Source organism: Vidua macroura, chromosome 10 (genome assembly GCF_024509145.1).
Source record: "Vidua macroura isolate BioBank_ID:100142 chromosome 10, ASM2450914v1, whole genome shotgun sequence".
NCBI classification, from domain to species: Eukaryota; Metazoa; Chordata; class Aves; order Passeriformes; family Viduidae; genus Vidua; species Vidua macroura.
The window spans coordinates 24630901-24691848 of NC_071580.1; the positions used below are offsets into that span (position 1 = coordinate 24630901).

The 60948-nt window shown below is 46.8% G+C and overlaps 1 protein-coding gene across 10 annotated transcripts; it reads right to left on the bottom strand.

Moving 5' to 3' along the window:
* Positions 1–6777: 6777 nt before the first annotated feature.
* Positions 6778–51291, bottom strand: ST6GAL1 (ST6 beta-galactoside alpha-2,6-sialyltransferase 1). Of its 10 annotated transcripts, none has more exons than XR_008438556.1 (10): positions 50137–50300; positions 36468–36634; positions 28960–29032; positions 21789–21914; positions 20008–20671; positions 16432–16529; positions 11416–11517; positions 10034–10208; positions 8831–8903; positions 8126–8213 (listed from the first exon to the last, which is right to left on the bottom strand). XR_008438556.1 is itself a non-coding variant. In XM_053986030.1 (10 exons), exons 5-9 carry the CDS (start codon positions 20630–20632, stop codon positions 8868–8870), a joined length of 1056 nt encoding a protein of 351 aa, XP_053842005.1. In that variant the 5' UTR covers positions 20633–20671; positions 21789–21914; positions 28960–29032; positions 36468–36634; positions 50137–50301; the 3' UTR covers positions 8126–8213; positions 8831–8867. The 10 variants fall into 10 exon arrangements, 9 of the variants coding, with proteins under 9 accessions (XP_053842004.1, XP_053842005.1, XP_053842000.1 ...); XM_053986030.1 differs by having other exon boundaries at positions 8831–8923; positions 50137–50301; XM_053986025.1 differs by lacking the exons at positions 8126–8213; positions 8831–8903 and adding exons at positions 8931–9918; positions 26201–26262 and having other exon boundaries at positions 50137–50305.
* Between the last annotated feature and the right edge of the window lie 9657 nt (positions 51292–60948).

The following is a 60948-nucleotide window of genomic DNA, read 5'->3' on the forward strand; positions in this document are numbered from 1 at the left end:
CGGTTTGTGGCTTTTGTTTTGTTTATTGAATAGAATTTCCTGAAACTGATTGCACAGTTCATCCCATTCTCACTCAACATGCCATTTCCTGGTTACTTTCCCTGATGATTACTAAGTTTTTGTTATTGTTTGACCATGAACAAATGTCAAGTGCTGCTCTTGGTAGAATAATCACCTTCTGACTTGAAAGGAAGAGCTGTTTTTAAGAGCTGTGTTCTTGGAAATACTGCACTCAGTTCTGCCCGATCACTATCTTTATGAATCAAAGCAAAAGGTACATCAGCAAATAAACAGAGAGCAAATTTTTAACTTGGCCAGGTCAGACAGATGTCACCAAGCCTACATGTTTTCATAAGCACTGCAGTTCTCAGGCTTGCACTGAGCAGTCACTGGAGGCTCAGCCCTGCTTGAAAGGAAAATATAAAGTGTTTCTGGCATTTGCTGATCCATGGAAGAGCTTTGAAGTGCAACTTCATCACAACTGAAAACCTCAAGCAAGATACCCAGGTGTTCCCAAGGGCTTTGGGGAGTTTGGAGGGATTAAGGTAAGCTTTGCAGTCCAGGGATTTTGTAACAAAACACTTGGCACAAAAACAGCTGTATCCCCCTCCATGTGGTTTGTACCAGAGATGCAGAAAATCTGCCCTTCGAGTGTCCTTGTGCTGAGAGCAGCGTGGTGCTCAGCTCCCACACACACTTGGTACAATACTGGTATCTCCTCCTCAGTACTGTAAAATTCCTTTATGGCTGCATCCCTCTCTTCATCTTCAGTGAGCTTCCTGCAGCCTTACACCCCCAGCTTCAGCAAACCACAAGGCTGAACGTTTCTGTATTTTTTTTTTTTTCTCTAAGCAGCTCCCCTGTAAGAATCCCTCCCCCCACACACAGTGACAGCTGGGCACAGAGGAAATTTAAGCCTGCTGACAAATTTCACTTTGCAGAAAAACAAAGCATGACTTCAGGTGATGGGATAGCTCAGCTGCTTTTAATCTGTGTATCAGCTTTTCCAAAGATGCTTTACTGCTTACACTGGCAGATTAGTGAATAACAGCATCCATGTAATGCTGAGGCTATGGAACTATCAAGCACAGCTCTACAGAAACCATCTGCTCCCAGGAATGGATGGATAGAGAACAGGGATGGGATTAGACCACAGGTACACACAGGCTTGCAGAAAGGAGAAGCGCAGAGGTTTCATAAGGGAGAAACCCACAGCCATCACTGTCCCTTTCCAGCCCTTGGAGACTTTCTGGGGCAGGGGAAGGTGCAGTGGGGGGGCCACAGCTCCTCCATGGAGCAGGAATCCTGGGTGCCAGCATGGCCATTGCCACACCTGGGCTGACAGGGTTGGACAGAAACGGGGGGAGCAGGGGGCAACACAAGCTTTGTTCTAATACCAGTAGTTATTCAAGAGAATTGAAAATTAACTGAGCTTAAAATTATTTCCTGCACTGTTCATTTTATGGCAAACAGTGGTAAAAATAGCTGATTTCTTGACACACCACTTCCTTGTTCACACATACCACCAGGGCTACTCATTTGCTATTTTTTCCATTCTCTGCCACATATGACAGTGCTGCATTATAGCACCATCATGATATTTCTTTATTAACTAAAAGTGTAAAGTTAAACTGGAGTAAATCAGAATTCCTTCAGGGCACAGGTTTGGGTGTCTACAGGCAGGAGGGCATCAGGAGGCCAGGCACAGGCATGCAGAGCTGGATGAAACTCTCTACATGGAACCTGGAGCAGCACAGCCTCACCAAAGCCCAGCTTCCAGCCCCAGGTGTCCCTACGTACCCCAGACCCACTCACACTCACTTATTCTGCCCTTGTTTGCTTCACACATGTCAAGAACTGAGATCTGGAGAGTCCTCCTTCCTTGTAGGACACAGCCAGAGAGGAGATGGTTTTAGTGCTCTGTCAACCAGGGAAAGTTTTTGAGTTCCATACTAGTGAGAAACACAGAGGCTGGCATCGCTGCAGTGCAGGTTTGCCCAGAGCACCCCCACCTCACCCCAGTGTCCCAGCAGTGAAGAGTCCAACCAGCAATGACTGTGTGGGCTCAGTTTAGGAAAACACACCCATTTTATGGCTCTTCTTTTGCATCCCTCACCAGCAGGGCAGTCAGATGGTGGAATGCAAAGCAGGCACTGCCAGCTACAGCTGTGTCACCTCCATCTGGGGGTGGAATGACCCAGAGCAGGAGGCACTGTGGGGCACAGGGACACCTCAGACCTCCACTCGAGATCAGCAGAGAAGCTCAGAGGCAACAGCTCAGCTGTGAGGTGAGCTCAAAGACAGCTCAGGCTCTCTCAGAGAGATCAGCCCTCAAAGCCAATCAAGCAAGGCTGCAGTGGTGTTGACATGATGGGGCATTTACAGCACTCCACACATCTGGCACCTCCAGAACCCAGCTGGACACAGGGAGCTCAGGCTGCTGCCAGGACACACAACTTACCCACTCAATTACCTCGTGCCAAAGCCAAATCTGCATCTCATTGTCCCAGTCACTCGCCAATCTCCCTACACAAACAAGGTCTAGAACTGGAAGCAGGAAAGAAAAACAAATAAGAGACTGTATACCTTAGCTATGCAAATTATAACTCTTATTAAAAATAAGAAATTAGTTTATATAACCTATAGGTCACAATTAGCCTGGTCAGACTCAAATTATTTGCCATGACAGCTCAACAAGATTAAGTTGCTTCTTGTCAAAACTGCTTTGAGCATTTCAGTTCTACCAAAACAAATTTTCTTTGTTGTTTCCCTTTAAATTCTTTGGCTTCAGTCCTGGTTCACACATCCTGTACAAACAGCCTTAAATTGGCACCTGGGACAAGACAGCATCTTCCAAATTCCCTATAAAACTCTGTTCCCCTAGCAAGAAACTGCTTTGCACTTTGTCCCAGGCACTGGAGGTCCAGCCTTAACCATTTGCTCAGCCTTTTTCCTAAAGTCCAGTGCAAATGCCCCCTCCCACATACTTACTTAGGAAATGTGTGCCTTTAATGTATCTTTGGTAAACCAAGAAAGAATCAAATAGGATAATGTCTGTGAAGATACCCAAGAAAAAAACAGGCAGCTGAGAGGGGAGACAGATTGATGGGAGGATACTTCCATGCCTTATCCCAGTTAACGATCAGCTTCTCTTTTTTGGAAGTATTTTACGTAGTAATGTAGCTATTTAGCATTTCTGAATGGGTGTGGAACACTCAGCTGAGCAGGAGAAAACTAAGCTCCCCCTCCATGTACTTGTTAAAATTAGTGTTTATGTAACACTTCAGGCATCATAAATAACAGTGATTTTGTAATATATAAACTACACACTGAACATGGAATTCTGTTTTCCTATTTTTATGCTGCTGGATATACCTGAAACTGGCTTTTAATGAAATACAGCCTACTTTCACACATATTAGTGATTTTTATTTTCTTTTGGGAAATGAAATGAGTGCTACAAATGCTGGTACCACTTCCACCATCATTCCACCTGCATTTAATTTGTCTTTACTGCCAGAAAAAGACTCAGCTATTCCCCATTTTGACAAGTGAGGTTTAGAGAGCTGAAATGGCCCAGGGTATTTCAGCATCACCAGAGTGGTACAAGGTAAGCACACATGGAGGGCTCTGTGTGAACTACTAGAGGTTGGAACAGGAGATAACACACAGCAGAGCTGTCCTGGAGCAGGATTAGCAAAGGTTTGGCTGATTAATCCCCTTGTTACAAGGACCCTTTTTTTTGCCACAGGTTAGAACCAGTGCTGGCCCATGGAAGCACCTTGCTGTTGTTTTTGTAAAGGATGCCAGGGCCAGCCAGGATAAACACTCCAAGGTATTTGCAGGAATGGAAATAAAGACATTCCAAGTTGGTTTTGTTCCCATGGGCACAGCTTTCCATGCACAATGACATCCAAAACCAGCAGCACACTCAGACCTGGATGGAAACAGGAAGCCAAGCTCACTGGGGTTTGGGAAGTGTCTGTTTCTGCTTCAAGAGATCCAACTTCTGCCAGAAGTCACTCATTCCAAACCACTTTCAGTCCACTCCCTCTGCTCCTGCCCTTCTCTGGCTTTAAGAGACTTATTGCACAAATTGCACTAAACAAACACTTTTCCAAACCATCTCTCATGCCTGATTTTCCCTGCTCATCTTCCATTCTGCTTTTGCAAACATCCATGTACCTTCCTAAAACATACCTTGAACTGAGGAGTTTTTTTTTTTTTTTTTTCAAATACTCATTGCTTAAATTTTCTCCCTAAATTAGTCTTCTAACTGTAACCAAATGAACACACAGATGCAAACCCTTGCAAAACTTGGAGACACAAACCCCTGCAGAGGAGCTAACATCCTGGAGGATAAGGAGCAGCAGGAGCCACCTACCTACAGAGGGAAGTATTTCACAGGACTTGGGTGGAAGATGAGAGGTGCCAAGGCTGGCCCCTGGAAGGGCTCCTTCCCCTCTCAGTGGAAACACTGTGAGGGTGCTATGTTAGCAACCCTCTAGAACAATCCCCTGAAAGAAGCCTTGCACACCACTGCCAAAACAGCACAGAAGTTGTGCATGGCAGGATCTGAGCATTAGACACCAGATTCCCCTCCAGTGTTCTGTGCATTAAGGCCATTTTCCAGACCTTTCACAAGACAAGGCTGTTAAGCAGCTCACTGAAACTCCAAAAGAGAAGCAGCAGTTTGCTTAGAGCTGAGAGAGACACAATTTCACCTTCATCTGCACTTCCAAAACCAAGCTAGAAATAAGCACATCCTCTTCAAGTTCTGTCTTCAAAAAGGATCCGTAGCTCCTTCTGGAGCGAGGCACAAAACCAGCTAGGTCTCAGCTCGCTCCCAGCATTTCCCAGGGAGCTCATGAGCTGCAGGTGATGCCATGCTGAACCAGGTAACCCCACAAACTTTCACTTCTCCTATCAATGCACAGGGATAGGAAGTAAAGTATAGCTAGCCATGCACACCAATCATCTGCTCCAAAATGAAGCCTGATGCTTCCATACTGTGCCTTGATGCAAGTGCTGCAGTTTCCCTGCCAGGCTGGTGCAATGCACAAGTGAAATCAAACACCCACAGCTCTGGGCAAGAGCGTCAGACTTCCCAGAGCAGAGGAGGATGAGCCATCCTGCCTGTGCCCACACCTTCAGCTGCCTGCATGCACAGAAACAAAGGCTGGGGCAGCTCGTGTTTCTTTTCAGCCACCATGTATCTCTTTAACCATCACGGCTGATTTACTGGTTGTTGTCAGATCGAGTTCCCACTCACCCACTCCATTCTTCTTAGGGCATCCAAGATGGGTATGTTGACTCAGGTACAATACAGTTTGAATTTCTGGGAGTTTTCTCCCCTTTTCTTTAGTGAAAGCAAACCACAAAAACCCACAGGCAGCTTTGTCAGCCCAGACAATGAAAATTCTTTAATGACAACAAAGTCCAGTGTTCCCCTGCCAGTAATATACTGTCATTCCTTCTACATCACCCAAATACTTCCTTGTCCAGACACGAACTGCTGACAGTGGTACTCACCTCCTCTGGTCTGGCCAGATAATCTGTTCCCAGCCATGTCCATGGCTTTCTAAAAATGCAAAGCCAAAGAGGGGTAAAAACAGGTTCCAGCTGGAAATTTTCCAGCTTTCCCATGTAATTACAGAGCATCCTTCCTAGTACTTAGTCCTTCAGTGGTTAACTAGAAAGGGCAGTGTTGCCCCTTTCCTCCTTTCTACATGGACAGAAGGCTGTTCACTCTGGAAGTGGTGAAGACTGCAGGAGGACAAGACCTTTGTTACAATCTAGCTATTACTGCCCACTAACTTACACCTGGCTCTTCTAAATACCAGATTTGTCATCACTTGCACTTTATACTAGGTTTTGATCTAGGCAAAGAAAAAAAAGGAAAAAAAAAAGAGGGTTACCACTGGCTTATTTTAAGCTGTCATAATTCCTGTAAAATTCTGTTTAGATTGCAAATGAATCACATGTTGGATGTAGCTAAAACTGTTAGCATAACATTTGAAATTTCATGCTCAGGGCAACATTATTGCCCCTAAGTAACCAAGGGTTCTGAGAGATGTCAGGAACGTTTGACATTTTGTCTCCTTGTAGCAGCCTGCAGGGGAGCAGGTGGGTCTGGGACCCCAGGTAAGGAGCAGGCAGACTGTGCTTCCATCCATCCATTACACAGTCCGAGGCAGGGACATTGGCTGGGCTGGTCTCCACAGTGGGGGAGTTGGTTGAAAATAATGTGAGAATTAACAGATGAAACAGCCTAGGAAAAAAGTAAGAAGCTATTTGAATCTCAACTAAACGCATAGTAATAAGGCAAATTGCTGTGGCAGATACCTCCTTGATCCAAGGAAGAGAGGTAAGGCTGTAAAAACCCAAGAGTGGAGATGGAGAGAGGATTACTGTGGCTTTCCCAAGCAAGCCCTCATGGCTTTTCCTCTGTAAGCTCCCTCCTCCCCTGGCAGTGAAAAGGAATGTTTTCCAAGCTGCTGTCCTTGCATTCCTGTCTTAGTGGAATGTGGTGCTCCTGAGCAGTGATATGAGGACCTAGACCTTTTTAGCTGTATGTAATTTGTGAACACTGACAGATCCAATCCATCCCAAGAGATGGGTGTGCAGAAAGGCAGCCCCGAGCTGGAGGAGCAGCAGGGCACGAGCTGAGGGCTCCCTGAACGAGCAGGGAGCAGCTGTGCCCGCAGTGGCACAAGGCTGGTACAAATCCCCAGGGCAATGGGACAAGACATTTACCATTCACCAAAACCAGGCCAATGACGTCACAGGATTTATTCAAAACATGAAAAAACCTTCTTAACAGACCTGATGAAACACACAAGTACAGAAGACAGGGAAGGTGTTCTCACCGACAAATTGAGATTGCAGAGCTACCCCTTCCACCTTGCTGCCACAGAGCCCCTGGAGCAGAAGAATCTGCCCTTCTCAGCTCTGCCTGTGTTTCAGCATGAGAAGCAGAGCACACTCTCCCTCCCCACCACTCCTGAAGCATAGAAGTAGCAAACCTGCTCCCCACCTATGCAGAAAAGCACACAGCAGTTGAGAGATCCCCTCTGTTGGCTTGCAGAGGGCTGGAACTCATCTAGCAGCAGCTCTGTGGTGTTTGTGTTAATGGGTACAGCAAGTAATTAAACAATTGCAAAGGTAGAGCAGCAGAGAGGTGGGAAAAGGCACTGATTTCCAGTACATTCTCCCATCTGTGCTTTGGAGCAGCTTCCCAAAACCTTTCTGATAATAAGGGTTCTTCTGTACCAAGCCCACCACTGTACTGGAAAAGCAAATGATTGCTAAAATTTATTTTAAATTATTTTTAAAAAAGTAAGAACATTAAAAAGTCTTGCAAGATTCACTGAATTATTAATTGCTTTCCTTTTCCTTTGCCAAAAATGTCACCTGAGTTGTTTCAGAAGTCTTCAATTTGGAAGGAAGTTCACGGACTGTTTATAAAATAAAATATTTTGCACTTATCATTACAGAGCTTGACAGCATTTCCAGAAATCATCCCTATTCTGACGAGTCCTTGACTACAGGAACAAATTTTAAACAATTTTTCAAGTTTCTCAATGGCCCAGGTTTTTGGCAGTCACAATCCCTTTGAAGCAAACTGAACTATGTTTGTTGTATGATCTTGATTTGTGCAATCTCTGCTTAGAAAGCCTCTCCTGTGCCTCCCCTACCCCGTCATCGGCTGAGATGAAGCCAGAGGTATCCACATGCTGCAAGAACCTGGCTCCACTGGGAGTCCATTTATTGCAGTGACTCATGCAGGTCAGTGGCTGTACCACAGTGAGCCTTACAGCTCAGAATTGGTCAACAAAGTCCTAAGAGCAAGCCTTGCTACATGGAAGAGCTGTCAAAACACACCAGTGCTTAGACCTAACAAATCTGACAACCCTGGTTTAAAAAGTGCTTTGAAAGTCAAGGAAAACGAAACACAGTAAAACCAATCTGTCAGCAATGCACTTTTCGGAAGCCAGGCAGGGTGACTTTGCCGTGAGTGTAGATGTCCTCATCCGTGCCCTGGTTCATGTGCTTCACCAAGTTCTTCTCAAACAGGAGCGGGTGGTAAGCTCCCATGGTGCAGGCGTGGTCATGGAACTTCTGGTAATAGTGGCAGATGTCTGTCTGCCGCTTGGAAGGCAGGAATTCGTACACGTCCACTTGGTCACACAGCGTCATCATGAGCACGATGCCTGCGGGGGACAGAGAGCAGACAGCCCCAGTCACACCAGAGACAGCACTGAACATTCCAGAGGGACAGGCAGCCAGTGAGGAGCAGGCAGCTCCAAGGGGAAGGGTTTCTGTTACTAACGTTCAGAGCAGAGGGGCAGAGAACAAGTCTGGCCAGGCAGGGCTCTTTTCTGAAGCCCTCCCTTGCCAAGTGTATGATCAATGTGATTTCAGCAGGTTGTTTACACTGACAGCCATGCCAAAAGGACAATTTTTAAGACTACTACCATTATCTGTGACCTTCATGGAAACTTGGGTGTCTGCCAAGCGTGCGCTGCAATTAGCTGACCCGAACAGCCCATCTCAAACCTGCCTGGATAAGCAGAGATGAGACCTTCACATTTGTCCCAGCTGCCTCTCGTGAGTGCAGGGAACATGGGAGGGGGGCCTGTGCTGGGAGATGTTCAGGGAGACTGAGCAGCCTCTGCTCTTCAGGCTCCCCAGAGCAGAGTGGTGCTGCCCTCCTGTGTCTTCTCACCCGAGGACATCACACCAGGCAGTGCTGGGCACAGCCAGATCAGATGGAAGCCATAGTTACCAGCTATTTTTCTTCAAAGTGCAAGAAATAGCAACAATATACCAGAGAAACTGAATCAGTGTGCAGCATCACAGAAAATTCATGCAGTATCTGAGACATCAGGGACCATGAGGAACTGTAAGACATTAAAAGAACCTAAAGTATATTTTAAACATGTTTTCATCCATCTTTTCAAATGAAAAATTTTGATCACACTCAGGCCTTCCAGGGAACACAGAGGTGGAAACTGGAACTCATCTATGCCCTTGAATTTGGCAAGGTGATTTCTTTTACAAAGCAAAAAGCAAGGGGACTTGGCCCAAAGTTAAGCCCCAGAGGAACTGCTGTTTGACGTGTGTGCCTTCAAGCCCATAACTACAGTTAAAAATTCTGCTGCTGAAGTCATTGACTGTGCTGTTACCCAGCTGCTCTACACATATCCAAGCAATGATGCAATGATTTAATAGGTGCTGGGCCTGGCAGAAACACAAAGCAACTCTGCTTACACAGAGACAGAAAGTGCCTCTGCCCCAGCAATGATGGAGCAGAGCTGGGAGCAGACAAAGGGAGGAAGCACAGCAGCTGGACAGTCTGTGGCAAACCAGACTCCAAATCTATGCTGTGATTTCAAATACATGGCAGCTTCCCCAGAGGTTCACTCCTTTTCATTCAGCTGGTTATGAGAGCTGCTCTCCACTAAGCAAGAAAACTTTTGCAACAACAGAATGTAAAAAGGAGTTCCTTTGCTGAGGAGAGCATATCACCTTTTCAGGGCAACTATTCAGTCTGACCTTCCACAGACACCCAGTAAGTTGCTGAATACACACACATATTTATATATAAATAATATATGGAAAAGAAACAGGCACACCCTTAGAATTCATTTACAGTAATCAGATTTATTTGCCTGACCAGATCTGAGCCTGCAGGAGACACATCCTTCCTCTTGCACCCTGTGGGAAGTGCTCTGGCACTAGAAGCTACAAATCCTAGAGACCATCCCAGTGTTGCAGTCTGCTCTCCTGTTTCCAGCTGGAACTGGGCCATGTTTGTGACTGCTGTTTCAGAGGGGTGCTGCAAACCACTTACTGTAATACAACTGAGCTGCTGCTCTGAAGATAGGAAGCTTAAATTTTGGCACAGGACAAACACTGTAAAAACAACTCTGATAAGCACCATTAATTTGTAGTTGTCTTTGAAAAAAAGGCATCTTGGAGAGCTCCTGCCTGCAAACTGAACCAGAAGTTTAGAGGGCAATTATCTTACCAAGCATTCCTGATGATGGTGGATTAGGCTGAATATGCTCCAGGGAATTCTCCTGCAGAATATCCCAGAGTTGCCACTGCATTTTGGGATTCAGGATATAGAAGGGCTGCTCTGGATGTGTTCTACGATACGCTTTATAGCTTTCAAAAAAGTTGTAATCTGGTTTTCTGTACCACTGCAAAACAGAAACAGGAGGTCAGATTCTTTATTTCTGGCCCACTCTACTGTAACCATCAGGAAACAAGGATGAGTGAACCCGCTGCTGGGGAAGAAGATCCTGCTACACACCCACACTCACTGTCCCCTTGGGCCACTGTGGTGAGCTGACTCAGTAAACAGAGCAGGAAAACCCCAAATCTCAATGAAGGACCGCTGAATTGTAATTCAATTTTGTAATTTCATTTTGCACTCCCCAACAGCAGACGATGTTGAGAACTCTGCCTTAAATGTTCCAGACCCAGATCATTCTCCACATTGCAATACCAAGTAGAATGTTCTGCAGGCAAGTGTTCCTAGCTCAGCTTCCTGAACCAGGCTGAGCTGATTTGCATCCTTAAATTTCCCCTTTCAGTAAAAACTAAGGATTGTTTACATTTTTCCTAAAGTCGAGATTTTTTTCCCCCCGTGTTATAAATAGCCCATCCTGGTTTTACTGACTCTTAAACATGCTGTCCATAGCCCCTTATGCCTCCTAGAGCCATGGGACCAGGCACAGAAATAAATATCAGTGAGAAAACAGGAAATGCAGTCCAAAAAAAGGATTGCAAAGACCTCTCAGTTACAGCCAGAATTTACAATAAAAGTAAAGAATGGACTATTGACTCCTACCTGCTTTCCCTGTGAGCCTCCAGAGCTCATCACATATCAAAAAACGCTTTTTTGTACTCAAAATCAGAAGTGAATTTCTAGAGGGATTGCACACCCACAGGTGAAAGCTGACACAGACCTTCAGAGGGTTTCCCAATCCATTCATAATGCATCAAGTATATCCCATGGCTGACTGCTGCTTGAAATATCCAAGCATCAACCATCAGCAAATCTTAGATTAACAGTCAGAGAGAGGAAATCATCCTATAATGAGACAACTGCTACAACCAGCAGTGACCTCCTCTCTGTGCCATCAGCCCATGGGAAAGTAAAGGTGGTGACCCATTATCCTTGACCTGAGGCCCTTCACAGGGATCAGAAGCAGGCAAGTGTTTTCCTAGGAGCATTCATGCATGGGATACTCACAGAAGTACACACAGATATATCCATAAAACAAAAAGGCAAACAAGAAAGGCCTTGGAATGAGTGATTGTCCACATTAGGAGGAAGTGGTTTAACAGAAGCACTTCAAAGCATGTGAATCTGATTTTATTTACAAAAAAACTCAGCCTTACCTCACGAATTTCTGCATGATATGGTGCTGGATCCCAGACAATTAAGATTCCAGTGTTATATAATGGTTCCCTCAGGAACTGCTGTTCTTCAACAGTTACAAGCTTGGAAAACAACAACAAATACAATGATATGGAGTATACTATCAGAATGAGCAGGCAGCCAAGCAATAAAGCACACCTGAAAATGGCCAGAGCCACCCCACTGCTGGTTACTGAGCATGGCCCGCTGTGTGCAGCAAGGACACAGCCCCTGCAGTGCCCTTCCAACACACAAGCCAGTCCTGGCTAGCAGCAAAGGACTTTGTGGAGAGTCACAAGAGAAGCTGCCATAATGCTTTCCAAGGTCTTCCATCCATCTCCAGTAACACACTAAGGACAGGAGGTGCAGAGTGACCCAGCCTGTGTGAGGATCCCATCACTACAACACCAGAAGCAGGAGGAACAGCAGCTGCTGCCGGCAGTCACCAGGACAGTCCCAGCAGAGCCTCATGCAAATACACTCTTGGCTTCCTCCATTTAACCCCCCCAAAAAAGGAACCTCCATTTAACCCCCAAATAAAGGCCTGCAGGTGGGTGGTTTCTCTGTTGGGTGCAACAGGAACCCTGGCCAGCCAGTGCTCAGCTGCTGAGACCATCAGTGCAAGAGATGAGAGACTACAGCATCCCCAGCCAATCCTGCCTCATGCCAAGCCCCCCCCCTTGCCTCTCTAGAGCAGGGAGGGGATGGCTCAGGCAGGGGAGGCTGGAATCTCCTGAGAGCAACAATGAGAAGAAAAGCTTCCAACAGAGTTCTCTCTATACTTGGGACATAACCACCACTGCTTGGGACACCCAAGGGTAACCCAGGTTTGCAGCAGAAAGAAAACCTAATCAAACAATTAATCTCCTGTCCTCCTCACCCACCCAAAACCATAACCTGTACAGGCACAGCTCGTAAACATTGTAATCATAAATCATAATCATAAAAAATCAGCAGCCATTTGTCCTGATTTTCTCCACAGATCTAATTATGAGCTAGCCAATTAGTCCTTGAGCATCCTGGCGGCCTCAGCAGCTGGCTGCCTCCATGGCTGTCCCCAATAACCAGAGTACAAGGATGCTGCAGCCAGCCCAGATGGGAATTATTCCAAAATCAAATAGTTTCCTCACATCTGTTCTTAACTCTATGGGATTAGACCTCGGCCTTGACCACGTGCACTGCCTGGTTTAAATTCCTTACAGCAGCTAAAATATCTAGGTCACTGACAGCTGGAGTGTGCAGTGCTGCAGGTCTATCTGCCTGCAGCCTGTGGACACCAGGGGCAAAAAGGGGCACAGTAGCTGGCACCAGCCATCCCCTCAGCTGGGCGCGAGTGGGATGGAGCACTGCAAAGGGGCAGGGATATGATGAGGAGTACACGCACTTTATTTTCATGTCACTGTCTCCATAGCCATGCGAGTTGGCAGAAGCACACAAACCCCCAGAGAGCTGAGACACAAAAGCACAGGGACAAGGGACAAGCACAGGCACAAAAGCAAAGGGACAAGAAACCAGGAGGGGAGCACCTCCACAGCCACTGCTTGCTGTATCCTCCCACACACTGGAGCTGGCTCTTGGCACTGCCTGCTAGCTATCAGTCACTTAACCTGTCTGCTAAAGGAATCTGGCTCCCCATTTACCCTCAGTGTCCATTTGTCGTTTAATAGAAACTGATTCTTTCTAATTAATAAAATTCATTTAAATTACTACATGACTGACTTGTCTTGCCCAGATTTTTGATCCTAATTAGTTAAGTGATCTATTAGTTTTCTGATTTCTTCTTTAGCCAGTTCACTGTGTAATAGTATCTTGTTAATACAGTCCCTATCCTCTTAGTACATTTATTGCCCATATCACAATAATTTCCTTCTTTCCTGCTACCAGCAGTCAACATCCCGCAATCTAAACATGCTCTCCTTTCCCACCACAGCCTTCCTCCATTCCACTGATGTGCTATCTCCTTTCTCTTCCTCCCTGCAGACTGTTAGTGCCAATAACAGCAAAGGCAACCAAAGCAGAGTGTGTTCTCTGTGACAGCAAGAAGCCAGCCCAGGAGAACTGGAAACAAGGGCTGGGAGGAACGAGGTACTCTGGGCCTTGGTCAGCTGTGCAGAAAGGAGCTGTGTCCTCCAGCATGGCATTGGCACATCTTCACATGCACTTCAGCCCTTGTTTTTGCAAGATATGACTGCTTTCCCAAGGCAAATCAATGCCTTGTGTCAGACTGCAGGAAAACATGCCATTAAAAAAGCAGCAATACTGATAAACCAGTCAAGGCCTGAGAAAATAAATGAGGCAACATTAAATAAATTCTTTATTTAGCACAACTACCAAGCCTGTGGGCCTACAAGCATATCCTCAGATCTGGAGGTCCCAAATTTCTTGCCTTCCTGTCACTACCAATCCATTAATCTTTCTCTATGCACACAGATGTACAAGATACTCCACACTACTCCTAAAACCATCTGCCCCATGTATGTCCTAGAGACTGGCCAGCAAATTACAGAAAAGTATCTTAAAATAGTTATTAAGAAACTTAGGGCCACTGGCCATTTGTGCCAAAGGGATATTACTCAATACAGACCAGCTTTGACAGATCAGATTCAGGAGATCCCACTTCCTTCACTTGGGCAGCGGACTGAGGATTGATCAGCAGTAAGAGCCAAAATAAAAGCAGCCAAGCCCCAAACCCATTCCTTTTCTCAGTTATAACATAAGAAAAGCCAGCCCAGAACAAGAACAAATTACAGCTTGTCCAGTACCTGATGCCTTTAAGAGCTCTGGGCAAGGCAAGATAAGGCACAGCACCTGCAGCAAGCTAAAAGGAGAATGTGATCAGGCCACCCCACTAACAAGAAGGTTTAATTGATGTCACCAAGACTAGAACAGCACTGAACCATTCAAAGTGCAAATAAAAACATGTAAGAAAACCAGGCTTCCAATCCAATGGTCTCTGAAGTGAGCAGACTGCAGTCAGAGCTGCTCACTTCAGAAACCCCAGATGAGAAACTCCTGCACTACACACATGGAAAGCATTTTTTCCCCTGGTCAGCAGCCAGATCAATGCTCCCTTTTGAGTCAACTTCAGCCTCTAAAAACTGCAGCAATATTGCTCTCCCTGTAACTGACGTTTCCTAAGCTGGTGCCTCCATTCAGAGGGAACATCACCCATGACTGCAGGCTGATCTGCATGGAGAACAGAAGCACTATAATGACATGGCTGTAACTCCACTTGGTCCAAAGTAAGAGAATCCACATGGAGAGTCACATCACAGCTGTACAATCACACAGTTACCCTCCTCCCTGAGCAGATAACACTGATAGCACATAGGTCATGCACACATTTTCTCTTCATATCACTGTAAGCTTGGCCATGAGCACATCCTCCAGAGAAAGTTTGCTTAAGTGATAACGCCCATCTGACATCAGAAAAATACACAGAGACAGGAAAGATTAAAAAAAAAAAAGAAAAATGTCAAACAGGACACAGAAGTCAGCAGCCAGATCTGTCTGCTCAAACCAGACTGGTTCAGAAAGGACAAACTGTCACCCTTCTGACTGGGGGTTTAATGCAGGGAACAAGATACAGCAAGCAACAGCAAAGAGCATGGCAGCAACTGAAGAGTGACTCAAGAGCTGAAAGAGGTAGCAACAGCACTCACACAAGAAGCAAGAATATCCCTTAAAAGACACACAAAATGAAGGAGGCAAACTGGTTACACATTTGCTCTGTGTCTTCTTGCCTTTGAAGAGGATGGTCAAGCTCCTGTTGCTGTTTTGTGAAACTTCAAACCTCATTACATCCATGCACTCCTCACACAGGGGCAGGTGAGAAAACTCCAGGCCTACAAACCTTAGCTTTGCAGTAAGGAAAAGAAACTGCCTTTTTGGTTCAGGCTTACAAAAGCTACACTTCAGCCACTCATCTCTCCTTCACTCAATTCCTCAGCCTTCATGTGCCTACAACCTCCTCCTCCTCTTGTGAGGTGAGGAGATGCTTGTACTCAATGCTGCAGTGCTGCACCAGGTCTTTTAACCAAATGAGTCCTGGCCTGTTCAGTCCTCCTTCATTCTCTCACCAGCACATCCTACTGTGATTTCCCCTTTTGTCTGCTTGTCTACACTTGAACATTTCTCCCCCCAGAAGGGACAGCCATGAAGGGTAAAAGGTGGAAAGGTGCAAACACACTGAGATGTGCCTACAAGAGCAAGGGTCTCACTCTATTGCTGGACAGTGGCAGACTGACTCTGCTAATGCACTGCGACACATGGTTCTAACCCCGGAGAGTTCCCCAAAGGGAATCAGCAAAGGGACACCTTGATACCTACATGGAGCTCTCAGAGGCAGTGAAGATTTAACTCTGTCAGCAAGGCCTTGCATTAAAGGCACTTTTTGCCATGCTCTGCAATGAGGTCCTAGACCCAACAGAGCCCATCCCTCTCCTAGCTGTGCACAGGCTACAGCTTTAAAGGTGGGTCTTTTGTTAAGTGTCCTCAGCCACGTAGCAGCCCTGGTTAATGTGTTACCTACAGAGTCTGCAGCATGGCTGGGCAGTACACTGTTCTTTTATTAAAAGCCACATACGCGTTCTTCATACCCATCTCTGGGGCAGGCACAAGTCATCTCTTGGCACACCTCTCCTTGCTGACGTGGCTGAGCTGTTCCTGCCTCTCACTCCAAAGGCACAGCAGCATCATGGAGCTGGCCTTTCTGTGCCTACACAGAGCCTTTGAGCAAAGACAAAACCCAGATTACTTTGTGCCTGCTGTAAATCACAAGCAGGCTACTGCAAGTTTGCAAGTGCATGCCAGTGTCACTGAAGTCACCTCAGATTTACCAACTGTCCCCATTCCAAGGAGAGACATTCCCATCCTACAGCCATATGCTAAGGACAGGAGAAATCAGATGAACAGCCCTGTTCTTCCCAGCTCCCAGACAGTGCAGCTACACAGCTCTGCCATGCTTGGCCTGCTTGGTGCACACTCCTCAGACCTACCTGGGAATTCACAAGACGAATTGTTGTCTTTTGCCCCACATCATCTTGAAAGCCCCTGACAGGAGCCCCATTGAACCGCAAGACGGCGTCGTGGCTGTCTGAAAGCCAAACAGAAGAAAAACCTGTGAGCCAGCGACTGGGTTTGAGTGATACCACAAACAAGTGACATTACTCACCTGCACTTCTAATACAATCTGGCTAATCCCTGGCTTTCAACCTAACATCTAGAAGTAGCAAGTCAGACTCTTTGGAAGAAGGTGTGGCTCAAACTTCATGATCAATACACTTTTTAAAATCTACTCTCTAAAACTACAACCAACTGCCACATTGAGAGCACAACCCTAGCATTTGTTCTTCCCTCTTCCTCCTGCCAAACACTTTACCAGGAGATAGACCAATACACAATTAATTTACCACATGGCTGGCTGCAAACTAAGAAACTAAGAAGTAGTAGCAAGCCAGCATCCTCTCTCCCAGCCTGGAGGTTGACCAGCTCCAGAAACCAGCACACCAACCACAGTGGAAAGCCAAGCTGACCTCAGCTTGCCAACATGCCTCCCACAGAAATAAACCCATTGCTGTGCCTTCAACAGACACAGCTTCTTGCATGCCTTGGGATTCACTGCATTTTCCTCTGCTGGCATCATCTCTTAAGATAGCACAGCACTCCTCCAGCACCCTCCTCTGCCTTGGCACAGCCAGCCAGGCCATTGGGACCTCCTGGAGTCAGGCTACTGCTGTGACACGCAGGGAGGTTGTGCTTGTCACCTTGGCTCCTACCTGCCTTGTGGTTGCATTTGGGTAAGAAACATTCTCTGTGATCAGAGGGGCTGAGTTAGAGAAGCAGAGTGATCTTTCCTGCATTCACACTGAGGTCACACGACTGCACCACACAGCACCTGCAGGAGGGTCTGTGGGAATTGCCAAGTTCCAGGGCAGAAGGACCCACCTGCTCCAGAACTGGGTCTTTTTGAGATCATTTTCTTGAAAATGGGAGTGTTCTAACAAGCAATGCTGGAGGATCAGTAATCCCTGGCAGCAAAGACTGATTTTTCAATTTTATTCTCTGGGACAAGTGTAGCTTCTTAAGAGCCCTTCCAAAGCACCATCCAAAACCAAGAAAGGGGATGTTTCTGAAAAAAGTGTCTCCATGCCGAGAAGTGGCTCTGCGGTTTCCACTACAGACCCTTAGCTCCACATCCTGCCTTGCACTAACGCAATATAGGGTTACGATTTCCCCATACGTAACTTCAGCCAGACACCAAGCATTCATATGCCCCAAGTTTGCACATTAAAAGGGTGTTTAGTAACTGCTCAGGCAGAGTAGCTGGCTCTGTCTCCAGGTGGTTGTGCTATACGCGGTATCTCTCATATCAGATTTTTCAGTGGCAATTTATAACCCTCGGTAATACCAAGAGCCCAGTAAAAGGTGGTTGTTTACAACGCTGTGCTGCTCTGCCAGCCACCCTTACTTTACCTAATTGCTCATTTGATACCTTAACATGATTACATAGAACAATTATTTCATGGAGTAACAACTCAGCAACCCATTGTGCTCATTTACACAAATACTTCATTTTAAACTTGTAAGATTTAGTACTTTTGAGACAACTTCCTCCAACAACACCACAACATTTCCTACATGGAAAAAGTAGGAAAAACAGTACAGAAATACACAGAATGCTCCTGAATCCTTAATACTCACCCTGCCTAGCTCAAGGTTGCAAGTGCTCAAACTCTGCAGAAGCACCAGCAGAGTTAACTGCTTGAGCAGAAGTGTGAAAGTTTGTGACCCAGGCACAAGAAACACAGGGCAGGGACACCAGCAGGGGTTAATGGCATTTGCCTCAGGCACACTACACAGTGACCTCCCCAGCATCCATTCCTTGTGATCTGGAACAAACCAGTGCTTCAGCGTGGGGAGGGCTCAGAGAGGGGCAGTGGGAACAATGAAAGGGCTTTGCCTGTCTGACATCTGTGCCAAAGCACAGCCCATCCCACTTTGCTGCTCTCATACCCAATGCAGAGGTGCAGGGACTGCATTCCGACACTCCAGAACATCACCTCCCACTCCTGCGAGGGTCTCCTTCCAGAGGAACAAGCACTGGCAGTAACGCTGGAGCCTGGGCATAAGCCAGCTGAGCTGGGGAGGCTGTTCAACAGAAGGTCACTTCTGTGCAAACCTTTAGCTCTGAACTCCAAGAGGCACCCAAACAACCTGAGTTAGGTACTTGAAGGAAAAGGAAGAACTGATTTCCCAAGTCTTGACCCATCTCACTTCAAACACTCCTAAGAGGCAGAATCAATTACATCAACCAACTCCCACCTGCAATTTGTACCAGGAGGCAATGCTGTTCTTCACTGCATTTTTCATAGCATTTTAACACACTTCCAATTGCTCAACCTCACTCTAGCTCCTGCTTATCTGATGCCTGTGGACACAGAGGAGTTTCGGGGGGAGAACTTATGAGCAAGTACCAGAACTCAACACTCTATCCCACAAGGGACTATGATTCTGAAGGCTTTGCCAAAGTTGTCCATGAATGATGCATTAAAATCTATCCATCTACCTGTTTCAGAAAATGAAAGCTATTTGCAGCTGAGTGCAGGCCAAAGGGAACTGATCCAACAGACAACTTATGAATACACCAAAGCCTGCAAAAAATTTCCACTTGAGAGAAAACTCCCAGATTTTAAAACTTCTCCTACTATGAAGCTACTGTTCAGCAAAGCATGAACCTTAACTGAGCTCCAAACATCAAAAAATGAAGCAAGCTGAGGGAGCTGCAGGCTCTGAAGAATTTTCTGCCTGGTACAAAATCCTGAGTTGAAGACTGAAGAGTTGGTCTCCCCAGCATGCTGCTTTTGTAAAGACAGAAAACACTTTGGCATCAAAACATACTTCTTTATAATTCACAGTAAAAGACCAAAGCGTGGGTGGTTAATAATTAATGCATTAACGTCAGGTAAATATGGTCAGATGAGTCCGCAAAGCATCACCAAACTTTGGACAAAGATAAATCCCTGTAAAGTCTTTTGATGGTCTTCTGGGCTCAAATTCAGCCAGCTGCCTTACGGCTCAGAATGAGGCAGTATCACTTTTGGAAAGCCTTGAGCAAGAATTACAGAATCACTGAGGCTGGAAGGGACCTCTGAAGATTGTCTGTGCCCAGCCCTCAGCTCAACACAGACTGCTCAGGGCTATGTCCAGAAGGGTTTTTTCCCCTTTACCATTTTCTTTAATTTCTTCTCTGAAAATGTCTTCCTGTATGAAATTTTTTCAGACTGTGCAATAAGCATTACACAACTTACCCCAAGCCCTCTCAAGAAACAAACACCTGAGGAACCAAGGCTGCTCAAAAATCAAAAGGACTTGCTAGAATAGAGCTACCTATTACTCCCATCTCCAGCTAGATTAAAATATTTACTGACTTTAGAAGTTTAACATTTCCACTTGTTTTAAACACCCTTTGATCACAAGAGACTTGTCAGTAAGAGCATGACAGCAGGTTTCTTCTACTCAGCCCAAGTTATAAACAATGATATTTGACTTCGTGCAAGCTGAAAGATACCAACCTATCTCTTGTCCCAAGCGAGATGATTTCAGAGACCCTGCTGAGGAAACGACAGCACAGCGACCCAGGTGTCCCACTGCTTCACTGAGGCTTTTCCCTGGCAGGTATTGCTGCCACTCAGAGGTACCAAAAGGACCATCCGACCTCTGGATCATGGTCACATTGACTCTGTCCCGCAGCTGGCACAGCAGCTTCTCTGGGCTGAGCTTAGCATTCCTCTTCCCATTGTAAGTCACATTGTACTTGTTCATGGCCAGGTAGTTTTTCCTGACCTTCTGCAGCCTGGGTATGAGATTTCTGGATGAGCTGTCCTTATCCCATACCTTACCAAAGGCTGCTTTCTTGGACTTTTCAGCTGTTTCAGAGGTGCTGCCTTTTACTTTGTTTTGGGTACCAAGCCACATTTTGGATACCTGCCCCAGTTCACTGGCTGCTTCGTGGAAAAGGCCTTGTGATTTAACAGTGTTCCACTTCTCCAAACTCCTGTGCCCCTGCAAATCATCATTCCTGGTCTTCAAAGGATCATAGTAGTTTCTTCTCGTTTCTCTCCACAGGCAAACTGTCAGTGCTACCAGGACCACCACAAGAACACACATGAACTTTTTCAACACATTGATGTGAACCATAGTGCACGGTACATCCAGATGGGACACTGGAAGCTGGCCCTGGGAAAAGGAAACAGCTCAGTCAGGGCTGCAGGCACATGCACAGGTAAAATCATGGAGATCTGTATGCAGGGGGAGGGAAGAGAGACAACATCAGGATAATTCTAAAATTTCAGGCTGTTCAAAGATCTCATTTCAAAGTCTACCACCTCAAACACCAAACAGAAAGTCCTGAGCTGGTATCTGCCATCACATGCTATGTAATGGTGACCTGAGGTCACTGCCACTCAAACCTTTTTTCTACTCCCTTCCACAAGTGACAGCCAAATTTAACACTGCCAGCATCATACCAGCAAGCAGGGCAAGTCTCCACATTGCTTTGCTTCATCTCCCATCCCTGACAGTCAACATCCAAATGCCAATAAAGGCACTTCCAGAAGAAGTGAGTTTTTACTTGACCACAGACTTTAACACTAATGAAGAACATTATAAAGCATAGAACTGCAAAGAAAAAAAAAAAAAAACCAAAAAAAACTCTGAGTTCATGAGCCCCAGGAGCTTCACCAGCCTGGTACTTTAGTGACTTTCCAGGGAACTGCTGCAAGTCTGCAGTGGGCTGAGTGCACTCTCAACATCAAACCTCACTGAAAACCTGCTGGAAGCCAATTAAGCCCCAGTAAGGTTTGGGGCATGTTTGGGCTCATAAATGCACTTGGGTAAGTATTACTCCAGGTAAGTTATCTCTGGAGAAAGCAAAGCCAGATGCTGTTGTACAGCACTGCCTGTCCTCGTTTGCACTGCCTCACACTAGCATATACCTCCAGCTCCCATCATGTCATAAAGTGGGAATCCAATAGGAGGACTGCCCAAAAAGCAGCTCAAACTAAGCTGATTTATGGGGGGCTGGTGTATAAAATATACACTGATGCATAAATCCCTCACAAGCAGCACACAGGACCACAGAAGAAAGGACAGCAGCTGCTCATATTCCTACATGCTGCTCCAGATGTGTCCAAAAGCAAAGTATGGAGATTCCAGGTGTCCTCAGGAGACTACCACATGCAGATCACTGCTGTTCCCAGAGGGGCACAAGCAGCAACTTCCTCCCTGAGTAACCTGCTGAAAGCAAACACTGCCACACTGGACTGCTGAAAGGTTACTGAGCTACAAACACTACCTGTGGATAAAGCAGCAGCTCTCCAACTCAAGTCATTTTTGGCTATTGGCAGGTTTTCCTCCACGGGCTTAAGCAGGATATCCCAAAACAAGAGTTCTGTGATGTGCTGAAGAGTTCAAGAAATACCTAAAAAAAAAAAAAAAAAAAGAAAAAAAAAAAAGAAAACCTATTAAGAAAAAACCTCAATGTTCTAGGGATGAGCAAGTATTGCCTCAGATAAGCCCTGTGGTCCCAAAGAATCACAGAATTACAAGGTTGGAAGAGACCTTCAAGATCATCGAGTCCAACCTGTTCCTTGACACCTCAACTAAACCCTGGCACCCAGTGCCACATCCAGTCTGTTTTTAAACACATGCAGGGATGGTGACTCCAGCACCTCCCTGGGCAGACAATTCCAGTACTTTATCACCCTTTGCATGAAAAACTTTTTCCTAACATCCAACCTAAATTTCCCTTGGAACAGCTTGAGACTGTGTCCTCTGGTTCTGTCAGTTGTGGCCTGGTGAAAGAGACCAAACCCCACCTACTACAACCACCTCTCAGGAAGTTGTAGAGAGTGATAAGGTCTGTTACCAAGAAGCTGTTACCAAGGCCTGGAAGGACAGCAGCAAACACATTAACACCACATAGGCATTTTAAATGCCTAAAAGCCCACTCAAAATGGGCATCTTCCTTCTTTGTCTAAAATCTGCTCCCAGCTAGAGCAGACACCCAGCTCACAGGCTGCCTGCTCTCTGGTCCCACCAGAGCAACCAGATCCACCCCGAGGACTGGACATACCCAAAATACAGTGAAGGAAATAACCTGATGCTGGTGCTTAACTCAGTGAATAGGGGAAAAGAAAAAGCTAACTTTTCCCAGGGAAATATCTTACTGCCTATCCTTGAGTAATTCAGGCACTCCTGCAGAGAAGACTCCCTGCTCTTTTGGAACAAGACACATGGAAAGCTGCTTTAAAAACCATATCTTAATCCATAAGTCTTCACAGAATAGATAAATGTTTTAGACTTTACAGTTTTACTCTGCCAAGGAAATGCAGCAAGGGAAAGGGAGATTTGACAGTATCAGCTGAGAAATCAAAGTAGCTTGCTTTTACAGGAAGTCTGAGTCAATACAATGCCACAGGAGCTAAATTAAAAACACTATCCTTTACAAGACTAAATACTAAATTATTAAAGCATCCTAATGCTTAAAACTTATATTTTAACTTTATTTTTTATAAAGCACTCCACAATGAAAAAGCAAATATTGCTGTGTTCTAATTCTTAACAACAACAAAAAGAGCCAAGAAACACAAGTAGCTCCAGCTTTTATTGAAATTATTTGCCCTACCTTGACAGACTGTATAAATTTTCTTTTCCTTAAGTACAAATGCACTAGAAAGGCACACTGAAGTCTTTGAACCAGGAGAGGTAGAGCAGTCTGGAGAGGTGGGTCACCAGGAGGGGATGCAGGGCACCCCTGTGCTCTGTTCTGCGAGGAGTAAGGTTCTCCATTCATGGTTCCTCTCCTGCTGTGGGCTCTCAGCCTCTCCCTGCTGCCTCCTGCCATCCCCTCTGCAGCTGGGACCCCGGAGGGACAACTCACTTGGGGCCTGCCCGGTGCCAGGGAGAGCAAAAAGCACCACGTGAAGGCAGCTGACTGCAAAGCCACGTGCTGATGGGGAAAGCAGTGCTGAGTCAGCCTCCACACTGTCGGGGCTCTGCTGGCAAACCACACACACAGAGCAATGCTTTCCAAATTCAGAGAACACCAAAACAGAGCTGTCCAGTGTCAGCTTAGCACCAAACTCTGAGACACCTCCCTCTGAGCATGCTGTTTCACACAGCCCCCAGCCTGACTTTATCCACACTGGATCCCTTTACAAGAGGCAAGGATCTGGCTTCCAGAAAACCCAAGTAAGACCTTCTGTGCAGGGGGGACAGAGCCCCAGCACTGCTGGGGGCACCCAGCAGCCTTCCACCTTGCAGAGCAGAGCTCCGTGCTCCAGGCCCTGAAGGACTCTGCCCTGCTTTTGACTTCAAAAATGTCTCCTGAGGGGTTTCCAGGTGGAGGTGATAGCGGGCACATCTCAGTAACCATCAGCTTTTGCTTCTCACACTTGAATGATCTAGAAGGGTGGCAGGTTCATTACAGTGAAACAACTTTACAGCTCTCTGCAAGTTCCTGCTGAGACACTCCTTGTAGTGATGCACAGCTCAGGATGCCCAGCAAGTCACAACAACTCCTCTCCTTTCCAGGCCACTCAAGGGCACCTGGAAAACTCATCTTCTGCACAAATTATCCCCACCTTTGACTGTACATGCTGCTGCAATGTGAACAGTTAGTTTGCTTTGATTTTTAAGCTGGCAAAGTAGGCTCTGTAAACATGTTTTAGCAGAGCCACAACATTTCAAGATCCCTTCTGTTCCCCATGGACACTTTGCAATTCAGCTTAATTATTACTACTACTTCACATTATAGGATTTTCTTTTATTTGCACAAGCAGTGCCCTAAGATGGGGTCCCTCTCAAACATTATGACACCAAACCTCTGTTGTGGAGAAGAGCAGCAATCTGCTCTACCTGGCAAAGTAGGATAGCCCACAAGTGGCTACTTGTGTGCATTTCAGTCTGGCGGTGGTCAGCAGAAAGGTACCTTTCCAAAGGTGTTGGAAGCTTGCCACGTACACAAAACACAAGGTGTCAGCTATGACTATGAGGAAAGAAAGGACAAAAAAAAAAACTCCAAACCTAAAAAAAATACAAATAAAACAAATTAAACAAATAGCTGTCACCCTGAAACCCAGAACCTGACACAGCTGTAGGATACAGCACTGGCTGGCATGTTAAGCCCACACAGCAAGTCCTCTGAGGATAAATTAATCCTGTGCAGAGAACAAGTGAGGGACATGATATCTTCAAGGCAGTCAGGGAATTTGTCCACACATTCTAATACTTAACCTTTACTGTCCAATTTTCTTACTGGTTTCAGGTCTTAACCAGCAAAGTACAGGAGTGTGAAAATCCTGCTCCTCTGGTGTCCCAGAGGCTGCTGTGTGCCCAGGGAGCTACAACCAGCAATGGCACAGCACAGAACATCCAGCAATCCTGATTTCCACACCCCAAAGCAGATTTACCCTAAAATTGCTAACAAGTATCCTCATCTCAAACAGCCCGTACCTGTCTCCTATTGCGCCCAACAGCCGGTACACAGACAAACCACAGGAGCATGGACAAAGGTATAAATATGTTTCTTCCAGGAAATGCACACAGCTTCCCCAAAATTGTGTCATCAGCTGTACCAATGCCCATCCTCTGCACATTTGTTTAATTTGCTCTTGAAACCACTCACATTTCCCTAAGAGCCCGAGGCAATGAACTCTGCAGCTGCACACAGTGCGCAGGCAGCCCCTCCTCTCTCTGCTTTTCCAGGCTCTGTCCCACTTGCTCGAACTCCTCCTTGCACAGCACCGTTTCCACACTTCAGATGCTCTTGGTCAGTCTCCCAACACGTCAGCAGGGCGTGACCGTCCCCCGAGGCAGGCACACCGGCCACCCCTGCTGAAAACGCTCTCGCCACATGGTCCAGCAGCAACACAACAATGGGGCTGATTTGTTCTCCTTGTCAAACTTCCTTTATTTCCCCTCCTGACCACTTCTGAGCCCTGATCTCTACACAGTCTGCAATGACTTCAGGTGCTTCTGCAAGCTGCCCCTGGTGCAGGGCAGGAATAAATACACCTGACAGAGCATTATCTTACCCCTACTAGCAGAAGCTTCCTTTGCTCCTGTGCTGCCCAGCCACCCAGGACCACCAGAACACTCTGCAGCTGCTCAGGGTTTCCCCAGGTTCCAGCAGCCCTTCTGGGGACAAAGACAGCCAAGCTCAGAACTCAGCCCTTCCTCCTCTCCTCTGCAGATCCATTATCAGTATTTAAGAGTGGGGATCCCAGAAAATCCCTCAGGGCCTTCTGTGACCTTGTGGAACCTGACCTCCTGCTTTCCTACCTGCTAGGCAGCCACTAATCCAGGACAGCTTAGGTCATGGGATGAGAGGAACCCTCTCATCCCACGACAGCTTAGGGTGGCTTTTACTGAGGCTCCTGGTGAGCAATCTCTAAAACCTTGAAAATTCAAGGCATCCCTCTCTCCATGTTCAGAACCTTCTGAAAATGAGAGAAGAGGAAATAACGTAGATAGAGTTGAAATGTGACCCTTCTGCAAACATATGATTAGACTTTTCATTAGTTCTTATATATTCTATATGTGTCATTTTTATTATGTTTACTGGTCTGAAGCAATGGATCCTACCAGAGGTTCCTCAAACATAACCATGTCAAGACACATCTTTAATTTAATTTAAATCATGACTTGAGAGACATAACCCCTGGGGATTACAGGAGATGCAGGAATCACATCCACCTGGTTTACCAGGCTTCTCCTTGGTCCTGCCATTCATACATCAGCATCATTCAGCTGCAGTTTTCTTCTCTCTGATGGATGCAAAAAAGCTTTTTACTTGAGCAAGTTGTTCCTCAATCTTTTTTTTTTTTTGATAATGTGATAAGTATTTCATATTTAAACTCAGAGCATTTACATTTCTTTCCAGATTTTCTTAATTTATGCATATCCATCTGCACCCACAATTATGCTGTGCCTGCCCACAAAGTAGGAAAGCTTTGTTCCCAACTTTTGCTGATGTATTTTTGAATGTTTTTATGCTACCCTATATGAAGATTTTATACTTAACTACACCTTTTTATTCTTTTTTTGATACATTCTCAATATTAACCCTTTCCTCCACCCAACACCCACTGTAAAGCATCTCTGAAAAGAGCAGTGGCTGGTACCAGAGGGTGAATGAGTCCCCATGTGTGTGGAAAAGACAACATGGAAATGTATGGCTTGAATTCTTCTGTCCAAAATAACATACACAAGGAAACCTAAGATGAGAAAAAATGTGGATTCAAAAAGTAACCTCAAAACTGTATCTGCTCTTAAAATTTCCTATTCCTGTCCTGAGGAAAAAACATTTCTTAAGACCCTTAAAAGCAATAAGCAAACTATGCTCATGCCATTTTGCAAATGAAGAAGCTACACTTTCCACATGCTGGATACACCAGATGAAAAGCAATAAAACATTTTCCAAGCTAACTGTCCCTCTGGAGCCAAGTTTCAGATCTCTCCAATATCTGATTTAGCCCAGCCTGTTAATTCAACTGTGTCTATCATGATTTTGTAAATATATAAGCAGGGAAGGCTTGCTTCTAGCAATTCTTGGTTTCTTTCCAAAATATCACTGTGCTGTGAAAATAAAACATCTGTTGAGCCATACATTTAGGCATTTCCAATGACACCAAACAGAACAAAACAGAAAGGGGAGAATGAGGAAACTTCACATAGAGATTTGAGGGGAAAAAAAAAGCATTTTACATGAGAAACATGGTTAAATTTCAGGTGACACATTGAGGAACTATACAGGTCACTTATAATAAATAAACCATTCAGTCAGTCTTGCCTGTATTAAAAACCTCTGCATGTGCCACTGAAAATATGCTGCTGTCACAGGTGAAAAAAAAATCTTCAAGAGAACAGGGGAGGCAGATTCTGGGGGGAGGCACAGGGGTCAGATTAAGCATGTGTTTCATTTTAGTTTTACATGTCAACAAACATTAGGATTTAATATAAGTCAGAAGCCTTTATTTCTGACTGTGTCAGCCCTTTATTCTAGCTCTTTTCTACATGTCATGTAGGCTTTGGAGGGAAGCTATGCCTAGCAGCACTCTGCTTCCCCTTCAGCCCTCATTAAAAGGCAGCAGCTTTTTTACATATAATAATTATATACAAAGTATTTTATATGGATCTAGTACCTTAACCATGGTATACATATATTTGTGTTTTACCATGAAAATATTCTAAATACTAATAATATTTACATGTTAAAACTGCTTTCTGAGTCACAGGATGCCACATAAATCCAGGATATCAGATTTATCAGCACTTCATCTAATTAGAGGTTTACATTTTAGTCTTGCTATAGAGGGTGCTTTTAGTGGCTGATAATATGGATTCCAGTTATGAAATGCACTGAGCCAAATAAAGAGTGAATGTAGTGGACCATGCTTAGCATCCTCTTTGCTGGGTTACTCACCCAGAGGGACAGCATGTTTATGAACTCCATAACAGGACCAAGCCCTCAGCTGGTGGGACCAGCACTTCTCCCTTACAGAACCCCCTTCCTACCCCGGAGACAGACAGACACTGCTGAATATTCCTTGTTAATAGCAATGGACAAGAAAGAGACCCCATTTGCCTGGGGTGTCTCCATGCCCCGGGCCATTTCTGCTCTCCTGCTGCATGTTCCCACTTGGATGCAGTTGCCAGGTGGCCACCATGCCAGCTCTCAGTACAGCTCAACACAGAAGCCATTTCCTGATGGGCACATGCCCATAGGGGTCTGTCTCACTCAGCAAGACACCTGGAGATGCCTCTTAGCAACAAATCTTTTCTGCCAGAAACTGCCAGTTTCACCTTCAGTTGGAGAAAAGTACATGCTTGAACAGCAGCAGCTCCTGAAAATGCTATTTCTTCCATACCCAGAGCCCCAGTGTCAGGGCTTTACAAGTGAGGATTTCATCATTAGTCAGCTTTATCACAGCCATTTTGCTGAAGCCAACAGCAAAAATCCCCCTACCCTGCCCAGCTTTAAAGACCAGGATGCAATTGCTCATTTGTGGCTTCTTACTTTACATGGAACATTACACCTTCAAATCATTCCCCACCTAAGCATGTGTTCCTCTATGACGTTCATCCTTCCAAATGAACGGGGGATGCTTCTTTATTTGAAATTAACAGCATGTGGCAGGTCAACACTACCATCTCTGCAAATACCGCTGTGTGCCAAGACACAACTGGTGCTCCTTGGCCCCAGGACAATGAAATTCCCTGTGTGCCAGCTACAGACACTACCCTTCAGGATACTATATCTGACACCAGCCCTTTGCAGATGGGGAAAACATCTTTATGACTCAAGGACAATGCAGTAACTCTTTATGACTTGCTCAAAGACTAATTTAATTTAACCTAATACCTAGTCTTTCACTAAGTGAAATAAACTTGCTCAAGTCCAGATCTACCAATGCTGGTTTTCAGTCCAATAGAGCTACCAAGATTTATTTTTCTCTACATACCCAGAGTTCATCCCTGTTGGGGATGGCAGGGCTAGCACTCGGCAAACAGCAGTGTTCTACCACACCAACTTCACTGGAAGAAAGAAGCAAAGTGTCAGTTCTTGCCATTGACTTCAGAAAGCCCTAGTCAAACTACTCTATGTTAAACATTTAAAATAAATTGGTTTTCACTAAGAAATCCGTATTTTATAATGCAATGACACTTACAGCTGTGAAGACTGTTTATCAAAAAGTATCAGGCGGTGAAAAAAAGGCAGGACCTGAGAGACAGGCAACTAAGAGAGCACTAGAAAGGACATCCGCTAGAACCTAGTAAAGGAAATAACTACCAGAGAAATTATAAAAACAATAATGTAACAAGGAGTTCAATTATTTATCCAGCAAAAATCAAAGTATCAAAAATCAATTGTTTCTATGCAAGGAACTTGAGGCATGGAGGACAAATGGAAAATTCAAAATTAGAGTTAATTATTTTGTCTCTGATAAGAAAGGAGGCACAAAAAACCCCCATGTTTTTCCACAATCAAAACCACTTGGTTTTAGTCTCCATAACCACAGCAATTGGAAAGCTTAATTGATACCACTTCTATCTCACATCACCATTTCCACTGGTTAAACTGAGACTGAAACAACCAGAGGAAAGTCAGGTATAACTCAACTCAAGTTGTTGAGAAAGCCCAGGTCCAAGCTCAGTGTCAGGCTGCAGCAGAGCAGCCAAGGCAGCAGTACACAGGAATCAATGTACCCCATGATCCTGGGTGTCATTTGCTGTTGAAGCAGCAGCCAGGTTCTCAAAAGCCAGAGTACCTGCAGTAGCAGATGTCAAGTATCTTTTGCCAAAGCACATCAAGTCACCTCTTCACACAGGGAGCTCTTGGCGTGGCTGAACTTTAGTAACACCAAGTGCTGCCCTGCTTTTCAAACATAGGGAACACTATGCCCCTATGTCAGCATTTCAAATATATCTGTCATTAAGCCCACAAAAATATTGCCAGGGAAGCAACCTTGCCTAAATATAATTCAATTTTATAAATCATAGGCAATATAAATGCACAGCACTAAAGTAGGTGCCTAGACATATTTGAAGACATTTAAAGAGCTTAGGACACTCCTCCACCCTCAAAGTTTCATGTACCTATTTAGAGGAACAGGAAACATTAATGCAACCTTCCTGAGAAAGCCTGCATTTGAAACCTCCTTTCTATTTCCTTCCCTCAACATCCTCCCAGATGCTTAGGAAAGAAAAGCAGGTTCAGCAGTACCTCCTACCCAAACCCAAGATTATGGCCTCCACTTAAAGATCCAGCATGGAGAACACTTTGCAGGAACAATCAGGTGCCTCTCTGATGTGCAATCCCCATTTTTTTTGGTGGGATGGAGGACTGGGCAAAGCCTAACACCACCTCCAGCTGTAAACACCCAAAAAGAGCATGCCACCCATCTGGCAGCTCCACGGTGCACGTACATCACAGCCAAAGAGTTCCCTTTTTCTTCCCCAGTTACATACCCTGACAGCATCCCAGTGACAGATCACTGTTGCTATGGGCATGGCATGAATTGGTCTGAAACACAAGTCTACATAGTTGCCGGAGGGAGGAAAACACCATGCTTGAAACACATGTAAAGCTTACTGGCGTTCTGAGAGGCCAAGAAGACAAAGGCCACTTTAATGTCATTTATCACCTCTGCCTGGTGTTTTTAGCCTGCTTTCTTCACCACCAGAAAACCAGGTGTAAAGCCTGGAAAGCACTACCCAGCTCCTGCTCCCAAACACATCACTCACTTCTTACAGTCAGAACCAAGTCTGGCAGCAGAGCTTGCAGATGACAAGTGGATGGATCCATCATGGATCTGAACCACACCCCCACTCCTTGAAGCAGGCAGATTTCTGCCCTCTGGTATTTAAGACATTTTATGTACGTGGGACTTTGAGAGATCGAGACAGAAAATTCCAACAAAAACAGAAGTTACTCCCTAAAGTAGAAAAGGAGGCACCAGACGTTTTTCATAACTCCTCCATTCAATATTGGCTCTCATACTGCCTTTAGTACAACATGTTTCCGCAGTCTCAGAAATAGGCTGTAAGACTTAAAAAAACTCTGAGCCTCCCAGAGCAACGAAAGGTCCTCATCTTCTCCTACAATCAGCCAGCCCTTTGCTGGAAGGATGGATGTGATATGCGAGGAAGGATGATACACGGAGGAAGGGAAAGAGGATGTTATTGCCAAGGGCTGGACTCCTGCTCACAAGCACACACAGTTCCTTCTGGCCACCCAGTGCCACCTGGCCACAGAGACACCAGACTTCCTCCTTCATAAAGGGAACTCTCCCCAGACGCAGAAGTCAGGCATCTGTCATGCCTGGAATAGATGCACCCCAGTGCAGACAAGGAGGCTGCAGAAATCCAGCAGAATTTTTCCATGTGCTGCTGGTGGCTGCCAGCTGCTGGGGTGACTCCCAGGACACCCTGGGGGGACACCATGCCTAACTGCTTTAGAGCAAGAGCTGTTGGGTGTTTCCAACAGCAGGGATCTCACTCAGTGCCACAATATCCCACAGTGCTCCGGATCGGGAGAGGATCTGATGCCACCTCTAACACAAGGCCATTTCTCCTTGCTGCTCAACATCCAATCCAAGCACAAACAGGAAAAGCACGGGGCTTAAAATTCACTGAACATTAAACAACTTGATCTGGCTCAGACCAAGCTTCAGGTTAAAAGTTACTCATTAATTTTATTTATACAAATCTGTGTACCTTCACTCCAGTACACTGCTAAGAGACAAGTTTTCAAGCACTTCAGATGGGAAGCTCACATGGGAGCTGATCTCAAGTGACCCTTCATCTTCCCTTTCCTTCCTTTTCCTGTCAAAAGGATCCTTAACAGTAATATACCTTACTCTCCTCTCCACAAACTCCCCTCCAGGTTAACAGGATGGGAACTTGGTGTGGCAACCACATTTCTCTCTCTCTCAGGATTTTTATTGAGGTGCACAGAGAGAAATGAAAGAGAAAACAATTTCTATTTCTGCTCCTTGTTTTTCTCTTGTGGAATGTGTTTGGAGAATTGTTTACCCAGAGTGAGCGCTTGGTTGGACCATGGTGGATTGTTTGGGCCTGATGGCCAATCGGATCCACCTGTGTCTGGGCTCTGGAGAACAAGGTCACGCGTTGTGAGTGAGTTAGATATGATAGTTAGAGAAAGTAGCATGTAGTATTTAGTATCCTCTTTTATACAGCATATTAATGTATTATAACATAATTATAATAAAGCAATCATTCAGCCTTCTGAAATTGAATCATTCTTCCCATCAGGTTCGCTGACATCTACAACACTTGGTTGCCACCATGCTGTGTTTTAAGCTTGCACAGGTATCTGAAGGTAAAAAGTCCTGGATATCTCCTGACAAGAGGCATATAATATTTTTCCCTCCTCATGCTGTCATGCTGTATCCCCTGAGGCTAAACTGATAGAGAATCCTCAAGCCTTGGGTATGCTGATTAGAATAACTCCTCATGTAGGAAGAGCCACTTTAATATTAAAGCAAAGGAAAATAAAGAGCAGCCTAGCAAAGTTGTCATAAACTATTTTAGGATTTTTAATTTGTATTTCACTGGTCTTTTTGTGCATTTGTTGGTTTTTTTTTTTTTGTTTGTTTGGTTTTTTTTTTTGGGGGGGGGGACTTTTTTCTAATTATTTTTGAAGAATCAGGCCAATTCAGCTAAAGTGGTTCTGTTCCACTGAAACATGTACTCTGTCTCGGGTTTGTAATGAATACACGTACTTATATATTTACATACATAGCCTCATCTATTTTTGAGTTAAGAAATAATGCATTCATAATACAGTGACATTTCAGAAATAAAAGCTTTTTCATAAGCTGCCCAACACACATACAGGCCAGAGCTGTATGTTGTCAAGGGAAATTACTTTCATATGGCATTAGCTCTGAATTTTTCTTCCTCACTCCAAAGTAACAAATTCAGAAATCACTAGTTAAAATGCATCAACCTGATGAGTATTTTCTGAAGTCTGCTAGAACAGCAATTTAAGGGTATTTTCCCCAAAGTACAAGGCAAAAAATTGTAAGCCAGCTCTAGCTCATAGGTTCTTTATCTTGTCTACATCTCTGTACAGCATTATCTGGAGGCATCTCAAACAGGGGAAGCACCAGTGCTTCACAAACTTGCAGCAAACCTCCCATGCCATTTTTGGGACGTCTTTAAAAGCTGACTGAACATCAGAACTCTTTCAGAGATCGTGGCAGATTATGGCCCAAAGAGGTGAAAAATCATTTGCGTGAGAGTAGGGGAGCAAAGCAGAAATTCCCCACACACTCGTCTGGAGGCGCCGGCTCCCCCAGAGCCTTGGACGTGGCCACGGCGCTGCTGCTGCTGCCAGGGCAGATGGAAGCCCCGTGCTCTGCCCTGCCCCAGCCCGCCGAGCGGCGGCCCCGGGCTCCGCTCTCTGCCCCGGCCCCGCCGAGCGGCCGCCCCGGGCTCCGCTCTCTGCCCCGGCCCCGCCGAGCAGCGGCGCTGCCGCTGAGCGCCCATCGCCAAGCCCGGTGGTTCGTGAAGGGCTGCGTTCAGAGTTCAGCGACGCACAGCGCTGCGTGGAGCAGGGGAGGGACGCTGCAGGTGCTACCCACGAGAAACTGGGTGCTTTCCTACTGTCTGCATCTCCAGGACTCTCCTCTTCCTCCTGGGAAATCTTCCCCTAAGGCCCCTCACATCCCTTCCAGCATCCACACAGCACAAGGGGATGCCCTAATTTTTGTGGCAGCCAGAAGCTGCCTTCCTGCCTTGGTGAGATCCTACCACCAGCTCTCCTTCCACCCTCCGCTAACCTTTCTTCTTGGAAGTCCTTCCCTTATCTTCAGTTTTGGTCAGCTTTCCCGCCCCCCCCACCTCTCCCAGATCCACTGCATGGAGCACCTGTTCTGGGCTTATGGCCTCTGCTCACCCAGACATTTCAGAGCTTGTGCACAAGTCCCACAAAATAGTTCAAGTGCAAAGCAGTGTGTGAGATGAGTGTTACCTGCCACAGCACGGACCTCAGAGAGAGGACAAACCATGAGTACACAGAAACAGAGTGGGCAGCAGTGTGGAAAGAGGTCACAGAGCCCCATACACCAACACCCAGCTCCTGACAGAGCTGCCCAAAACTGACAGCACTGGTGGGACTCCTCCAAAGCACACATGAAACTGCAGCCAAAACAAGCAGATGGGTTCACACTGCACTTCAGCACAAGTATTAAGAATTAACTGTGCTGTTAATCTTACACAATACTATTCCATGTGCATCATCCCATTATCCTGAAAGGAAACTATTTCAGTACATGGTCGAAGACTTTGTTGATGCTGTCCACTTGCCTGGACACTCACCTTGGAAAACCACTCCTAAACCTGGACACAACACACCAAAGCACATCCCTATCCTCTCCTGTGCCTGTCCGTACCCAATACACAACAACCTCTCTGCTCCAACAGGCAGGCTCTGCCCCTTTCTAAAGCAGGAGGGGGTCAGAGGCTCCCACACAGCCACAGCATGAAGGGGTGTGTGTGCCTATTTTTGGTTTTACTTCCCTATTTCAAAGGAAAGTCCCTTTTCCACTTCAGATATTAACATATAAAACAATGTAACTGCTGAGAGGAGGCTGGACACAGATACAGATGTTACAGACCAAATACATCACTTTGCTGGTTTTCAAATATCCATCTCCTCCAGCAGCCTTGCCATCTTGCAAGCCAGGCCTAACCAGACCTCCCTAGTCTGAAATCAGACTTAGTAACAGAGGGCTCGGTTTGACTGTTTGACAAGGAAGACTTCTGAGAATTTCAAAAGGGGCTCAAGATTTTGTTCTGGCACAAGCAGAAGGTGACACTTCAGTGCTACCAATGCTGATTAAGAGAATTAATATCTCCACACAAAAAGTGTATCTGAGCTTGAAAGGTCAGCTTGGCCTTGGGTTTCAGCTGTCCCAAAGGCAGGCACCCAATCAAGGCCAGCAGTCCCAGTCCCTGCTGCCTATCTGTGCCTTGCACATGCATGTGGGTGTACCCTGTGCTGCCACAGCCTCAGAGACGACTGCTCCCATGTCCACATGAGATCCAGCCACCTCACCAGCTCACCTGCCATCACACCCCAAGTCACATCTTTGTCCAGCGAGCAGAATTCCACAGAGGAACAAAGAAGAAAAACAGAACTGAAAAACTCTTTGTTTCTGTACAACAACCGAAAAAGGAAGTTTTGCAGCAGAGGATTGGTGGACCTGCTTCTTTAATCCTTTATTCTCCACTCAAATCCCACCTAACCAGAAATCAAGCTGTCTCCAGCTTAGTTTTCTTCTTTCCCCATGAAAAGAGCAGCTGCCAGAAATACCCAAGGCAAAGGGCTATGCTTTTTCTTTTCTACTCACCTACATCCAGCAGAGCATTCCCACTCCTGCCAATGCTCCCCAGGCTCCATACTGCTTCTGTCTTGACCTCTGAGCAGATTTTGGCTGCTCTCTGCCCAAAATAGCCTAGGCAAGCAGGCTGCTGGATCTCCACCACCCTTGCCCAAGTGTTACAGTTTGCAATGCTAAAGGTAACACAACACTGGGAGAGAGAAGTGTTGCTCAGCCAGAAAGTAAGAAAGGGTGATGCATTTTCCATATTGAAGATCAGGTTTTAAGTGGAGAAGAGGACATTAGCATGTTTCCAGCAGAAGAAGTAAGGAGCAACAGCTGGCACTCTTGATGCCAGCAAGTTAAATATTTAGAGAAGCAGCTATACAATGAGGTCCTCCCAAACCCTCTCCACGCCATAAACCCAGTACTTTTATTTGCAGTTCCTTCTAAAAGTGTTTCCTAGCAAGTTAGCTTTTCCATGCACGAGAGAAAAAGGGAGGTCCCAGCATCAGCACCAGTCACTGCAATTGCTCACGTGATGCTCGGCATCCTCAAGGGCAACAGCCAAAGGACCGCAATGCTGTGGTAAGGGGCAGGATGACAGCAGGGAAATGTGATAGGAAAAGTAGCGGCACCACCGACAGCAGGCATGATCAGCAGAGGTCAGCTATGTAAGTAGGCAGCTAATTACTCTAACATAGAGCCAAAGGCAATGTCCCCAAAGAGTTTCTAGGGAAAGCTTTACCAAAATGAGCCCCAGTACACATCTCATTCATTTTATGCAAGTCAGAATATACACTGGATATCAGACTCTTATCTCTGGTGCACAGCCAGTACATGGCAGCTTCTACAAGGGCTCCTACAAGAAGCAGAATAAATGTCTGATTTTGCTTTAAAAGAGAAATATAGGATAGTTGCTAAGGGAGTATCAGGGAACCCTGCCTGTTTTCTTTACTATCCTTCTAGTTCTGCATGTAATACGAGATAGCCCCAGTGCAAACATCCATGCCTCAATGTATGTGGCCTTGTCACACTGACAGCAGCCCCGCTCTTGCTGCAGACATGGAAGTGATAAAAGGGGCAGGGGAAAAAAAAAGATTAAGAGCCATGGTCATCACCTTCATCTCCAGGTTCCTTTGCTGTCCACAGAGGTTCCTGTCAATCCCTTCCAGGCAGCAGCAGATTGCCAGGTAAGAGCTGTAGGAGATACCACCACAGGCAGCACATCTGTTCTCTCCATGCAATTCCTCATGCTCCCATGTCCCTTTTAAATGAGTTCTCTAGCCTAGGAAAGAAATTAGGGCAAAGATGTTAGACAGCCACATCAGACTGATCAGAAACCATTGGACAGGAGACTACAGCCACCAGCCAAGACCACCCAGCAAATCGGCAGTGGCATAGAAACACGCAGAGCATGCAGATAGTGCTGTGTCCATACCGTGTGTCCTTGATAAGGCCAACAATCAAGCTGCTGACACCTTGAAATCTTACTTGAGTAAAACACCACACAGAGCCTTGTTTTGAAGGCAAAATCTGGTGAACACCTGCTGGCTACAGAACTCACCAGAGTCTAATGCCAAGAGCCAGGGTGTGCTGGTAATGCTGACATCAGGGCAGAAGAACTCACCCTTAGCGCTGGGGCTACAGGTACCTAAGGAGATTTTAAGAATGCAGCCTGTACAAAAACATGTGCAAAGCCCTTCAAGGATCCCTCTCCCATTGAGCCATCCATAGCAAAACCTACTGCCTACTCTGACACAGAGCAGTGATGCACTGCAATTACCTGGTGACCCTTGTTGGAAACACAAAAGAGCCTTTACAGAGTTTTTATTCCTAACCTCTCCCCTACTTCTGAAAGAAACTCTGTGCAACTGCAGCACATGTCCTAAAATCCTCTTTAATAAGATATTAATCACAAGACTGTTTAGCAAGCAAGAGCACACGGTCCACTTGAGGAAACACTGCCTCCCATAATTATCCTGCCCTGGGCAGGTTTCCAGTGTATGTGCATGGCCTGGCATATGCTCCACCTCGAGTCCAGCAGCTCAGCTTTCTGCTCTCAGTAGGGACCCCAAGCACTCACAGCTTAGTAAGAGGTCCCAATATGTCCATATCCCAAATTACTGCCAGCTGGAACCATCCAAGGGACCCTAACCCACAGCAGCGTACCACAGCAGGGGAAGCAAACCAGTGGGAAAAAGGTAAGCTTAGGCTTTACACATTTTGTGTGATGAAGGAAAGGAGGAAGATGGGGAAAAAGAGAGGCAAAAAGCAAGAAAGGAGGAATATATTATAAAGAGGGGTGCTGCCCATGCAAAGAGACATAGGCATACAATGCCCTACCTCAAGCACTGAGGTCCCACCAGCACAGGCTGGTGAAGTTTCCTGCCAGGTGAGAGAGAGTGAAGCTAGAATGATACTTGAGGGTTAGGTCAAAAGGGAAAAACCAGAAACAGCTACCTGCTAGACTGAAAAACAACATTCTCGGTGTCTGCCAGCCTACAGTAGTACCTCAGCATAGCTGAATCTTTGAGAAGCACTTCACTGAGCAAGGGGTCAGCCATCACAGCAAGTGAGGAAATTTGCACAGGCAGACCCCCAGGACAGCTGTAAGGCAGTCCAGGGAGGCTGGATGAGTAATGGTGAGCCAGAGCCCCAGCACTTTCACATGCCAGGCTAGGAAGTCCCCTGCCTGCAAGCTCAGCAGGATCCCCTTGCTGCAAGCTGTGTTCACACCAGCCTTTGTGGCCTGCAGAAAGGGTGCATTTAAGTGAGAAAAATTATGCAAACGGGAGGTAAAAGGGATGGAGAGAAGCACAGACAATTGAACAAGGCCAGCACATTGGTTGTCCAGCCAGGCAGCAGTTCTTCAGGGGCAGCAGTTTTAAAAACATGCAACAATCCACCCCTGGCTACCTGCTCCCTGCTGAAGTCTGCCTTTATAGATGACTGGAAAGTGAGCCCAGAGATGCCACCAGAGGTAATGCAACTTCTGCTGTGGCAGAGCCTGGGCAGCCACAGAGCTCTAAGAGGAAGCACAGCAGCCAGGCTGGGGCCAAGGGAGCTACCCAGGTATCCACCACTCCTTCCTGCTAACAGGGCAAAATGCTCAAAAATATTCACCAGCATCTCTGGGAGGCAAAAGGATCAAGGGGACATGCACTCCTGAGCAAAGCAGGACAGCAAGAGTGCCTGCTCAGGAGCACCTCTGAGAGCCCAGCACCTCCCAGATGTGCACAGAGCCTACGCTAGGTGCTGAGAGCCACCATCTGCAGGGTGGGCAGTGTCCCTTGGCAAAGCTTGAATTCTCAGCACTAGTTCTGAAAGTCATGAGCACAAGAGTGATCAGGCCTCCTTGCCTTCTGGTCAAACCAGAATTTGAGGAATTCATCAACACAACATTTCTACATAGCAAGTTTAACCATCAGGAATACAAGCAGGTAATTACTAAAAGAGGCAAAAGCTTGAAAGATGACAAGGTTAAGTAGGAGCCTAAAATTACCCCCAAATTCAGAACAATGTAAAAGTCTTCATTAATTTGTCATTAATTCTTCTTCCCTCCTAAGACAGAGGATCTATAGGGAAAGATCCTGGAAAGTGCTGTAAATTAAATACCAGCCCAGAGTTTGTCTGCCTGAAGGGATTTAATACACTCTGGTAACATCCAGGCTCCAGTGTGACAGGTCTGTGCACTAACAGCCAGTAATCACCAGACTGTGGGACCAGGAGGAGGAGGCAACAGCCTCCTCTGTCATTCTGCATCCCTCCCACTGGCAGTCACCAGACACTTATGACTTATCTTTTTTCTATGAGTGAGGAATTATCTCTCCTTCCCACCTTACCAGCTACAGCTTAACTAATAGCCTGATGGATGCTTTGGCAGAGGAAAACATCCTGCTGTCTGTTGCCTTGTAAAAGAAACGGTATTTGTTTACTGCTTAATTGTTAATGCTGATTCATCCCAAAGTTAGAAATGTTGCCACCACCACTCTTCCAGACTGCAATAAGCAAAGCCCTGCCTGTCAGGTTAATCACAGTTAAATGGAAAATCATTAAAGCCTCTGCAGAGCAGAGCACCAGCCAGGAATGCCCCCAAGCCCCATAGCACAGAGGCTCAGCTGGGGGCCAGCATGGCTGGGAGGGCAGAGACGGCTGGGAAGCCGGGACACGAACAATGCCACCAGTGGCAGGGACAGCAGTACTCTCTGGTCACATCAGCCAGATGAGAAGATGTGAGGAACAAAGAAGCCAGAATGGAGCAGGTCTACCAGACACAGGGGAGCAGGATGTGAAACCCAGACAACATCACAGACCAGAAGTGGAATGGGATGCTGAAGAGTTTCAGACCAGGACTGGTCCATGAAGGCCATTAAGGCAAGGACTGGAAGGCAGGCTGGGAACAAGCCTGAAGAGAAGCACTGACTGGTGCAAATAAATACCTGCTCTTGGGCCACTGGCAGAGCCCATGGTTGCCCTGGTCACTGGTGTCAACCAGCTAACAAATCCTGTCTGCACAGCCTAGCCTCCCCACCGAGGCTCCACAGGGAGGACAATGTTTCATGAGCACGACCTGGTGATGATTCAAGCAGGAAGCACACAAGTAAAGCACAACCTCAGAGCTGCAAAAAGGAAATGAAAACCCCACCTAACAACTACAAATACAGATCAATCATGCACAATGAGCAAGGCAGCATCAAGCCAAGCAGCAGCTGTGGAACCACAATCAGAACCTGCAGTGCACAGAAGTCAGATTTGGGCTGTATAACTTAAAAGCTGTCCTGCCTTCTGAGAATCTGGCTTTGCAACCCCCTCTGTATTTTCAGAGAAATACAGAAGTCCTTCCACTTTCATTAAAGATCTATTCCCTTTTATTAAAGCAAATTCTAGGACAAGTCAAGGGCTACTGCAGATCACTGGCAATTAATTCTATAATTTGGCAGCTTGTGCTTAAACAGAAGAAAGATCATCATCTCAGAGGAACTGGCTCTGTGCAAACACAGTAACTTCAGCAGCACCACAGAAGAGCACGAAACCCAAAACCATGCCTTCTGCAGAAGAGAGGCTTGGGAACCAAGAACACAGAGAGCAGCAAAGGCACTCAGGCAGTGCCTTAGTCATGGATCTGAGATTGATGTGATCACTGCTGCCAGGCCTCAACCTCTGCTACCCAGAACAGGGGTAGGAATTGAAAATCCAGTTACTGATTGCTAGGCTGGCCACAGGCCTGAGGAAACACAGACACAATTACCAGGACATTACTGGGATACCCTAGAGAAGAAATCCCCTGCTGCTAGACTTTGTTCCCAGGATCAGAGAAACTCACCTGTTGCAAGGCAAGCTGGAGCAGGACTTGGTCTCCCGCATGTCTCCAGGATAAGATGCAGCAACAGGGACACTGCCAAGCCCCACAGCCCAAGCAGGAGCTATGCCATGGCCATGGAGAATGATGACCTGTGCAAGTTATGGCTGATCCAACCTCTCACCCAGCCACAGCCTTGTCCCAGCAATGCTCCAGCAGAATCCTTTTCCCACACCTACCAACTTTCTCACTGCCTTCCCCAGGTACTACAAAGACCAATATTTCCATTTCAAACCCACCCTGTTCAAGATGAACTGAACTTCCTTGAGCCTCCTCCCCAAACCAGAGACAAAGAATCTCTTTCTCCAGTGAGCAACACCAACTTAGCTTCTCCACAGGCCTTTTTTTAAGGGGGTAGTTTTTGCAGCTCATCTGCTCTGAACCATTACACCTACTTTTTGACACAGACACACAGCCAATAGTCTCCTGGTAACTGGCTATAAAAAAAATTCATTAGAAATACTGATAACACCAACAGCTAAATTCAGTTTTGTGAAAAATAATACATGCAACTACAGAGAAAAGAAGCAGAATGTATTTGGACATTTGGAGAGTGTGTAGGGGTTTTCACTGTGGTATTTTTGGTTTTGGCTTGGGATTTTTTTCTCAAGAGTTTGTTTTCATGAAACCTTAGAGAAAGAAAGCCAAGGATGTGGGAGGGCTAAAAGATGCTCAAGGACCAGAGAGACTGAAAGCTGTCTAAGAGATGGCTGCTTAGGAATCTGGCAGGAGCTGAAGGGGGCTACAAGGAGCATTACCAGAAGGATGAGAAGGTTTCTAGAAGCATATGGCTAGCCAGGAATTTGGCCAAAGGAAATGCTCCAAAACAACTTCAGGACTGTAAGACACAGCATTAAAACACTCCAGTGGTGTAATCTAGAGGAGGAGAAGCAGGATATGATCACCTCACATAGCCTGAATTCTCCACTTCAGAAAAACAGCCAGTGCTGGAAAAACCAAGCCACAAACAGCCTGTGGTTACTGAAACCCTGGTAGGTGGGTTTAGGGCAGCCATGGGGGTCCACACACTCTCCAAAAATCATCACCACCATTCTGCAGTCTCCAGCACGAGCTGGCCAAGAACAGCACAAGCATTCAGGAGAATGTGGGGGGCTGGCAACACACAGCTGCTCCCCCCACTTACTGGGAGCCCTGCTTAGCGTTTAACCACACCCCATGTTTGTTTTCCTCCAGATTAGGGAGTTACAGCAAACAGGGGAAATCCACGTGGGTAGAATGTGGGAAGGAAGACCAGAGATGTTCTGACAGCAGCGACTGGTTCTATGACTCCGTCCCGGATCAGCTCCCGGCTGAGGTGCGAGACGGGTTGTGGCACACGGCGGTCTGAGGCTCGGCTGAGCAGGGCTGAGCCAGGACAAGCGGCTGGGACACACAGCGGGGACAGAGCCGCCCCCTTCCTGCCCCGCAGCCTCGGAGACAGACACTCCACTGAGGCAGAGTGTTTCTGTCCTTGGTTTACACCCCACGTGTGGCAGGATGCGACCTTCACGCCTGAGAACACCTCACGGATGTGAAGCTCCGGCAGCAGCAAGACAATGTTTAGGTGCACAATTAAGCATCTGCAACATCACCTGCAGGGTTCGACGTGCTGTCCTCACCCAGCGTAAAATCTCAGCTCAGAGGTCGCAAAGGAAAAGCGCAGGGCAGGGGGGGAAGGCATTTCTGCAATACCTCAAGTACGCGAGGCTTCCAGAGTGTTGTCAGCGTGAAGACAGAGGGGGAAAATCAAGCCTAATTAGTGCCAGAAATTAATTTTAAAAGTATGAGTTAACATACATTACTGACCTTGGTACACTCCCACATCTGTAGCCATGGTAAGCTTGAATTTCCTTCATTTCCATTCACTTCCAGCATGAACTAAACAAATTTTAATTGAGAGGGTCCAGGCTGAAACTTAGCATGATTTCTGACATCAAATTTTCTAACCATTCCTTAATTAACCTCTCTGAATTTTTATCCTTAGATTGCAAGCATATGATTATCTGTCTAATTAAACAATTCATCCATGAATATCTAACAAATAGTTACCCAACTGTACTCCCCTAATAACTAGGCAAACTTCTTAACCTTGGAACATGTAGTGCATCTGAAAGAGACGGGTCTTTTGCAGAGTGATTTACAAAGTGGTAAGAAGTCTCCAAAATTGAGAGGGGAGCTATATCACACTTGAAAATTAATTTGACTGTTACCCCTGGTGCAGACTTTAAGGAGATCACCTCAATTTTTAAAAACGCACTTCTAACCACATTTGAAATTACTGAGCCACATCCACTGAACCTAAAATAATTGCCACTCCATATCCACATTATGTTATAAAAAAATAAAGCGGAAGATACAAGTAACAACTGCTCTGAAAACCAGCAGCTAAATCTACAGAAAGTTACATGGCATCCACATGGTTCCCTCACCTTTGTCCTCTGCTCAGACCCCTCTGGTAAAGCAGCCCAGCAGTGGTCCCTGCACACAGCACATGGAGCCACTGCCCAGCTCCAAGGGTCCATCACCTTTTCATACTACTCAATCCTCAGGTAGCTGCTCAGACTGCAGGATTCAAGACAACTGTTCTTTAAACAAGCATTACATTAAAGTTGAAGAGCCCAAAAATGCCAGTGATCCCTCACTTTGTCCCCTTAGCAGAAAGTCTGACTGACTCATCACACAAGGCATTCCAGCCACTGCTCTTCCTTCCTGTCTGACTGGGGACTCCCCTGTCTCTAAAAATACCCTTTCATGTCACAGGCACAAGCAACACTTATTTCTACCAATTCCATTTTTGCCTTTGGGAATCCCCCACATCCAACTGAAACCTGCCCCTGCAGCATTAGTTGGAAGTAAGTCATAACACATCCCTTCCTGGGGAGGAAGTTTCCCTCTACAATGGATTCTGTTCAGAAAGGTGCAAGGCAGCTCCCTAGGCACCTACAGACTTCACAAAATAAACGTTATCAAGCACTGGAATTTGTTAACCAGTCACTCTGATGATCTTCCCAAGAAAGCAATACTCATGGACATAAGAATTTGTGAAAAAAATTATTTCAAGATTGCAAGAACAGCTGTTATTAAGAAACAAGCTTCGTATTCACAGACACCATCATCTGGATGAGAGCAAAACCTATCCAGCAACTTCCAGACTCTCATAAAACATATAAAGTATTCATCAAAATTGCCTGTGAAATACCAGCCCAGAGGAGCCAGAACACAACTTTTCCATCTTTGCTGCATTTCTGCTAATGGGCGTCACTTACAAAGTGCCCAACTCCCTGACAATTATTTACACTGAAGCTCTGCTGGAGAAGGACAAATATAAATTTACATAAAAACATAAGCAACCCAAAAATATAAAGTATCATAGAATCATCATAGAAGGTTTTGGGTTGGAAGAGACCTTAAAGATCATCTTGTTCCAACCCCCTGCCATGGGCAGGGACACCTTGCACTATCCCAGGTTGTTCCAAGCCCTGTTCAGCCTGGCCTGGGACACTTGCAGGGATGGGGCATCCACAGCTTCTCTGGGCACGCTGTGCCAGGGCCTCACCACCCTCACAGGGAAGAAATTTTCCTAATACCTAATCTAAACTTACTCTCTGCCAGTTTGAAGCCATTTCTCCTTGTCCTGTCCCTCCAGGCTCTTGTAAAAAGTCCCTCTCCACCTGTCCTGCAGGCTCCCTTCAGGCACTGGAAGGCCACAGTGAGGCCACCCTGATCCCTTCTCTCCTCCAGGCTCAGCAATCCCAATTCTCTCAGCTTTTCCTCACAGAAGAGGTGCTCCACCCCTCTAATAATCCTGCTGGCCTCTTCTGGACTTGCTCCAAGAGGCCAATGTCCTTCCTGTGCTGGGGACCCCAGACCAGGTGGGTGCAGCCCTCCAAGTGGGGTCTCATGAGACCAACAATTACAACCCTGTACATTTAAATTTTTTATTTCTTTAAGATTCCTTGCAAGCACAAAGAATGGCAGGAACACAGTCAGGTCACAGGGATAACCAAGAATTAACACAGTGATAATCCATCCCTGGACCAAAGTAAAATCTTGAATTTAGGAAGAACTAAACCGTGAGGGAAGGAGATAAAAACAAACACTAACCAAATAAATAAACTTTAACCCAGCTTAGTTAACAAAGGATCATACCCAAATTTTCAGTCTTGCAAGGCAATGCAGCTCACAGCATGAAGACATCTTCTTTGAGAAGTTTTTTATTAACTTATTATTTTAAGATATAAACTAATTGCTTCTGGGATGCTCTGTGCCTTCAGAAGAGAGCAGCTCAGGCAACAGAGCTCTCCTTGCAGCCTTTCCTAAAGATTCTGCCTTACAAACAATTTTAGAACAAAAACGTCATTACTCTGATGTTATACATTGAATAACACTGAATGTTATTTCAAGGTAAAAGCAGGTCCTTGAGATTTCCAGGGGGAAACCAGGACCACAGATGTCTTTTAGTCCCCAGGAGATCCATTTTAGAAAGCTGTCATTGCTGCACAACTGCCATGTGATTTTCTGTTGTCATTCCATCCCAGTGAGGGTCACCACACTCTCCCCACACATTTGGGACTCTGCTGGCACACACAGGGTACTTGCAGAAAATCCAGTGAACAGAGTCAGGTTGATTGGAACCCCTCTGATCTCCTAATCAGCAAACACTGTACCACAAAGACACAAAGGGCAAGCTGCAATGGATATTAAAAAATTAATCACTGCTGTCAACAACTCTTATTTTTCTGCAAAATTTTACAGCTGAAAACCCAAACTGCTGCAGACATTGTAAGCAGAGTGGATGCAATATTAAAGAAGGGAGTATTAGCTTGTTTCCAGTTTCCACCAGCCCCAGGAGTCCCAGGCACAGCATGGCATGTACAGCCAGCCAGCCAGATTGGCATCCTGTGCTGGGGGCACTCGGGCTCTCCACTGCCTCAGCAGCACTGAGGTACCAGGAGCAGCTTTGCTCAGCTCATTTTCAGTAGCTGCCAGTTCCCAGAGTTAACACACATCAGGAGCACAGAGAAATGTTAGCACAGTCTGGCTCCCTTCTTCCTGTCCAGACAGACCATTCCCAGGCACAGGAGTCAAGGTAGAAAAGCAGAGGCTTCCCTGAACTTCAGCATACTGTTAGAAGGTGAGGTATTATGTGCAGTGTTTCCAATCTCACAAACAGACCTTTTTACTTTAGCTATTTATAGAAAAAGAAACTGCAAGATGCTGAGCTGCAGCTTTTGACACCAACCTCTGTTTGAGAGTGGAGGTTGTGGGAACTTGTGAGCAACACACCACAAGCACACCCTGAAGACCACCGGATGACCTGGTGGCAGAGCTCTTAATTTCAGAGACACCCCAAGCCAAGCATCCCAGGCAAATGCACCACCTTCCAAATGCTGCAGAGGGACCAGCAAACCCCAGCTAGGCAAAGGCACCACTTGGAACCCGCTGAGACAAAAAACTACAGGGCAGACCTCCTCTGTTCTGGTTTCACAGAAGAGCTCCTGGACACCCACAGATCTGCATGTGAACATGCTGCTGTACACACACACTCCACCCAGAAGGACTTCACCATGGCCCATGCTACTGGTACATGCTGGGAAGCACACACACACCAGTACATGCATTTCTCATTGCTTCCCAGCAGCCTTCAAACCAAAGACTATATCCTGAAGAGCTGGAATCATGATGACAGGTAGAAATGGGCTTAAGTGCTGCCTTAAATCAGCCAAGTCACTCCTTTGCAGACATGGTTCTGGACTCTCCTTTTCATCATCGTTCACCTTGGCGCTCTGAGAATCAGCAGGAAAACTCATCTGCAAGTGGAAGCAGCAGATGTGCATTCATATTCAGTGCCATCAGTGACCTACAGGGAGCGATTTTACAGAAATTTTGGGTTCACAGCTCACCAAAGACTGAGCTACAGCACACATTCAGAAAGGCAATAAGCCTTCATTTTTACTTACAAGCAAGTGGCTCAAACATGTAAGTTTTTCCAAGGTTTTTAATCACACAAGTGATTAGAGGATCTGATAACAATGATCCCTACCGGCTCAACATCTAAGAGCGCTTTATACAGAAAGCATCTCATTTCATCTTCTAGTTTTTTTTTATCAGCACAATTATAATTAAAAGAACTTTCAAAGGAACCACAAGTTCCCAGTCAAGCAGCACAGACTTCAAGCACATTTGAAGCCACCAGGAATGTTCTTCAAACAGAACCATGTCCAGCCACTAGGACACCTTACACTGGGAAGTAAAGCCTGTCCTTGGTGAAGCAGTTACAGTGAAAGCTGTAATATGTAGGTCAGCGTTCTAAGAAGGGCTGTGACTAAGACAAAGTATCAGATTGATTCATAATGCTCTCTGATTGCTAATCCTGTGCAGAATTGTGATTTACATCCCTCTTCCAAAATCTGAGGGCTACAGAAAAGGTCTGGATACTTTGAAAAAGACCATGGAAACAATTCTGGCAGACCTATTACAGTGATCTTTACAAATGTTGAGTAGAGCACAGGAAAACAACATTTTCACCGGTGGCTGTGCACACCACTGAACCTCTCCTGCGGAACGGGCTGAGGATCACAACTGCAGCAGCACTTCTGCCCTTCCAAAAACTGCCAATGCAACAGGGTAAGGGTGTGAGGAGAAGCCCTGGTGGCCCAAGAACTGGAGTTCAATGATATCCTCCATATCAGTCAGCCTGAGAGCAAAGGGCTACACAACCTGGCCCACTGCCATCCCTGGCTGGCTCCCCCAGGGCAGGACAGGAGCTGGGTGAGACTGTGCTGTGATTGAGGTGCCTCTGTGAGTGTTGGGGACACAGCCCTCGGTGCAGGGCTCCCTTCAGCACCCACCTGTCCCCTGACAGAGCCACAGGGACATAAACCTCTGCATGCACAGCGATCAGCTCCTCTCACAGCACTGTCTCAAGGACAGTTAAGATACGGAACGTTACTGGCTGCATCTGCTCTGCCCTTTGTTAGACCACCCCTGCCCACCTCATACTGGCACCTCTAATTCCTCTCATATATTCCCAGCTCCTGCAGGAGATGACTCTGCCAGCAGTCTCTGCAAAACAAGGTTTAAGTACTCACCTATTTTGTCCCTAGAAAACCAGGTCTCCATGAACAAAGATACACCTGCATTTCCACTCTTTGGGTTTAACCAAGTTACGGAGCACACAAACAGCAGCCACCAGAGTGGGAAGCCTGCTGAAAGCCACATCAACAAATATTTTTGTGTCCATGAATTAAGTCGATATGATCAGATATTCCTCTTTTCTGAAATCTAACCTCACATTTGCTGCCAGCAGGAGACACATACACACCCAGCTGAGCACTGCAGTTCCAGTGATAATGTGGCAGCTCACTAATGTGAGCATCTCCATTTTCAGGCCATGCACGACTTTTGCCAGAGGCACACAATTTGGCAGAGGACCCCCCAATTGTTCCCACTACACCCACAAAACACAGCTCCTTTCACTGTATTTAGTTTACCTAAGGAAAGCAACTATTAAATGAGAGAAGAAAAGCAGTGGATATATTTCTCTGGAGCCAAGCTGCAGCCTTGCACAGCTGTTCTGTCCCCAACACTGACAGGGCACACACCTTGGCACTACAGAGCTGCTCATCCCTGCAGCACCATCACCAAACCAATTTATTTGCTGAACCAGTAGAAAATAGATGATTTGTCTCGACTCAGCAGCTGCATCACCTGCAGAGCAGTGGTTTATGCCCAGGTGAGGTGATCAGGTGCCCAGAGAAGAGCAGACCTGGGGATGGGCTGCTTGCCCTCTGAGATCCCCACATGGGCTCACTCCAACCCCCCAGGCCCTCACCCTCTCACAAGAACTGCAGCTAACAGGAAAAGTCTGCCTCATTAGATACTCTTGGCCTCTGTCCCAGGGGCTTTTTGGGGAAGATTTTTCCTGCTAATATTCTTCCTCCTGGGGAAGATTTAGCATCACTCATATATATATATGAGCTCCTCAGGCATTTGGAGCTCCACCTAAACCTTCCCTGACACAGTGACCCAGGGCAGTGATGAAACATGTGGGATGAGTGTTTGTATTTTGTCCTGGACACCAGGAGGTGAGGAGGACTTTCAAAGATGCACTACCAAGGTCAGTACAATACTCAGTTTTTGCAGCAAAAGCTGAGGACAGAAAGCTGTCCCTTTCCCCCCTCAGTAACACACCTTATGTACACTTACCCCATTCTGCTGGGGTCTCCTTCCACTGACTCCCCTCTGAGAGCAGGAGGATGATGCAGCCTTGCATCACAGCACTCCCATCTATTTCAAGTTATCCCAGGTCAGAAAAAGTATTCCAGGTTAGCTACCAGTCTTTAGGCAAGTGCAGTCCTGTGTGTGCCACTAAAGGAGGAGTCACAGAGAGAGAGACTCATTCCTCACGCATTAATAGGCAGCTCTGGTTTCTCACTTCCTCACAGCCAAGAAAATCTCCTGCTACATCCAGCTGCTCTGCCATGGCACCTTTCCCCTTGCAGATATTTCTGTTTTGACACTGTCAGTGATAAGACCCAGTTGCAGCAAGAAGATATGGAAACAGCATAAAGCAGCAGCAGTTCCCACTCCTTCAGCCCCTGGTCCCCGTCCACTGCCCTGATTTAGCAGGGGCTCATAAATGCAGGAACAGAGACTTGCCTGAAAGACTAGAAAGACTGACACGGCAGCAAAAAAACAAACTACACGTTATTTATTCTCTCTGCAGCCTGACCTGCTGTGCGCTAGTAGAGACGAATGCAGCTACTTCTAAAATTACTCACAGATTAAATCCCTTGCTACGACTGGCGGGTCCCTGCGGGCTGACCCAGGCCAGCAGAGATCTGTCAAATTCAGGCAAGGGTGAGCACAAACCGGAGGCAGGCAGGGGCCGGGGTCTGCCTCATCTCCCGCCCATCCTCCCTCCTCAGTGCCGCCAGCGGGCGGGCTCCGCAGCCACCGGGGACTTCTGTGCTGCCAAAGCCCGGCGAGCAGGGAGAGCAGTACGAGCAGCGGGGACGGGCAGCCGCCGCCATACGCATCTGCCGCTCTTAGAAGTTTATACTGATGCGGTTATAAACATGAACAATAAGAATTAACAAAAGTTACGCCGCAGCGGAACTGGCGCTCGTCCGCCCCACGCTGCCCACCGGAGCCCACTCACACCCGGGGGCCGTCCTACGCCAGAGCCGAGACCCCAGAGGGCGGCGGGACCGGGCGGGACCGGGCCGGGCCGGGCGGGGCGGGGTGCGGCCCTTCCCGTCCTCCCGCGGCACCTGCGACCCCCGCGGCGCCTCAGCCCTCGCCCACCGCCGACCCTCGGTGGCTCCTTCACCGCTAGCCCGGCCCCGCTGCCCCTCAGTCGCTCACGGCCAGCCCGGCCCCGCTGCCCCTCAGCCCTCACTCACAACCGACCCTCAGGCACTCACCGCCAGCCCCGCCTCGCCGACCCTCGGCCGGCCCCTCACTCACAGCCGCCGCCCGCCTTTGTTGCCGCCGCGGCCGAGGCATTTAAGGCGCTGAGGCGGGGGGAGGCGGGGGCCGCCGCGCGGGGGAGGCGCCGCCGTCAGCCCGGCTGCTCGGCGGACACGGGGCATCCTCCTCGCCCTCCTCATCCTCCGCCCCTCACGGCACAGCTGCGGGGAGGAGGAGCGGCTGCCCGGGAGCGACAGCCCCCGAGCACAGCCCGGGTGCTCCCTCGGCCCGGGGAGCGGTGAGTGGCAGCGGGCTGCGGAGCGCAGCCCCAGCCCCAGCCGAGGGGGCTGGCTCGGTGCTGCACACCCTGCAGTACCCTCGGTGGGAGCCCCAGCGCCGGCCCTGCCCGCCTGCCTCGGTGAGCTCTGTGTGGAAAGGCACAAAAAACGATCGTGCCCCGTTACGGACACAGGCAGAGCCCCGCGCTGCAGAGCTGCCATCTAACTCCGTCAGTCACTATGGGCTCGTTTCGAATATGCACTGCAGAGACATCAACAGTTCATTAGCGAGCCGCAGGCAGCTTCCCCCAGCACCTATTTCAGTGCTGCCCGGGAGAGCCCTCGGGGCCATGGCTCCTTCAGGGCACCCCCTGCAACCCGGGGATGCCCACAGCGGGGCAAATGGGGCACATGGCTACTGTGCCTGCAGCTGGCTACAGCCTTAAACTACTTTTGGCCTCTTCTCTATCAAACAAAAGCACAAGCAGGGATCAGTGCGTGCGATACGTTTTGCCAAGCTATGTACTAATCAGGGTCCAGGCAAGGCAACCTGATCATTGTGATCATAAAAGCTCAAACTCTGAGCCATGTAAACCACAACAAATGCCCTGCTTAAATCAGTGCCAGTTCCCATTGGGACTGCAGGACACGGTACCACTGTGCCTATCCTGGCTGCTGTGCTTCCAATGCTAACTGGAAAGAGCAAGCAAACTGTTTCTGGGGTTCATACTTGAAAGGAGTCAGCATCTGGTGTGGGGTTATATCATACAAGTCTGTGTCCAAAATCAGCATCTCACTGTGCATTACTCCCACCTTGGCTGCAGATGATGTTCCCTCGCACAATGTACCTCTCTGCTCCAACTGGACGGAGCAAGGTCTTCCCAAGGGCTTTCCAACATCAGAGAACATGAAACACCTGCAAGGATACATAAAATATTACTAAATAAGCCCTCAGAAAATAAATAGCACCCAGAGCTGTTGCAGCATTCAGCATTCACATTGCAACCCCATGCACTCCCCAGGTACTCCCATTTCAGCTGGTACCATCTGAGCCAGGTGCTGGAGGGAGAGTTGACAGGGGAGAATTGTGGCTTTCAAGTCTCCTGGTGCCTCTCCGTGGCTGCAGAGGGGCTGGATGTTACCTGCAAGCAGTTTGATGCACTGCCTGGGAGAATCAGGGAGGCAGAGCCTGCTTGCCTAGACAAGGTGCAGGACTTGGGTCTTGGGTGGGTTTACACACCCTGTGCCCTTCAGAACCCTTGGCTGAGAGTGCTGCTCTTGGAGCATGAGCACTGAGGCTGGAGGTTCACAGAAGGCAGACATTTTCCTGGACAGGCAAAGTGGTTTAGGGCACTTCCTGGCCTTTAAAAGCTAGTTAAGCCTTACATATGTGCTGAACCCGAAGGCAGATGAGTTCCTGTGGCTCTTTGAGTAGGGACTTAAGTGAGATGGGCAGCTGGCCAAGCCACACTTACCGCTAATTGGGGTATGTTTATTTGGATGTTTGCTCAGAGAGGTCTTAGCCTGAGCTGAGATATTTCACTCAGCATCTTCTCAGTTCTTTTGTACTTAGACCGGGTGGAGGTAGGTACCTGCTGTCAGTGCAAGGAGCTGCACAAAAACCCCCCGCCCTTCCCTTCAGGGCTTCAGGTCAGGAACACATGGGGCTTGCTTTCTGCGTCTTCCCTCTACCCACTCCCCTCTCACAGAAGTCCCCTTCTCCCTGCTCCCTGACTCCATCTCAGATTCCCTTTGTGCTGTGCTGCTTGCAGGAAGAAGCATAATTTAACAATTTCACCTGCCTAGATAGTACAGAAATCCCCAAACCACTGTAACACTTCCCCAACACACCCACGCACACACACAAACTGCTCATTCCTCCCTTCTTTCTGTAATAAGATTTCAAACCATGAGGGTACCTGAACAGAGACCACCCATGGTGGAGAAAACCCTTCCCCTACCTTTGGAAACTCTTACAAAATCTGCAGTTAACCGAAAGCAATGTGCTGGAGCCCACGAGCCTCTGGGGGGTGAACCTCACCCACTCACCTTGCCATGCCCCCAGGCAAGCAGCAACAGGAGACCACAGGGGGAGTGAGGGAGAGCATCCAAATTCCAGAGGGCTGTGCTGAGTTGTGCTGGCTTTTTCAGGCTTATGACTCCTACCTTCCAGCTGAGCTTCTTTCTGGAGAACAAAGCTGGCATCAACATATTCGTCCAAGTCATTTTTTCCTATGCTGCAGAATGAGTAGTTCAGGGAAAAGTGCTGGGAGTCAGTCACCCCGCTTGATTTGTCACTCTAAAGAGACGGGCAGAGTCAGAAGAACAGCATATAAAGGTGGCTCTTGTCCAAGCATGCTCTTGTCCTGTCCCAGCCGCATCCCAGGCCAGCTCAGGGATTCCTGTACCACCCCCAGCACTGGCAGCTGCTGCTGCTGTGTCCCAGCACTACTGATTTTCTGGGCTATATGTGTGTGAGTTCCAGTCATGACTGAATCAGTGGGGAAGGGACACACTTACCTGTGCAGTGCTAGAAACATCACAGAGCAGCACTCTGCTGCTCAATGAAGTGATTGATATTTATGTTCTAGGCCTGCTAATATTAGAAGGTTGAGAACAATAGAAAACGCCTTTATGGGGCTTTTAAATGGAATCTTCCTCAAAGACTCCTTCTTTTAGTGAGAAGCCTGTAAAAGTGCGTTTGAGTGGCTTTTACATGAAAAAATATTTTCTTGCATCTTCAATTTCTTAGCTCTTTGCTTAAAGCTCTAATAGCTTTATGATAAAAAGTTGCCACCTCCGTGATTGCCTGACCTGCCTGTCCTTGAACTGCAGGGAAACCACACATGCTGGGCAGAGCAGTTGCAGGGAAGTCCCACCATGTTCGGGATGTGCACAAATACCTTCACCCTGTGCAATGGCAGAAATTTTCTCCAGAAGCTTTTGGCTTCTGCACAGTGAAATCAGCTAACAAAAAAATACTGAAATTAATCTTAACACTGCACATTGTCCTTCCTTGTTGCCAAAACCTGCATTCTTGACAGAGGTTTGTCTAACCTGGTCTTAAAAACATCTGTTGGTGGAGATATGCCAACCTGTATCTTTTCCAGTCCTTATTTATCCAGCAATTGGAAAGTTTCTCTCAATGTCTTTTCAAAAATATTATTGTAATTTTTCCCTACCCCCAGTGGGAGCCCAATTTACGGCCTTACTCTGTGGTAGTCTTTTGTCACTGGATAGCCACGTGCAACCTAACAGTCTTTTATACACTTAAAGGTTTATCTCGTCTCCCCAGTCCTCCTTCCTCTGGATTAACTAATGCCACTTCATTCCTCCTGCTCTCACAGGTCATGTTGCCAAGTCCTCCACTCTTCCTTGCTGCCCATCTCTGGTCCTTCCCCAGTCAGGCTTTATCTTTTGACATCTGTCCTGAAGCCTGCCCTGCCCTGAGCAGAGGGAAAGGCTTGCACTGTGTACGCAAGTGCACTTCTGTTTGTATTCTTCATTTCATTTATTCTTCTCATAGTGGGGAGCATCTTTAGAGGCTCATGTTCAGCCTGACCAAGGATTTTTTTGTAAGATCAGTGCCCTCCAGCCCCTGGCCAGGCTCCCCAAGCAGCAGCAGCAGCCAGACCCCTCCTCAGAGAGGGATGTTGAGCAGAGAGGAGAACTATGCCACTTGGTCCTCTTGTCCCCTGCACATGCTTTTCCTCCTGGCCTGTTTAGGATCCTTGGATTCTTGCACAGGCAGGATGAGTATTGTTTTCTGAATTCCCATGGGTGCACTTCACAGGCAAAAGTGAAGAAAACGAGAGTTAGACCATGATGTTTCATCCCTTGGCCTGCTCCAGCCTCCTGGGGCTGAGCAAGTCCATGGAGCCCATGATTCATTATGCCTATGTTGTATTTATCTCTTCAGTTGGGACGTTGCTATTCAATAAAAATATGACACATTTAACTGTGGCAGAAACAGCACACCCCAGGCAGCAGGAGCAAGGAGAAGGGAGGATGTATAATCCAGGCTGGCATACATGCAGCATATACACACAGCAACAATTAGGCAGGTTCAATTGTCTCAGATCTCAGTTGCAGATGTTACAAATGCAAGTCTACACACAGCCCAAGCTAAAACAGGCAGATCCCATCTTTTTGTCTGGAAAACTCTGTGTCACTGAATTGCCTCCCATGGAAAAAAGCAGTATCTCACTCTGAGTTAGGATCCTGCCTGCAAATGAATGGGCCACCACAAATCCCAGCAGCCTGTGGGGCATGTTTTCTTCTCCAATTTTACCAGCACAAGCACAGAGTTTTGGATGGTACAGCAGCTCATCATCCCTTCATCTGTCAGAGGAGAGAGAGGGGGCCCCGAGCTGGGATGTGGCTCACCAGGGATGCCCTTGTGCTCAGTGCCCTGTAAGCGCAGCCCAGGTTTGCCTCTATGCACAACAGCAGGGTCAGGGCATGGGGGAAAGGTGTGAGGTTAAGTACACAGCACACATTAAACACAGCAGTCACTCTTTGCTCTGCCCAGGCACTGCATTTACTAGGCCCTGGCAGGGGGCTGGATTCTTTGCACAATCCAAGGCCTGGCAGGGTGTTGGAATCTTTGCAGAATGAGTGAAACCCAGTGTGGCAGGTCATGGCAGCTGGGGCTTTCTCAGATGTGGTTTTTGGTCACGGGGACTGACCACATTGCTCCTCTGCGACAAGGGCCCCACGCTGTGCTCTGGGCACAGCACAACCCCATGTATGCTGTTTTATAACCTCCCAGGGCTGTGATTATTATTTTACAGCAGTGGGGCAGAACAGCAAATGCACAGACCCAGGTAACCCAGCCCCACTCACCTCCCACCTCCTCCCATGCTGGCACTGGAGGAAGTTCCTCTGAAGCCAGATCATGATGCACAGCAACAAGCCAATGAGAAAAATCACACCACTCCCTTTGCTATTATGTTCCAGCCAAGCTAAAAATAAACTGCAGGTAGATTTTTCTTTGTTTTCTTCACACAGTATAGAAGATTGAGGTCTCAACAATGAAGACCTAGAATGATTCCTGCAACCAACATCCATGATTATGTACATCGCTGATGTCTTCAGCTCTTTGAGGCTATGAAGTGGGGAAGAAAATGGCACTGAGAGTTACTTAGGCAAGAAAGGAACTCATAAGCTTAGCAGAATCAGATTACAAGTGACATTTTTCCCCTCACCCCTGCACATTATCTTGATCACAGTTGGAAAAAAAGAAAAGGGGGGCAGCATGTTAGCCTTCCTACAGAGAAAATAAGGAAATCCTTTTCTGCAGATCATGGAGGTTACACAACATCACCGGGTGAACTTGAGGCTCTTGCTATTGTGTGGTGGTTTTGCTTGGGGAATCATTTACGGAAGTGATACAAAGCTTCCATCCCCTGGAAAGCTGCACACACCTCTGTGAAAAACACATGTTAAAGACATAAGAAACAGGGGAACTTCTTCTTTCCCTTCTGGCCAGCAACCAGGTAGGTACCACAGCTGGCCCGGCCCCTGTCTCGGGCAGGCCGGGCCGAGCCGCCCCTGCCGTGGGCCGGGCCCCCTGCTCGGGGCGCCCCCCACAGCGGTGCCGGGCAGGGAGAGGGGAGTGCCGCGGGGCCGGGCCGGGCCACGGCTGCGCTCTCTACGGTCCTATTGCCGCTCAACCCTGCCCTGCCGCCGGCCCGGGGCCGAGCCGGCTCCGCCGGGCCCAAGAGCAGCCCCGGGCCGGGCCGGCTCGGCCGAGATTCCATCGCCGCTGGGCTTCGCCCGCAACCACAGGGCCGGGGAGAGGAGACGCCATCGGGCCCCAGCCGCAGCTCCGGCTGCGAGCACCGAGCCCGGGCAGCGACAGGGAACCGTCTGCAGGCCCCGGGGGAGACACGAACTCTTGCAGTGCTCCCATCCTCCCTCCAGTGAGAGCAGGAACAAGAACGCCAACAATGTAGAGGAGCAACATGAAGATACTGAGGTCAGTGGAAGAGAAGTCAAATCCCAAATGGGAGGGATGAGGAGATGCCTTGATCTTGGGGCTGAAATCCTCTTGTAAAGCTGTGGAGAAAGATGTAATTGATACATCAGACTCTGTTTCCCTGGAACACAGGATAGCATGGAGAGATGAAGGGTTCAAATTGACATCGAGCAAATGCCTCCATGCCAAAGTAAGCAGGTAATGAAGTAGTTGTGCTCCATGGGAAGTTTGAGCAGAGGGAGAGAAGAGTGATGAAGACCCTGTGTCCCCAGGGAGAGAGATGAAGAAGAAGAAGTTCCCAGAGATTAAGATTATTTTAGAGATAGATAATGAGAACCTTTGCCTTTGAACAGCTCATTTTAAAAACAGCTCATAAGTTGACATGGCCCATAAACACAGCTGTGGGAAAAGCTTGTGAAAATGGGAGGAATTTCACGATTGCAGATTTCCCCAGGCAGCTGCTATTTGCAAAGAGAGCCATGAGAGAACTCTTTTCTTGTGGAGAAGTCTCCGTAACATTTACAAGAGGGGCTTCTCTCCCTAAGTGAACTGAAGACTATTCTGGAGGTAGTAAACTGACTGAAATTTTAGGTTTTGTTTATTTACATTGTCATTGGAAAAGAAAAGGTTGTGGGGGGAGGACAAGTGAACTGAAGTTTCTGATTCTTATTACTCTTTCTTTTAGTTACTGTTAATAAACTTTTCTTTATACCCTTTTAAAGTTTTGAGCCTGCTTTGCCTTTCTCCTGGTCCTACCTCACAGAAAGCAATGGGTGAGTACATGCTAGAGAGTGCTCTGATGATTAGCCAGCACTAAACCCACCACATATTGCCACAGAACCTGCTGTCCTCCAAAGACCACTTTGTAGACTGGTTGAGTTCAGAATATAACTGAAACATCTTTAAATTCCTGCCTGAACATCTAAGGCAATGTCCTAATTCTGGAAGAAAGCCCAGTGTCACCTACCCTGCGACCCACAACGTACTGAGGCAGCAGCAGGAGGCAGCTGGGATTTCCTAGGTGAAGCTGTTACAGGCAGAAGGGGATGGGGAGTACTGGGAATTTTTTTCACTAGCTCATTTCCTGGAAGTAAGACTGCTGCAGCCCCATGAGTGCTCTGGAAGAGTAGGAGGGTATCTCCCTTGGAGCATAGCCAACAGTCTGGGAGGTCAAGAGATGAGCAAGAGAAATTTCCTTGCACAAGAATAGAGTTCCCCAGGCTCTTGGGCAAGAGGAGCCCTTGTGCAGAGTCTTGTTTCTTTCTGCTGGATGTTTGTTTTTTTGGGCTGGCAGGAAGAGCGCAGTTGACTATAGCCAGTCCATGGTCAGTGTTCATTCCTGACGGTTAGCAGAGGCCAGTACCCATCCTTGGAAGATTTCCTGCCTGCAGAAGAGCTGCCCTTCCCTCTGCAGATGCAGAGTGCAGCTGTCACAGCCAAGACACAGCCATCAGCTGTCCCGAGTCAGACTTTGGTTGAAGATAGTCCCAATATTTTGCTTATTTCATGGTAATCCCTATTTTAGATAGCACTGGATTTTCCCCCTTGCCCAGCTCTGAGAGTGGCAGTTTGCTGTCAAATCTGCCTGACTTTGCACTTAAGTGAAGAGCTTCCACAGGCTCTGGTCTCTCACTCTCTGGGTCTCTGAAGTGTTTGGGTTTGTGTTTTGGCACTTTTATTTTAATTTTTGGGGAGGGGTGGGGGTGGGGAAAGAAGTGACTGGGGAGGCAACTGCTTTCCCCACGAATGTGAACTGCACAGTCCTGAAATAGTAACACGCCAAACCCCTCTCCTCCCCTCCCCTCTCCTCACTCTACTGTAAACTATCACAGGTCACCGTGCCCTGAAGTTGTCTTCAAAAAGACCTGCAGGGTCCTTCTTTTGTTGTCCAGAGGAATATTCTGAGTCAGAAGTTGCTTTTACAGGAGTATTATAATTTTGTCCCCTGTGAAACACAAATAATCCACATGGCTCAAAAATCCAATGAGCTTGGTCTGGGGCTGACTGAGTCATCCTGTTTGATTGTCAGTCTATAGTAATTAGACTGTGCACAAAAAAACATTTCATTACAAGGCAGTCCAGAGTCAGACCCCCCCAAAAAATGCAGCCACTCTGGTCAGCACCTGACATCAGTGGTAACAGAACATTTTAATGAAAACCAAAAACTCCAACATGAAAACCACTCAATTCAAAGTGCTTTTATTGATGGAGTTTAATAAAAATATTTTTCTTACATTTGTTAGAGAAAAAACCTCCACCCAAAACAACCAGCATTTTTAGTTAATTGGAAAAATAAATTCTAGAAAACATTTTAAAGTAGTTCCCATCTGGACAGCCAATTCCTCAGAATCCTGGACAGATGCAACCTGTCCTACAGAGATGTTCCAGCCCAGGCCAGAATTAAGAAACAGTGTATCCAGACTCCCTATTTCATACCCTATCTGTTGTACGTTTGTGTGGAGCTGCAGAATTAGGAGCTTATCTGAGCTGAACTCAGCCCAGTAAGTCTAAGAAACCTTGAAGGATGCATCAAAACTCAGCACACACTGAACAGAGAAAGGTGGCCTCAGCAGAAACCCTAATTTTCAATGTCCTCTGGGCCACGGAGTGTTTTTGTACCCACCCTGTGATCCCAGCGTGTGCAAGGGAGTGGGGTTGGGCTGGAGATTTTGGGCTGTGCTCACCAGAGGCTGTCACTTCTCACAGTTCCTGCCTGGCCCTGGCAAAGAGAGACAGTGATGGGGGCCTTGCACAGGCTCCATGCACACTTCTGCAGGGTGTTCTCATCTGGCTGGTGGAGCTCTCTGACTCATTACAGCAGGGCTGGAATTAAAGCATGTGTTAGGCAAAATTTGAGAAATGACTGCTTACCTTCCCTTTTAGTGAACTCGTGATAAGCCAGCTCATGTCCAAACACACCCATTCCTGCCTGCTTCTACAAACACTGCATTACCCCTTCTTCCCTGTACATCAGAACTGTGCTTTGAACGGATGGAGGTGTAACATTTCTTCCTGCAGTAATCAGCTACCTGATGTTGAGCAACCCTGTGCTGGAAAGGGTAAGGCTTCCCACCGCCCCTAGCAGGGAGGCAGCAGGATATTTTTGCCACGTGTCACTCACATTAAAAGTTTGCAGTCTCTCCTTGGTCGTTCTGGTACAGTTTTATTATCATATATGTGCCTGCATCCTTAATACGCTCTACACCTTCTGAATACTGAATTCATCATCCTGAGGTATGCAAAAAAAATAACTGCACTTTCAAGTCACAAATGTGGAAGTTCAGGGACAGATTTTAAAGCCCTTACCCTGTTGATCCACACTCCTGTGGGCAAGAAGCTCCACCCCATAGTCCCAGCAAGATGTTGCTTAACAAAGCAATGTGCAGATTCTGCACTTTTAAGATTTTCAGAGAATTGTCTGAGGTAGTGAGCAGTATTTGGTTTCTCATTTTGTGACAGTTCATTGGAAATTCAAGTGTACTTCCTCCAAATTCTGGAGCCTGCTATTCAGGGAATTTTAAGATTAATAAATAAAATTATTTCATGTTCAGTCTTGATGTTGGTTTCCTCAAGAAGTACAAGAGGAAGTTATTGTAAGGGTGCCATAAATGCTGATTACAGCATGTCCTGTGTCCATGCTTTGAAGCCTTGTTTGAGAAAAGACAATAGGGAAGGCAAGGTATCCAACAAGATGCAGCTATCTGGTGTGCTGACCTTTTAAACTATGTTCAAAATAGGCCTAAAAAGCGCTCATACAGCACCTACTTCAGCAGTGCCTGAAAAAGCACTTTCCAGGAATGACAACGCTTGTGAAGCTTGGTTGCATTGGTAGCATCACAGCAAAATTTACTCCATATTAGCCCTGATGTGACAAACTGGGGACTGGGACCATGCTCAGCCTGAGCCCCACAGCTTCATGATTTAATAAAATATCTAGAATTTCTTCTACTAGAAGCATACCATGGAGGTTGGTAGTCAGGAAAGCTTGTCAGTCCATTACCATAATTTAACATCAAGATGCACTTCTTTTCGGGATGATTTCCAAAATACTCTCAGAGGGAAAGTCTGTCACTGTTCCAGTGCCTGGCCACCACATGACTCCTGTGTATCAGACCACTCCATGGCCACTGTCGCTTGTATGACAACGATAATTAAAGTTTTCTGTCTTTAAAATTCACAGCATGCATGCTTGTTTTAGAGAAATTGCTGTCCTCTGGTTTCTCATTAAAAAAACAAGAAAGAGAAGGTTGTTAAAAATGATCAGATAATATTGGCTTTTGCATTTATGTATTAGCTTCTGCCTTTTGCTAATGATTACAAGTATTTAGATATGGTACAAATTATAACTTTTTTTTAGCTGCTCTTTAATATAATATAATCCATTATCTTAAGTATGCACTGTATATCTGATAGAAATAATAGTGTAATGAATATGATATCTATTTATCACTTATAGAAATAGTGCTGTGATGAACATATTGTACTATAGACCTTAGCAAAACATAAGGTGTGAAAAGGCTTTTGTGTAACAAAGAGAACAGTGTAAGAGAACAGTATAAAGCCATCCA

Excerpts from the sequence above, each read along its gene's own strand:
- ST6GAL1 (XM_053986023.1), bottom strand. The coding sequence starts at position 20,632 with ATGGTTCACATCAATGTGTTGAAAAAGTTCATGTGTGTTCTTGTGGTG. Across the intron at positions 16,530-20,007 it reads TCGCTTGGGACAAGAGATAG|ACAGCCACGACGCCGTCTTG; the intron begins GTTGGTATCTTT and ends TTTGGCTTTCAG. Across the intron at positions 10,209-11,415 it reads ATCATGCAGAAATTCGTGAG|TGGTACAGAAAACCAGATTA; the intron begins GTAAGGCTGAGT and ends TCTGTTTTGCAG.